General features: G+C 35.7%; 1 protein-coding gene across 1 annotated transcript; it reads left to right on the forward strand.

Annotated features, from left to right (window-relative positions):
* Positions 1–10,862: 10,862 nt before the first annotated feature.
* On the forward strand, positions 10,863–46,200 carry LOC129887404 (E3 ubiquitin-protein ligase UPL6). The gene is made up of 26 exons (XM_055962485.1): positions 10,863–11,449; positions 13,924–14,021; positions 14,215–14,342; positions 15,151–15,262; positions 17,128–17,308; positions 22,100–22,279; positions 22,552–22,731; positions 29,018–29,099; positions 29,258–29,367; positions 29,470–29,774; positions 29,896–29,992; positions 31,162–31,305; positions 31,435–31,518; positions 31,605–31,691; positions 32,496–32,636; positions 32,782–32,907; positions 36,151–36,249; positions 36,979–37,046; positions 38,162–38,228; positions 39,564–39,734; positions 39,871–39,960; positions 40,876–40,956; positions 43,255–43,328; positions 45,171–45,242; positions 45,334–45,423; positions 45,635–46,200. The coding sequence occupies exons 1-26, from the start codon at positions 11,291–11,293 to the stop codon at positions 45,699–45,701; spliced, it is 3,093 nt and encodes a 1,030-aa protein (XP_055818460.1). The 5' UTR covers positions 10,863–11,290; the 3' UTR covers positions 45,702–46,200.
* The last annotated feature ends 25,889 nt before the right edge of the window (positions 46,201–72,089 follow it).

Consider the following 72,089-nt stretch of genomic DNA (forward strand, 5'->3'; position numbering starts at 1 on the left):
AATTTATACCACGCTTCCCCATATATATTCTTTCCGAAAAAAACATATATATATATATATATTCATTTCGCATTTTTATAATATTCATTCCGCATTATTTTAATATTCTGCCCCATTCCGCGTTATTTAAATATTCCGTCCATTTCGTATTAATTATTATTTTTCCGCCGTTGCATATTATTTTAATAATCCGCCCATTCCGCATTATTTAAATATTTCGCCCATTTCGTATTAATTATTATTTTTCCGCCGTTCCGCATTATTTTATATTTTTTGCCCACTCCGCATTATTTTAATCATCCATTTTTATTTTTATTTTTATTTAATTTTCATCTCCCTATAAATAGAGGGATTAGACATAAGGAAGGGGGGCTGGACACGGACTAGAGAGGAGAGAAAACGGAGAGAAGCAGAGCGGAGGAATTGGGATAGATTTTTGGCATAGACAAAAACTCCTACACTCGTATTCAAATATATCTTACAAAAATTCTTGAATTTTCTTTCTGAATTTGCACTTGAATTTGCTTTAAAAAATGAGGGTAGATTCATGACCAAATCATTCCCGTTCACTGCCCTGCAACAGGTAATATTTACTTCATGTTCCTTTGTTTTTTTCGTTGTCATTATGCTTAAATATTATCCTAAAAATGCTAGCCTCCTAATTTCGTCACTCCTTTTTTTTTTGCATGAACACTTCGGGAGCAAAAATGGAGTTTCAATGTAATCTCCATTCCCTCACATAGAGCCGATATCCTTATTATTATTTTTACTATTGTTATTATTATTATTATTATTGTCGTTATTATTATTATTTTAATTATTATTGCTATTATTATTATTAGTATATTTTATTTTCTGTTATTACTATTATTATTATTATTATTATTATTTTCGCTATCAATATTATTAATAGAAGTAGTAGTATGTTTATTTTTCTGTTAGTATTACTATTATTATTATTAATATTATTATTATTATTATTATTATTATTATTATTATTATTTTCGTTATTCATATTAATATTATTATTTTCATTATTAATATTATTAATAGAAGCAGTAGTATGTTTATTTTTCTGTTGTTATTATTATTATTATTATTATTATTGTTGTTGTTGTTGTTGTTGTTATTATTGTTATTGTTATTATTATTTTCGTTATTATTATTTTCGTTTTTATTATTAGTAGTAGTAGTAGTAGTATTTATTTACTGTTAGCATTATTATTATTATTATTATTATTACTATTATTAATATTTTCGTAATTATTATTATCATTATTATTAGTACATTTTGTTTACTACTATTATTATTAATATTACTATTATTATTATTATTGTGTTATTATTAGTATTGTTATTTTCGTTATTAATATTATTAGTAGTTATAATTGTATTTTTATTTTTTACTGTTATTATTATTATTATTATTATTATTATTATTATTTTCGTTATTATTATTAGTATATTTTATTATCATTATTATTAGTAGTAGTAGAAGTAGTAGTACATATATTTTTATTTTACTATTTTTATTATTAATATTATTAGTATATTTTATTTCTGTTAGTATTGTTATTATTATATTTTATTATTATTATTATTATTATTATTATTATTATTATCATTGTTATTTTTATGGCTGTTATTATTATTATTGTTATTATTATTATTGTATTATTGTTATAATCATCATCATTATTATTATTTATCATATTATTATTATTATTATCGTTATTATTATTATCATCATTATCGTATTTATTATTATTGTTGTTGTTATTTACTGTCATTATTATTATTATTTATCATATTATTATTATTATTATCGTTATTATTATTATTATCATTGTTGTATTCATTATTATTGTTGTTGTTATTTACTGTTATTATTATTATTATTATTATTATTATTTATCATATTATATTTATTATTTATCATATTATTATTATTATTTATCGTATTATTATTATTATATATTTTTTTTACTACCGTTATTATTATTATTATACTTTATTATTATCATTATCATTGTTATTATTATTAATATTATTATTATTATTATCATTACATGTTAAATTTGCTTTTATAATGTGAATATGTTCTAACTAGTGCAATAGCTAACATTATGTAGATATTTAGATTTGTGAACCTTTATTAAATATATATCGCATTTAAACACTCACTTATTTCATGTGCAAAACAATATTCGCCTAATAATTTCAAGTTCAAAAAATCTTTTTCGCATGTAATTATTAAGCTTTGTTTTCAAAACTTTTGAGCAACCTTTTTATAATTTTAATCATTTAACCTAAGTTTGGCCGGTAATCATTTTTTAACGAATCTTGAAGGATGCCTAACCCCTTCCCTTTAGGATAACTAGAACCCTTATCTAGAATCTCATAAGCTAAGTAGACCACTAATCGGAGATCATTGTTAGCATTAAACAAGTTAATTATTTAGGTATCCTAATTTACCTTAAAAAATAATTAGGTGGCGACTCCTTAAAATTAAATAATTTAGGAATCATCAATATGTTGTACACCGTTTGACCTCGAGTTAAAATGGGGTATAACACGTGCAATAAAATCTGGGAGGTACCAACCGAACAAATCTCTCAAAGCTCTTCTACTCATCTACCGATATGGAAGCACTAGAAGAAAATAGCAGAGCTGAAAATCTCGGAGGTATGATAGAAGGCACAGAAGAAGATCCCAAAGTCTGAAACCCAACACTAGGCCCCTGAACTGGTGGTGTAGTACCAACTGCGATAGGAGATCCTGAAGTAATTGGAAGAACACCAGGAGTCAAAGCACCATCCAATCTATCCAATAATCTAATTACTAACTCCTAAAGCATCAGAGTACTATTAGGGACCGCTGGAGGCTGGGCTGGCTCCTACTCTTCAGACTGTTGCTCATAATCATCCTCGTGCTTATACATCATCTCAGGCGATGGCTCTCTAGCTCGGCCACAATTAGGTGCCACTCCCCTAGCTCAACCTCATCCCTTTACTCCACCAAGTCCTCTGCCTCGCCCACGAACTGGGGCTCGGGCAGCAGGTGCAGCCTCACTCTCAGCAACTCCGGCTTTAATCCTCACCATCTGTGTAGAAGGAATAAATTAAAGATATACAACACTCTATATTAATAACCCGCACGAAAGGAATCAAAAGAAGAAATTTATCCTAACAAACATCTTATAGCCTCTCAATGATAAGTACAGACGTTTACGTACAGATCCCTAAGACTCTACTAGACACCCTACTTTTTAACTTATAAGACCGGTAAACCTCGCGCTCTGATACAAATTTATCACAATCCAAAAGTTAGGGTCATGATGGCATACATCCCAAACCCCACCCCCATGTATATGCCGAAAAGTAAAATCATACGAGACTCCCAAAAAGAAGTCAAGCCACAATTAAATACAATAAAAGGAAAACAACAAAGAAATTATTCCCAAAACTTGGTGTCATAAGGGTAAAGAGAATCTAGTATAATGATAAAGTCTGATATACATCATAAGTCTTCAAATAATAGTAAAGACTAGAAATAAAAGCTAGAACTAATGGTGATCTGAATCTCAAGACCTCGCCACTAATCTGAATGATAAAATAACTACGAGAGAAGATGATCAACTACCACACGGAAAATCCTGACTAGAATCTGCATAAAAAAGGGACACAGAAGTAAGAGTGATTACAATCCACATGTACTCAATAGGTTTAACCGATTGAGTATAAGGAATTAATCAAAATCAATGAAATAAATTAAGAAACGCTTCCACCTATACACAAAAAAGTCCCGCTCTAGCTACGCTACCGTCAATTTATATAGAAACGGCGTGAATAAAGTAAATACATAAATATAGTTCAATATCATAATTAATAGATAGAACAAATATCACAGGTGTCAATGCATTGCAATGCATTATGATGATGCGATGATATGATGGTACGATGGAATCAAGGCTATCGCATAACTTGTCGTATACATCTGCCGAGCTGTGCTACCAAGTAGGACTCATGAAGGTCCAGCAGACCATATACCTCATCACAATCTCAATATATCAACTAACTCGCTACCTAACTCATGGACAAGGACTCATTATACTAATATCTCATGCTTTCCACCTACTCGTGGTCAAGGATATATGAAAGGTATCACATTTTCTTTTCAAAAAATATTTCCACAATTCTCAACTTTCCAGTGATCAATGATAATATGAATGAGGATGAATGCGCTTACAACATATAAGGAATGGAGGTAATATTCAACTCAACATATAGTACAAGGTTCAAAGTTCTCAAAACTTAACCTAAGCATGATTTTCACCCTCAAGAGACAGTAATGGGAAGGAAATACATCAAATTAAGTGTTTACCCCTTTCTCAACAATATCTCAATACTCAGGCATACTCAAAACCTTTAACTCAACCCCTCATATAGGCATTACAAGTCAAATAACCTCTTCACATCTCTATTCAGTTAAGTCATAAATTACACAGTCTCAATCACAGATAAAATATCATATAAGGCTCCCACACGGGCTACACAGCATATATAAGCCCCCACATGAGCATCACATTATCAGTACCAAACTACACTACAACCCTATCCTAAAGTCTACAACATAGAATTTGACTAATCACTCCAACTCAACCCTAAGAAGGATAGTCAAACCTACCTCAATTATCGAAACCGCACTCAAATGCTCTACCAGATGAACGACCTCCAAATTCAATGCCCAAAATCATAACCCACTATCAAGAATGAAGCATACATGTCATTAAGAGCCCAATGACACCCATAATGACAGGTTTCAAAATCGAGGGTAAAACAGTCCAAAATATTAATTAATTTCAAAAGAGTTAAATTTGGAATTTTATTGCAAAATCATGTTCTACTAGTAATAAGGAACTCATGGTTGAAAACCTCATAAAAATAGAGTACAAAATGAGTTTGAAATTACCAATTTCCTTAAATTCGAATTAAGGAAGAAACAAGAAGTTTTGGAGTTTAAAACTAAAATTTAGAAGTTGAAATCATGATATAGATAATGGAATATGAAAGATTTTAGTGAAATAATACTTATCCCACGAAATTACTTGAAGATTTCTCTCCAAAATTGCCACAAGAAGCTTAAGAAACTCAAAAATGGTAAAAATGGGGGTTTTCCCGATTAAACACAGCTCTGGCATCAAATACCCCTTCCCGATTGCGAGTCACTAAAATTTGCGATTGCGAAGAGTACTGGGCAAAATAACTCATCATGATCGTAGAGCTCATCATCGCGATCGTAAAGCACACTAACCCTACACATCGTGATCGCGTGACCTAGGGTCGCGATCGTGATGGGTTAAATCATCTGCACCAAAAACCAGCAGAAACTCAACACAAATTCTTTGATAGGACCCTCGAGATTCATTCAAAATCCTGTATACACAAACCTTATATGCACTCTTACTAAATTCAATGCTCCAAACTCAATGAAACCATTGGATTTTGAATTTATGGTCTCTTTGATCCGAAATCTGATAAGTCCCAACTAAACTAGTTTTAGCACTTGAAATACCCAAAATACCCTTGGAACCTCTAAAAATTACAACAAAGCCCTTTCTAGTGTTAGAATCAACCCCTGAAACCATTGGAATCATCAGAAATCCAATCTGAGTCTCCGAACTCAATTTATTGACCAAAGTTAAACTTAACTCATTTAAAACTAACTTTCCAACTTGAGACCTCAAATTCACATATCAACCCCAAATCTGATTCCGATAACTCACCTAGACCAATTTCCATATTCTAGAGCTGATGGAACTAGCGGAATTCCGTTCCGAGCCCGTAGCTCTGATTGATACCGAAAACCACTTTTAAATATCTTAACTCTATATAACTCAAGAATTTACTCAATTCACTAACTATTAAGACTTTAACACATCTAACCACACTAATTGAACAAATAAAACTCGGGGGCACTAATGATAGGAGTATGGTAATTTCGCGCAAATGTTGGAAAATAACCCTCAAGGTCATTACACATACTTAGTACCTTCTATATACTAATGCTTCTATATACTAACGCATATTTTGCCTACATTGTCTCATAATGTAGGAGCAGACGATTACCATCCTATTCATGGCTAGAGTTGTTTAAGCTTTCAAAAGTTGGTAAGTCCTCCTTCATTGAGGACATAGATTTTCCTTCACGTTACTACTTTGACTTTCTCTTATGTTTAGGATGAGATAAAAGCTTGTCCTAAGCCCCCATCAAAGTCTAGAATAGAGGCATGATTAGACGTTCAAATGTTGTAAGTCCACTTTAGACATTTGGATTGACTTTACTTTCCTTGCGTTTATGTTGAATTGATGCTTCCGCTTATCTTGACTATGTTTTCTTTACCTTATGCATGTAATGTATTCTAAGATGGCTTGATTGGGATCCCTCGTAATCCCAATCACTGTGTCACATCTAGGCTCCAAGCTTGAGTCGTGATAGTGAGAAGCATGCATGAACAATGATAATAGGATATAATCACTATGAGCATGAGATGCATGACCAATAGCTTGAAAACATGAGTAAAACTTGAAATCACTTGATGATCATAAACATGTGGTCAATATTTCATAAAACATCATCATAAGAGCTTATAGAACATAACATATACATATGTGGAATATAACTTTAACAAATATGTAAGACCATATGAGCTATAATATGGAATCCGATATAACTCCCACACCGAGAAGAGAGAGGCTACTTGCCAGGGTAGACTGTATCATAAACATGACATAACATGAGTTATATGTGGATCCACTAGCTAATCCATAAAGGCAAAACATATTGTGGCACATAGTTTAGGAACTAATGGTTGCTACTAGGGTTCCCTTGTGAATCCCCATCATAAAGTTTGCTCGGTGCTAAGTTAATCCCAACGGAATACATAAAACATTTTTATGGCCGAGATTAGATTGACTTTCCCTCATCCAGTTCTTAGTTTTTAAGCTACTGATGAATCTAACTATGAGGGATGCACCTTGAATTTTGGATTTTCGTTCTTTCTGCTGCAGCTGTTTAGAAAAGGAAGATTATCCAATCTAATATCATGAAAATATAAGAATAGCTCCTTGAAAACCATGACCATAACTTGAACTTGTAGATACTTACCTTTCTAAGCATCCAAATCATCATAACTTGCATTTTGTGAGAAAACCCTTCATAATTCATGGTTTTATACTTGAATTAATACTTGAATCATAATGCATAACTTTCATAATCAATCATAAATCATTCATAATTCTTTGATCATAAACTTATAGATTGAAACATAAAATTCATAGCATAATGTATGGGTCATTGAAAAGTTTATTGAAAATATACCATTTAACTCAAATCATGCATGAATAGACTATTGGAATTGAAATAAATCATAATTGAGCCGACCCATATACAAATTGATCAAAATCCTAGAATTTGGAGAATTGAAATTGATAGAAAAGAGAGGAAAACTTTAGAACTCCATGGATGGAAAGGATCCATGGATGAATTCCCACATATCTTGATGAAGATAAGCTTGAAATTGTGAAGAAAAGCCCTGATACTTAGAACCCTAGCTTGATGAAGAAGAAGAGCCCTTTGAGAGAGAATCCTTAATGCCTTCGAGTGATTTTGAGAAAATAAGAGGGAATAGGATAATTTGAAGATTCTAGGTAGTTATACACTTTGCAAAATACCCCAAAAATGTCCAGTGCATAGATAACATAATAGGAAAACATAAAAATGCCCTTTATTAAAATTGCAAGAATGGCCTATGAATAGGGACTTACGGGTCGTAGGTCTATTAATGGGTTGTTGATGACTCCAACACTTGGCCAAAATTTCAAATCTTAGGACCTCTCTGACTACTCTGGTCGATGGATCGTCAATCGTCCTATGGGTCATAGGACACGTTCGTCTTGGCAACTTCCCCAAACTTGAAAACCTCGAGTTTCTAAACCTTGCCTCGGGACCTTCCTATGGATCATAGGGACTCCTACGGCCCATAGGAACCCCTCGTAGAATTGGTTCACACTTGGTGAAATTTCCATTCCTGAAGACCCTTTCTACTGGTCGTTTCAACGGCTCATCGACATGACTACGGACCGTTTTGCTTGTTCATTGAAAAAGTTCTGAAACTCTAAAATTTTGCAACTTCCAAGACCTTTCTACGACCCTTTCCTACGGGCTGTAGGACTTTATACAATTAATAGGACCACTTCGTAGATCGATATCCCACTAAGAAAAATTTCCAATTCATCCAGGTCACCTATGATTGGCCTCCTATGGCTTGTAGGACTTCCTACATACCTTAGGTAGGCTCGTAGAGCCTGCATTTCCTAAATCATTTTGTTTTGTTTGGCCTTCCAACTTTCGGGGTCTTATAGGCTCCACAAATCATCTAACTTTGGCCAATCATAGGAAAACTTCCCCACAATGGCCAATTGGAATTTCTCCAAGATATCCATTCTCTTCTCTTCTTCCTCTGTCCATGTAACAGAAGAAATTCCATGAATGAAGGATAATGGGAATCGGGTTTACCATAGCTCTTTTGTTATTGTTCTCAACATCAATTTTTATCAAATCTGCATACTTAGCTTTAACAGTACCTTCTACGACATTGATTTCATTTCTAGGCAAAGAATTAGGCTCGTTCATAGGTCATTCATGTTAATCACTTCATTATTGTATTTGGTAGGCAGCTTAGTAGGCACGTTGGGCAAAATTAGTGTGTCATTTTGGATAGTACTTTCGATGGGGTTTGTGTGATTTGATAGGGCTTTTAGTTTGGTAAAGGCTTGAGAATATATATAGGGATGTCAAAGAGATCTGATCAGTAGCTGGAGATGAATGACTAGTGGTAAGAATGGCCATGGAAGACGATGAATTTTAGCAACAGATTAAGTTAAAGACGAGAAAAAAGTGCCATTAGGGTCAGCTCCTTAATGTCTAGTTTATGATACTTGTGCAGTATTTGAGTTTTGTGGAATGAATTTTCAATTATAAATTATAATAATTAGCAACTTAAAATAATTAGAAAACATATAAAAAAATCGGTTAACTTTCGAAATTCTATTATTACAAGATAAATTAGGACATAGAAAGTAACACATATGTTACACCCTGTACTTTTGTACCTTGGAACGCGTTCTTAAGTCTCTTGAAAGGTTCTTAAGTCTCTTGAAAGGCTCTTAAGTTTTTTGGAAGGATCTAAGCCTCTTAAGTTTCTTAAGGCTTCCTAAAGTTTCTTAAAGCTTCTTAAGACTCCTTAAGAACTCCTAAGCTCTTAAGAGTTATCATGTGAGCCGAATAATCTATAACGCTACAAAACAACTCTAAGGAAGGGGCAATGAGATACCCCATAATAGAGAAGATGGGGAATAGAGTAGTAAGAATCTGGAAGACATTGGAGACTAAATAATGAATTGTAGGACTCGGCTTACTTACGTAAGCTCCCAACCTAGAAAGCTTACATGCTTAAGTTACTCAAGTACATACCAAGCTTACGTAGCAAGGATTACATAGGTTCGTAAAGTAAGACGAGATTACGAACCCACGAGGGAGAAAAAAAGGTACCATGTGGCAGCATAAGGGAGTGCCATATGGCAGCAGCTGGGAGTTCCACGTGGCAGCAGCTGGAGTAAGGGGGTGGGCCCCCACATGCCACGTGGCATCCCATGGTTGGAGGTGTGGTGCATTGGCCCTATAAAGGCTTGACAAATCTGAATCAAATATGTTTATGAATCGTATTCTTAAAAAAATACTTGGGACTTCTCAAACTTATCGTTTGACATCCCTAGTAGCATCAAGGTCTCAATCATGAACACATACATCCAAACATCGCCTCATAAAGAAGATACTTTATTTTGAAACCAAATTGCGGATGGGTTTTTTAACTCAAGAAATACTTATAAAATGTACCGAACAGCTAAAGGAACTTCTACTGCAAACTCAAACTACACACACAATTGAGTATGGAAGATAAAAGCCATTAACAAAATTAAATTCTTCATGTACATCTATCTTTACCGATTAACCAATTTCTAAAGGCTGGAGTAGATCCTAAAGAGCTACCACTTCCTCATGAATTTATCTTGAATCGAGATCGTCATCTCTCATAAACTCCTAACATCAACAAAACTATATAGGAGGAACATTACTACTTCTAGAGACTGTTCCTCATGCCCCAACACAAAGGAAAGCATTATCCATATTTTTTTCGACTACCACAACGCAAAACATATCTAGAATGCTTTTAATATTGCTCTTTCCGATCAGGACCTCATCGGCAATATGCAACACCTCTGCACTTCATCAACCAACATGACTATAAACAATCATCATTTGGTACCCATTGCAATCTTAACTCCAATCATTCTTTGGAAAAATAGAAATCACAAGCTCTTAAAAAATATTATTATCAGTAGAGAACCTACCACATTACATAATATCTCCTTTCAAGCTATGGCATACCTACACCTAACTCAACACACTCCTAAAAAACTCCCAAAATACACAACACCAGTACCTTGGCACAAGCCACTAGAGGGAAAATTTAAACTAAACTTTGATGGTTCCTTCGAGCTACAATCTACAAATGGTGGAATAGGAGGACTCATAAGAGACCATCTAGGATTCTGGATTGGCGGTTTCACATGCAAAGTTAAAGCACAAGATACCTATCATGCTGAAAATTTAGCATTTTATGGTCTGATGTTAGCAAAAAGTAAAAATATTAAGCAAATACTTGTGGAAACCAATTCTCACATATTACTAAATACCTTATATAGCAATAGCCTCATATACTCACATATTTATACTGATTGCACGGCTTTACTCCGATAGTTGGAAGGAGCACCACTGAAGTATATCCCGAGGAAGACTAACCTAGTAGCTGACATGCTAGCTAGGAGACGAAAGATCCACATATTATTACTAATCAACTATATATTTTTGAAGCATCTCATTCCTTTATATCAAATATTCTAGATAAAGATTTGAATGAAACTACACCGACTAGTCTAGTTCCACTTTTGTATTGATGAACCTTCTATTAACTAAATAAAATTCCTTACATTTCTTAAGGAGAAAAAAAACTTCTGTTAAGTTCAAAGAAAAGAACCTAACAGTAAAATTTACATCCTTTTTCTTCCCGAGTCCTCTTTTGTTGCTAGTACTATTTTCCGATCAATTCAACAAAATCTGGATTTATCAATCATCGACGACAGGGCAGAATTATTGTGATTTTTCAAGTATGTTTTTCTCCGGTGATCCTTCGACGAGGAAGCGAGTCGATTTGGGTGGCCGCAGCTCCAAGGAACGTGACCGACAGAAGCTTCTAGAGCAGACTCGTTTAGAGCGGAATCGTCGCCTCTGGTTGCGTCAGCAGAACTCTGCTGCCATCAAAATTCAGGTTTCCTTTTTGCTTTCATTTGTTTTTTGCTTTGCTATAACTTATATTTGCTTTCTCAATTTTGTCACAATGGTTTTACCATCATTGGGTTAGAGAAAAGTTTTAATGTGGGCATTGGCAGCCAAAAATTGACTGTTTAAGGTTTATCAACTAGTTCAGAATTGTAGCACAGTTGATTGATTGATATATTGGTTGATATATTGATAACCAATTAATTTAGTGCTACTTAGGCTGGAGTTTGAGTATTTATGAGATGGCTTTGTTGAATTGAATGATGCATTATTCGATAAGAATCAAATTAGGGATCTAAGAACTTGACAAAGAAAATTCAAGAAAATCAAGGAACGGGTGGAAGCTAAAAAGAAATATACAACAACAACAACATATCCGGTGTAATCTCTCAAGTGGGGTGTGGGGAGGGTAAGATATATGTAGACCTTACCCCTGCCTTTGTGGGACAAAGGCTATTTTTGATACCAAAATAAGCTGAAACTAAAGATAGAACCAATTTTAAAGAGTGTTCTTGAATTTCAAGAAAGATTAAAAAACTTGAGGTTAAGTCTATTCTTCAAATTGACTCCTACAACAAAAACAAACCCAGTGCAGTCCCACAAGTCTATTCTTGAAATGACTTGTGTATCAATCCTCACTTCTACATCTGGCTTGTGAATTACATAATTGAAGTAGCATAATAAGTACTCTGTCTTGGTTCTGCTCAACCTGGACTCTTTTGATTCCAAGATCTATCTCCAAACCTCTAGCCTATCGTTAAATTCGTTGTGAGTCTTGTCAATCAGTATCATGTCATTTGCAAATAACATCCACCACGATACCTCTCCTTGGATATGGTGTGTCAGTTTATCCATCACCAAGGAAAAAAGAAACGGGCTAAGAGTTGATCCCTGATGCAATCCCATCAGGACTAGGAAGTATTCCGGGTCTATCCTCACTCGGGTCTTGTCTTAATCATACTTGTCCTTAATCGTCCTAATGTAAGCTACAAGTACCTTTCTGGCCTCTAAACTTATTCATAGAACCACCCTGGAGACTTTGTCATAGGTTTTTTTTTTATATCAATGGACACTATATACAAGTCTCTCCTCCTCTCCCTATACTACTCCATCAATCTCACTAGATGGATGACTTCTATAGTTGAATGCCCCGACAAGAATCCATGGGTGCACAAAGGACACTAAAAATAGAAGGCTATTCTCAAATGTATGCAAATCCTTTGTAGGAAGGTATATATCTACAAAAAAAGTTTTCTTACACCAGACAAATTGTCAAATGCCTTGAGGGCTTGTTTTTTCTTAAGTTTTGAGTTCTTTTTTTGATAAGTAAAAGTATTTTCATTCATAAGCATGGCCAAACTGGCTATATACAAGTGATATACCATAAGGTAAAAAATATACAAATAATGATTCTCTACAACTTCCATCTAATCCTCTATATAACAAGGAGTTTTCTGATTACACCAAAAGAAAGTAACAGAGACTACTTCTCAACTGAGAGAAACTCGACTGTACACCTGCAAAAGCTCTCTTATTTCTCTCTCCACGCCACCCACATTAATGCAAGTGGAATCAAGTTCCAAGCCCTTCATCTCCTTTTCCCACTTTTCTGGTTGAACATCAAATCTGTCACTGGTTTTGGCATTGCCCAAAGAGTGCCAAACCATCTAAGCATATCCCACCATAGTCTAATGGACAGCTCGCAATGATGTATAAGATGATCCACGTCCTCACCCGCCTCCTCACACATGTAACACCAACCGACAAAAACAACTTTTTGTGCACTCCATTATTTTCCAAGCTTCACCACTAAACATCGGGATTATCCATCGGATTGACTTGCCTATGAATAAGGCTAACAATCTTTGAAGTTTACTCACTTCCATCCTCAAACCACACCCAAAAGACAAAATGGTCTCTAGTTTTTCAACCCCCTTTCGTGATTCCATATTTATCAACTATCCCCCTCCCCCCTACATAAAGCTTATATCTCCACCCCAAACCTTCATAATCATTTGCTACTTAATTTCAAGGCCTCCCTATTTTTTAGATGTGACAGTCTCCCACTGCACCAAGTGAAATGTTTTTGCCCCATCCGCCGCATCCCAATGACATTCCTCTGAATCTTTTCCAACTTTTCAGTGACCACAGTTGGAGCTTGAAACAAAGACATTCAGTGACCACATTTGGTTCTTGGAGCTTGAAACAAAGACATTCATGGACCACATTTGGTTCTTAGTTGCTCTTGCCAATAGAAACGAGAAAATCTTTTTCAAGGATCATCTGACATGACATTTTGCAAGTTCATGTTGTGTCTTGCACTTTCTCTGTCTTCCTATGCATGTCTCTTCTATTTTGGCTTTATATGACTCAATTATTTTTGGGTTATGTGTGGATCCTCTCTTGCTAGAATCAGCTAGGACTTGTTACTTCTTTCTTGACTTGAATAAGTACTGAATACAGAAATGCTTCAGAGGTAGAAAGGAGGTGGAAATTGAACGTTCTAAAGTTCGCGAGAATTTCTTGAAAACTCATGGGGAGCTCTGCCACTCTGTTGACAGGTTTGCTTATATGACTTTTATGTTCTCTAATATGTTGCTTTAGATGCAATGCCCTCCCCTGTTGGGTCATGTAATTGGGTGCTCTGATGGTGTTTCCCTTTCTTTGCGCTTATCCCATGAAGTTGTATGAGCTTCTTTCTAGAATCTGAGAGGATTAGCTTTTTATTTTCTTTTTTTTCCCATGTGTGTTCAGGCAGTGCTTCAGTCCAGATTCAGATTTTCTGCGTCACCTACTTTTCTTTTTCAATCCAACATACACTACTGATGTTTCTGTCCTTGTGGAGACATGCCGATCGCTACTAGAGTTTGTCCGGGATAACGGTTTGTTTCCTCGCTTTGTCTAATTTCATGTGGACAATTTATGTAGCATATATGGAGGCCTTCATCTATTTGGAGTTGGTGGAGCTGGGTAGTTCTGTTTGATTTTGGTTTTGTCTACCAATTAGAGATGATTAATGGTAGCTTTATTCTAAGCAGAAAATATTATCACTTCACATTATATGGGTTAAACTATCTGTGGAACTCATGAATTGATGACTATTTTAAGATAGAAGTCAAGCAGCATGCTGCATCACGTCAAACAAATGCTTGCTTGAAAATGTTTTGGGCTTTGATGGAGTGTTGAATCATGTCTCCTTGTGGTGGTGGCATGGTTTTAGCAATCTGTGAAACTTAAGTTACTTTTCAATGGAAGTCCACTGAAATCGCACTGTATTGTATTATTAGGTATTTCTTTGTATTCTTGATATCTTTCGGTGTTTCCTTCCTAAATAATTGATGTATTGTTGTATGATAAAAATCAAGTGTATGTTCAATGGTTTAAGTTAATTTTTCTTTAGCCAGCTTTTATGGAGGGTGATGCCCTGTCTAAACTCATTATTTATGCTGATTATCACTTATCAAATACTTCTAATATCTGAATTGCCCAACTGACCTTGTTTCTTTAAGTGCATGTTTTGTGCATAGCATCTTCATGTTCAAGTTTGTGCATTACCAAAACTAATTCGTTGTTCTCTAATTTGAATGTGTTCATCATTACATGTTATTACCTAGTTTCTCTGTTATTAACCTCTTGAGTTGCTTGCTAGAAGCTTTTCATTAGCATTAACAGTGTGCATGAATTTTACAGGGGATGTTGTTAGCATCTTTGCTGGTACGGAGTATGCTTCCAAACCTGCCTTGGTGAGATACAGAGTGAAGAAATTTGTTCATGCTTGTATTCGGGCTGTATATGGAAACAGGTTTAATTCAATACCCTACTTCATTTCTTCTTGATTTACTTTCCCATATGAAGCACCTGAACTTCATTTGGTTAGTGTTACACTGTTACTTTTGTCTCTGTCGAACACAGAGAAAGAGAGTTAGTTGACCTTATTATCTTAAAAGTTCAAAACCAAGCTATTTGTGTAGAAGACATATAATATTCAAGAAAAAGGGGATAAATCTATTCTTCTGGAAGGAGAGGAACTATAGAGCTTTTGAAGATAAATACAATTTTGTGGAGAAAATCATGATGAACTGTATATTTTTGTTTTATTATTGGTGTAAAAAACGCTATGCTGAGGAGGCTGAATCACTAGTTGGTATATAGAATCCTTGTGAAGCAGTAGCCTAAGCTTGTTGAGATTTTTGTAAAGTCTTTTTGCACTATTATGGTGCAATATATATATATATATATATATATATATATATATAGATAGATAGATATAGATAGTTGTTAACAGTTCCAAAAAGGGGATAAATCTATTCTTTCATGTTATTAGTCTTTTAATAAATTCTTTCCTTTCGATCGTATTGGACCTGAATTCCATATCTGTATATTGCTATCATTCAGTCTTCAGTGTTTGGCATTTCATTCTATTCTTTTTGTGCTATGGGAGTTATGAAAGACCACTTGGAGCTTCCCTTTCACAACAACAACAGCAACAACATAACATTAGTGAAATCTCACAAAGTTGGGTCTTAGAAGGGTAGAGTGTACGCATACCTTACCTAAATATGACAAATATGACATTAAGCAACCCAATCAGCCTCTCCAATTCTGTATTGTCAAAGGCGTGCTTAAAGCACACTTAAGCCCTGAAGTGAGGATCAAAACGTGTTGAGCGTTTCTCCTTGCTTAATGTGCTCTTCATTGTCGTCATCAAGGTTCTAAGGCATACTTTATCTTGCCAATGAGCCTTTCTGAAGAGGCGACACTAAACAATTTTATCATAATTTTTTTTTTCAATTTCTTTGTTCATATATTTGTCCTTCATGTTTATAATTATTACTCTTGGACATATATATGTATGTATGTATGTATTTTTTTTTTTGTGCCTTTTTCATTAAAGCTCATGCTTTATTTTCGCTTTGCGCTTAAATCCCCAACAGACCTTGGAGCTTTTTTGCGCTTTTTACTTTTTGATAACACTAAACAGGCCTCGCCTGTGTTTTTCCAAAAATCCACCGTGATCTCGTTTGGCCCCGGTCTCTCTTCCCCTCCTCATCTTACAAATAGACCCCTAAACCTCCGGAACCTTTATAGTTTATGCACCTACGATACCCAAAAGCTCTAGGACCCTCGAAATGCTCTAACTCCCCTAACACGATATCCAGTCCCCTTTTTCATTTAAGAGCTATGGTCCCACTTTTACATGTATTCTCTTGCAACTTTCTCTTCTTCCCTAACATAGTTAGTAGGTATTATTGGAGGAACGCTCTGATACACCACTTGTTTTCTATCATATAACTACATACTATGCTATTTTATGATGTCTTTCATTGTTCCATTATTTCGACACTTTGATGACATGCTTTATAGCTGCTTGCTTAGAATTCTTTATAGCAAGGAGGGTGGGGAGGGGGGGGGGGAGGGAGTTTTACTCTTCTAAACCTTGAAATTTAATTAGCATTGATGAGGTTTCCAGTTGTAGGCATTTATTTTGATAGTGCTACTATACTAGTTATTGATCTATGTTTACTCATCTGTAGTGTCATTTTCTTAAACAAGCTATTTTATTTGACATCTGTAGTACACCAGTTTTTGTAGGACTCAAATCCAATTGGAACGCTAAAAAAGTGCTTTCATGTCTTTATTTTACTTATATGAGCCATGCTCGTGCAGGAATAAGTTGAGAGATCAACTTTTTATGGAATCTGAGAAGTCCTGTACATCAGCAATACTCTTGTTGGATGCAGTAACATTGTTGATTAATTTAGGGCTTCCTTGGGCTTGCAGTACTGTCACCTATCTTCTTCAAAGAAATATATATTCCTTGTTTAGGGAAATTGTTCTGATTGGCAAGGTATAATATACATCAACATGAACTCAGCTGATACTTTCTTTCCTCTATATTGTATATTTTCTGACTGCTTCTACAAGTACAAGAGCTATTTAGTTAAATTATTTTACAACTTGACACAGCATTTGTTATACTTAATGATGAGTTTTTAAGTATGTTTTTCAGGGAGTCCAAGTAGCTTGTAGTTATGGATTAATTTCACATTTTGTTAACTAGCTTTATTGCTTAAAGTGCTCTACTATTGGGAGCTAGAAAGTAGGTAGCAAAAAGTGATGGAGTGTGTGACAAGCTTGTAATTATTCATGGAGATTTCTAATAATCTGGACTAATGTTGAATTGCAGGGCTTTCATACAACTCTATTCAATCCTATGCTTCCAATACACTTCTTAAGAATTAGTAAATTATTAATATAAGATTCCATTCATTATATATATATATATATATGCATGTGTGTGTGTGTGTATATATTAGAAAGTTTCTTTCTTTTTTTATGACTGTGGTGTCAGAAATAGGAATTACTTTCCTTCCTGTTTTGGGATTACTTTCTCTCTCTTTTTAGGATTTTATTTTGATTGTTAAAAGTATTGATTAATCTCAACAAGAGGTGTTGTAATTTTTACAATAGGGGCTACATTACTGAATATGTAATACAACAACAACAACAACAACAACAACCCAGTGAAATCCCACAACGTGGGGTCTGGGGAGGGTAGATTGTACGCAGACCTTACTCCTACCAAGGTAGGACGGCTGTTTCCGAGAGACCCTCGGCTCAAAAAAAAAAAAAAAAAAAAACGGAAAAGGGGGTCAGATAAAGTTAAAAAAATTCAAAGCGCTATAGAAAAATAAATCACGAAGGCATCACAGATAAAATAGAGTAATCAAAAGTACTGAAAGCAATAAATAGTAACAGAAATAGCAGAAATGAGAGTACAAGGAATTGTAATGTGCTAGTGCGCCTATGAATAGGGAAGAATAACGATACTATGTACTAGCCTTCTACCCTAATGTGGGTCCTCCACAGCCTCCTATCTAAGGTCATGTCCTCGGTAAGCTGTAACTGAGCCATGTCCTGTCTAATCACCTCTCCCCAATACTTCTTCGGCCTACCCCTACCTCTTCTGTAGCCATCCATAGCCAACCTCTCACACCTTCTCACTGGGTCATCTGTGTCTCTCCTCTTCACATGCCCAAACCATCTCAGTCGCATTTCCCGCATCTTGTCTTCCACCGAGGCCACTCCTACCTTGTCCCGAATAGCCTCATTTCTAATCCTGTCGCTCTTGGTGTGACCACACATCCATCTCAACATTCTCATCTCGGCAACTTTCATCTTTTGAATGTGAGAGATCTTAACTGGCCAACACTCTGCCCCATACAACATAGCCGGTCTAACCACCACTTTGTAGAATTTGCCCTTAAGTTGTGGTGGCACCTTCTTATCGCATAGCACTCCGGAAGCGAGCCTCCATTTCATCCACGCTGCCCCAATACGATGTGTGACATCATCGTCAATTTCCCCGCTGCCTTGCATGATAGACCCAAGATACTTGAAACTACTTCTCTTTTGAATAGCTTGGGCACCAAGCTTAACTTCCACGCCAACCTCGTGAGGTGTCTCACTAAACTTGCACTCTAAGTACTCTGTCTTGGTCATACTCAGCTTAAACCCTTTAGACTCCAAGGTATGTCTCCAATCCTCCATCTTAGCATTAACTCCACTACGAGTCTCATCAATCAGGACTATGTCATCCGCGAAAAGCATACACCATGGCACCCCACCTTGAATTTGTCGCGTCAATGCATCCATTACCAAGGCAAATAAAAATGGACTTAGAGCTGATCCTTGATGCAACCCCATCCCAACTGGGAAATGCTCTGAGTCCCCTCCTACTGTCCTTACCCTGGTTTTGGCTCCCTCATACATGTCCTTGATCACCCTAATGTATGCCACAGGTACATCTTTAGCCTCCAAACATTTCCATAGTATCTCTCTTGGAACTTTATCGTAGGCCTTTTCTAAGTCGATGAATACCATATGCAAGTCCCTCTTCCTCTCCCTATATTGCTCCACCAGTCTCCTCATAAGATGGATGGCTTCTGTAGTTGAGCGTCCCGGCATAAATCCGAACTGGTTCTCTGAAATAGACACGCCTCTCCTCACCCTCATCTCCACCACTCTTTCCCACACTTTCATAGTGTGGCTTAGTAACTTGATACCTCTATAGTTGTTGCAACTCTGGATATCCCCTTTGTTTTTGTATAGAGGGATCATTACACTCGACCTCCATTCTTCGGGCATCGTTGCCGTTTTAAAGATGATATATTATATATATAGAGAGCTTTGCTAACCTACTACATTGAAGGTAGTAGGTTAGCATGGTATCAATTTTTTAATTTCCTTAAAAGCTCCTAGCAACATATTATCAATGCATAAATTGAGAGGATGTCTTTGTCTTATCACCAAAAAATAAAGCCAATTCCTGTTTTCCCCTTTTCTCTTACATTTTATTCTCTTCATCTGCGCAGCTTGAGGCATCTGTTTTGTTTTATTCTTTTGCTGTCTATCCTTCTCGTTCTCTTCTTAATTTTGGTAGTCTGTCCATAAATTAAACCATTATCTCCTTTAAATTAATTGTGAGTCGTTTGAATTCTTAAGATTTATTGTCAATATTAATGATTATAAAAGACATGTAACAGACCCAACATTTAATTTCTGTAATCAAAATTCAGGCGGAGGGAAATGGGTCTTGTTCTACCATTATTCTCAAAATGAAATGGTTTCATACAGAAAAGAGAGAAGATAGGTGGGTTAAGAACACCTGTTAATTAGTGTGTGTAAAACGTCACTTTTCCCAATGGGACTAGAAATTGGCTAAAAGAATGGCGGTTTGCTGAACCGAGATGGTCCCTGATAGAATAAGAGGTGAACTTGACGAAGAGGGCTGGAAGATCTAGGTCATGCTGGTGTATCAAAAGACGAAATTGTCCTTAGTCCTTACTGCTAAAGAAATATTTAGAATAGTAATAGGGATATTTTGGGTAAACAAAAAATGGGTACAATGCTAACCTACTACCTTCATATAGTAGGTTAATATATATATATATATATATATATATATAAATTAAGGATTACTTGTAAACGCTATTTAAACCCCAACATATTTGAGAGAATAATAAAGTAATTCATTCTCAATATTTCTCTTTCTTTTGTGATATTTTACATGGTATCGGAGCCTCTAAGATCTTGGTAGAAACCCAAATAGCTTTCGCTAACGGAGGGCAATGCTGGCCAAGATGCCGCCAATGATTTCCTTCTTTTTTTCTTCCTTGTATCTAGCACAACTCCTCTCTCCAGCAATTGGTGCTCCTCTCTCCATTCAAACATCATTCATCTCTTCGACGACCATTATGGTGCCACTATCTCCTTGGTGACCCGCACTGCTACTTTCTATGCGACCAACACCCTCTGCTCTTGAATTCTATTAGAGCCAAGAGTTTGAGTCCCTGTCTAAAAATTCTTTTACTTGAGCCAAGGTTTGAGTTCCTACTCTGAAATCAAAGCCAAGGGTTTTGAGTCTTTACTCTTAAATTTCTTTCTCCATACTTGATAATTCTTTCTCTTGCTCTTCTAGTACTACTTCCTCTAATTCTTTTTCTGGTTAAAGAAAAGCTCTCTTTCATCCAAAAGTTCCTTTAATTCCTATAGTTCAATTAAAACATAATGACTATTTCATTCCAAATCAATCTTCTCTTTCTTCTTAATCTCACACAAAAGCAATTTTTTTTCCTTATTCCTAAATTAAAATGGTAGTTTAGGCTAATGGAACTGGAATCCTACCTAAACTGGATGCAAGAGGGTTCGAATATCTCATTATATTTCCTTGATTGGTGTTGATTATGAAGACTATCTTCATCTTCGGTAGATTGCAAAGCAACAATTATCATCTCATCTACAGCTGCAAGCTCAACCTGGTACACAAAGTCCACCTAGTGACTCATTGCCTACTCTGACAACATCTGCTACTTCGGTCAAGCACTCATCAGATGAGGTTGAGTATATTTGTGGCTCCAGAATTGAGTATATTTGGGGCAAGTTAGGAGAATATAATCTGTACGCTCCAATCTGAGGGGAAATGTTAAGAATTAGCAAATTATAAATATGGCAAGATCCCATTCCTTATATATCTAGGGAAGGTTGGGGTTCTTTTAATTGTGTAATTCGAAATAAAAATTACTTTCCTTTCCTCGTTAGCATTACTTTCCTTATCTTTTTAGAATTACTTGTGAACACTATTTAATCCTTAACACGCTTGACGAAATAATCAAACAATTCATTGCCCACCATCTCTCTTCTTTTCTCATTCTTTACAACTTCTAAACATTCTCTGCAAAAGATATTGGTTACTTTTGGCACCTTCTTAGTTCGTTGTTAGTTTTACTTATAAAAAAAGCTGCCCTGTGGTATGTAGAAAAGACTTGAATGTCTATCTAGATTGTAAACTTTGATGTGATCTGAGAAATGAGTGGAGAGAAGATATTGGGGGAATGCTCTGGACAATTATCTTGTGCTTAGGAGCTTCAACAAATGCTTTGGATAATATACATGAACGTAATATTTCTTCGGATGGGAGATAATATAAATAAGACAAATAGACAACCTTATTTTTGTGCGTGCTTTATTCATTTGTTTTTCTGTTTTGGTGTACTAGTATCTCAAGAATCCAAATTTCTCCTTGCCTTGGTGTTTGCTAAAGTTTGAAGAGTGACAGGATGCTGCTTAATTTTTGCAGGATAGAAGCTTTCCAGCTTCCAACAGGGTTGTATCTTCATTCGAGCGCGTGCTTGGACTAATTACATCTCATATTGGTCAAAACACTTGTACTTGCCCAAGTGTTGACCCACAATGTTGCTTTCCCTCCCAGATTCTTACAATTCCATATGTATGGCGGTTTTTCCCTCACCTAAAAGAGGTAATTGGTTACAATGTTCCACCAGAACATGGCTGTTTCAATGGAGGATACTTTGCCAACCAAGTATCAAGTTGCTCTATGCTAGTTCAAGTAAAATGATCTTTAGGATGATCTGCATGAATTATCAGCTCATATCTCATATCTGTGCCATATAGTTGTTCATCTTCATTTGGAAGTTTAGATTTATGCTTCTGTGAAGTTTATGTTTTATTTGTTCACATTTCTTTTGTATTTCCTAAAGTTTATTCAGCTGGTTTCATTTCATTATGCAGATCTTTGCAAGTCCATCAGTGAGTCGTCATTATTTTCATCAGATGAAATTATGCATGAACGACCATATTAATGTCCTCCCTCCTGATATAGCGATTGATCTTCCTGGCTATGCTTGCCTTCTTGGGAATCTATTGGAAGTTGCTGGGCTTGCTTTTGCTCAGCCAGAATCATTCACTATGGTAAAGACTAAAGAAATACCATTAGTTTTACAAATAAAAGTTTTTTTTTTTTGGTGGTACAAGCTTTATGATTACTGTAATATGTTTGGAACCTATGTTACAAGGACATGAATGAAGGAGTCATTACTAGCGTGAGAATAATAGTAGTAGATACAAAGGAGTTCCCTATAAATGTGGTTTACGAGAGGTATTGACGTTGAGCAGGTCCTTGTTTACCCTAATTATGAATGAGCTAACCAACACAATAGAAAATGAGGTTTCATGATGTATGCTATTTGCTAACGATATTATATTAATTAATGAAACCAACAAGGGTATCAACTATAAGCTTGAACAATGTAGAAACAATCTAGTGACTAGTAGTTTCAGGATAAGTAGTAGTCTTTCGTGAAACTAGAACAGCAGTAGTAGTTGAGATTAAGATTAGATGAGGTTGTGGTGCCTTAATTTAAACAAATCAGATATATAGGCTCGTTCCAAATATTGAATGATAAATGATGATGTTACATATAATATCAAGATCCAATACTTGAAATGAAAAGTACTACTGGAGTGTTATATGACTAGAGAATAGCTACCAAAACAAAAGGTAGGTTTTTAAACAATTATAAGACCAACAATGTTATAGACGGTCGATAAAGTCCAACACATCCACAACATGAGTGTTGCAGATATGCAGATGCTAAGATGGATGTGCATTCATTTGTGATGTTAAAGGCTCACTTAAAGCACTATTAAGCTCTGAAGCTCAGTGAAGCAAAAGTTGTGTGCTTCACCTAGCTTCATCGGCGCTTTAGTGTGGGCGTCAAGGTGCTTAACCGTGTGCGCCTTTGCTGATGGATTCTACTTAAGGGCACAACAACATTTTTGTTTTGGTTTTGTGTGTGTGTATGTATTATGTATATATATATATGTATATATATACACACAACAACAACATACCCAGTGAAATCCCACAATGGTCTGGCGAGGGTGAAATGTACGCAGACCGTACTACTAGCTCGTGGAGGTAGGGAGGTTGTTTTTGAAGACCCTCGGCAGCAAGTCCCGATACAAAGGAGACAATGAAGAAAATATAGCAAGTAATACATAAGTAATGCAAAGTCTATCGAAAAGAAGCAAAACAATAATAAAATAATGTGATAATCGAAATACACTGCACAACATACTAGGATAGATTATTGTAAACAATAATAAACATCGAGAAACTACAATAATACCACTAGTACAATGACAAACACCAACCACCAACTAGAACAATTAAAAACACCAATCACCACAAGCAAAGACAATACTACACTACCTTCTAATCTTCTACCCTATTACGTGTCTTCCACACTCTCCTATCTAAGGTCATGTCCTTGATAACCTGAAGTTGGGTCATATCTAGTCTTATCACCTCTCCCCAATGCTACCTCGGCCTATATCTAGTCTTATCACCTCTCCCTCAATAAACCAACCTCTTGCACTTCCTCTTCACATGTCCAAATTATTTCAGTCTCGCTTTTCTCATCTTGTCCACTACCGAGGCCACTCCCACCTTATTTTGAATATCCTCATTTTTAATCTTATCATTCCTAGTATGACCATCCATCCACCTCAGCATCCTGATCTCCACAACATGCATCTTCTGGACACGAGAGTTTTTGACTGGCCAGCAATCCGCTCCATTCAACAATGTGGTCTAACAACCACTTTATAGAACTTACCTTTTTGTGTCGGTGGTACCTTTTTATCACATAAGACTCCAGAGGCAAGCCTCCACTTCATCCACGCTGCACCAATATGATGTGTGATTTCATCGTCGATATCCCCACTCCCCAAAATTATAGATCCAAGGTACTTGAATCTATCACTCTTGGGATATTTCATGTGTCGACTCACTTTCACGCCTAACTTATGCCTCGCATCGCTGAATTTGCACTCTACATACTCTGTCTTGGTCCTGCTTAACCCTAAGCCTTTAGTCTCCAAAGTTTGTCTCCACATCTCTAACTTAAAAATTAACTCCATCGCACGTCTCATCTATCAGTACTATGTCATTCGCAAACAACATACACCAAAGCACCTCACCTTCAATGTCTTGCGTAATTCGTCCATCACTAAAGAAAATAGAAACAGACTAAGATTGCTGATCTCTGGTGTAACTTTATCTCCACATGAAAATGCTCTGAATCTCCTCCCATCACTTTTTAGCTCCTTCATACATGTCCTTTATCGCCCTTATGTTGGTTCACTGGTATACCTCTTGCCTCTGGGCATCGCCACAAGACTTCCCTTGGTATTTTGTCGTAGGTCTTCTCAAGGTCAATGAACACCATATGTAATTCACTCTATCTTTCTCTATATTTCTCCATCACTCTCCTCACAAGATGAATAGCTTTGTGGTTGATTGCCCTGGCATGAATCCAAATTGATTCTCGAAAATAGATACACCCCTTTACCCTTATCTCCACCACTATCTCCCAAACTTTCATAGTGTGGCTTAACAACTTAATACCCTATGGTTGTTGTAATTTTGAATATCACCCTTGTTTTTGTACAACGGAACCATTGTACTCCATCTCCATTCCTCAGGCATCTTAGCTGTCTTAAAAATGACATTGAATAGGCTAGTCAACCACTCCAAACCTACTCTATCTGTGCTATTCTAGAACTCCATGGGACCTTTTGGTCTAGTCGCTTTTCCTCTGCACATCCTCCTAATAGCACACTTCACCTCCTCAACCTTAAAACCCCTACAGTACCCATAATCCCAATGTCTCCTAGAGTGCTCCAACTCACCCAACACAATGTCTCTAGCCCTTCTTCATTCAGAAGTTTGTGGAAGTACGTTTGCCATCTTTGCTTAATGAGGGTCTCCTCTGCCAACACCTTGCTTTCTTCTTCTTTGATGCACTTCACTTGATCCAAGTCCCGAGCCTTCCTCTCTCTCGTCTTTGCAAGCCTATACAACTTCTTATCTCCACCGTTGTCCCCTAGTTCAATATACAGTTTTTCGAAAGCTGTCGTCTTAGCTATTGACCTATCGCAATCGCTAACTTAGCCTCCATCCTTGCAACCTTATAAATTTCCTTTTTCTCCCGCTACTCGTCCTTGTCCGTACTGTCCACCCACTTCGCATATGCAACTTTCTTTGCTTCCACTTTACCTTGAACTTCCCCATTCCACCGTCAATCCCCTCGGCATCCAACAAAGTTACCCTTCAACACCCCTAGCACCTCTCTAGCTGCTTCCCTAATACAACTAGCCATCTTATCCCACATGCTTCCCACATCCCCAGTACTCCTCCAAGCACCTATCACTTTCAACTTCTCTCCAATGTCACGGGAGAGGGCAGGTGTCAATCCACCCCATTTAGTCCTAGGCCGGACATATAAATTCTTCTTCTTCCTCCTCCCTCGTTTAAACTCCAAGTCCATCCCCAAAAGCTTATGCTGAGTAGTAAGATTCTCGCTCTGGATAACCTTCCCCGGACTCTGCGCATAGCGGGAGCTTAAGTGCACCGGGTTGCCCTTTATTATTTTGTCCAAAATTTATTGTCTGTGTTTATAGTTACACTTTTTTAATTACATTTCTATATTTTTTGTTTTCTCTTCGTTAAAGCCCACACTTTAAATGTGCTTAAAATTTTAACTAAGTTTAGTGCTCTTTTGCTCTTTTAGTTTTTGACTACTTTGGTCATACAAAATTAGACAAGATTGAAAATGAACACATTCACCGAAAAGGTGCAAGTAGCACACATTAAAGATACAATGAGGATGTCTCTGGAGAGGGTTTAGTCATGTCTCGCGTCAATCTTCAGATGCACCTATCTGTACTCTGTAGTTAGTGAATGTGTTGAAAGGGATTGAGTTAAACCTAAATTTACATGGATGAAAGGTATCTCGAAAGAATTGTAAGCTTTTGGATTCAATGCAAACTCAAAGAAAGATGGGGCACAATGGAAGAAAAACATTTATATAGGTCATACCAATTAGTGGAAAATATATTTCAGCCATGTTTGTAGATTACGTTACGTCCTGTGTTTTCAAGGAGCCTTTTGACCTTATCAATGATTCTTATGCCAATAGGAAATATAGAAAACTTCTAGTACTTTTCGTTCTTATTTTTATTTTGTATTATATTGGCCTAGCTGAATTTAAATGGGAACATGGTCAGCGAGGATTACTTTTTATTTATTTTTAGATTCTGTACTTAAACATAAAAGTAATGCCAAAGGTTGGGGGAGAGTAGCTTATTCGTGAAAAGTTGAGTTAGTGAAGTAATAGTTCTAAGAAAGGTGGTAGTTTGTTTGGAAGGGGAACATGGGAAGGTTTTAATTTTTAATTTTTGAGATGTTGGGGTTGGGGATAAATTACATGTCAACACCAAGGTAAGGTGGGCTAGTGAATGGGAAACTTTGGGTCAAGTAAATGTTGTACACACACTCAATCAAAGTGGTTCATTCTTTCATCGAATGGATTTAAAGGGAAAGATGAACAAATAAATTGTAGCAGAGGGTGTATAGTGAAATAGTCGAAAGTTTTGATACGGGTCAGCGTTTCTATATCAGTTTCAAGCCACATGCTATTGCAGACCGAGCATTTGACAAATCATTTTTATTGTTTAAGGATGACTGAATGTTGTGTTCATAAGCATCTCTATTTCCAAGCTAAACTTTTGTAGAAGAACTTAAGATTTCATCAGAAGTTCACCATTTACTCCCATATAGTGTTTCTAGTAGAAAGAAAAGTTCTACAAAATGGTTGGTTGACCAACGATGACATATGGGATGGATGTGTAGTTATACAAAATTTGAAATAATCAAAAAGATGAAAAGGTATCACAAATATTGAGTTGCAATATGGATGATAAGACGAGAGGACCATGGGATGACTTAGAGACATCCTACAAAGATCTCTAAACACACCTTTATCAGCTTAGAAACTTGTGTTGATTGAAGGTGCTAAAAAGGGTAAGTTAGACCTAAAACTCATTGGAAAGGAGTTATCTCAAAAGACTTACCATCTTAGTTTCTCAAGGATTCAATGCAGATGTAACTAAAAATAGAATATAACTTGAGCAAAAGATCCATGTAAGCGATGTCAACTGGTTGAATTAAGAGTTAGTTATTACTCTTACACATACGTTGAATCCAAATACGAACAAATGTGAGATTTATTGAACTTCAGTTTAGAGAAGTGCTATTTTCCCTTAAAATGCAAAAAACATATGTATGTCGACTGAAATAGGCTCGAATTAAGTACGATACATAAAGGAAATGAATTGTCACTCGAACTAGTTCTAGATTGAGGCATAGTATTAATTGTATTCTTGGAAAGAGAAAAATTAGTGTTCGTAGTTTTTTTTGTTGATGATGTGGTGTTCGGATCAACTTGCACGCACCTCGACTAATTACATGGGATACCTACCATCTTCCGCCAGCAACATGTATTAGGTAATTCTGTCCATCAAGGCTAGAATAGATGAGAAGAAATCACTTAATGTTTTTTTGTCTTTGCTGGAATTTGAATTTGAGACCTCATGATACTCAACCACTTCATTGACCACTAGGCCACATCCTTGTTCGTAGTTAGGTGTCCCACATTGATAAAGTTATTGGGTTGTCTTCTTATATGGTCTTGGACAATTCTCACCTCATGAGCTAAGTCTTGGGTTTAAGTTATGCCCAAGGTCTATTTTCTTCACATGGTATAGGTGCCAAATTCATCTCAATTGTTGGTTTATTACCCAGTTTTGGCCCCCCAATGTGATGTTGTCCATACTTCAGATGTCTAGTTCTAGGCGTGTAAGAAGTGGATGTTAAGTGTCCACCATTGGTTGAGAGAATGGAATGTGTCTCCTTTCTTTGGCAATACTAACATCATGAGCTAACTTTTGTTGTTGAGTTAGACTGAAAGTCCATTTTCTCTCACTGCAGTAAAAAGATATGGTGCTGATTTAGTTAACCTTTAGTATTGTTATATCCACCTTGTCTTTTCATGCTGTTATATGCAAATTGATGGTATAGTTTATTCCTGGTTGAAATGAGTCAGATTACAGGGTATACACTTGATTTTGACTGATGTAATGCCACAAATAAGGAGAAGGGAGTTTGGATTTTGACTGATGTAATGCCACAAATAAGGAGAAGGGAATTTGGATTTTGCTCATTAGTTGTTCTATGTGGAATCTGATTTTTTAAAAGAGAATGTTTCTTGCTAAACTATTGTTTATAGATCCATGTTTTCTTTGTTTATTTTCTTCCGCAATTACAGTAACTTCCTCCGATACTTGTTCACAGGCCGTTGATTTTGCTACTGTTACGACTTTTTTGTTGGAAGCACTCCCTTCTCTCCAATCATCAAATATGGGAAGTATAGAAAGTATGTCCTTGTATTGGATTTGTGTTATACCTGCATGCAGTTACTTCAGTTGATGTTCTAATTCACACACATATTTGAGATTTCAGAAGGAAAAAAAATGTAAACAACATTGTCTTAATTATATTGCGAGCTGATTACTTTTTCTTCAAATTCTTCAGTGTCTGAGGATGAAATGGTCATTGATGATGAACAAACAGAAAAAGTTCTGAATTTGGGTTTGGAGCAACAGATAACCAATGCTATAGATCCACGCTTTCTTCTACAGCTGGTATTAGTCGTAATTTTCACAGTACAGACTATGGTTCACCGTTAGTTTTATCAAGGTTTTATCCATTTGAATGATGAATAATGTTTTATATTTAATCAACAGACTACTGTGTTACTTGGTGGGTTTTCGCCTCTCAATGGTTCACTTAGCGTCCATCTTGATGAAAATCATATAGCAGCTATTACTGCAGTTTGTGCTTTCCTTCACGCGACTTTCAACATTTTGCCGCTTGAACGTATTATGACTGTACTAGCCTATCGGACAGAACTAGTTCCTGTCCTATGGAACTTCATGAAACAATGCCATGGAAATCAGAAATGGTCATCCATGTCAGAACAATCACCATATTTGCCAGCAGATGCTCCTGGATGGCTGCTACCTTTATCTGTTTTCTGCCCAGTTTATAAGTAAGAGCCTATGGCTTCAATATATTCAGCCTGTATCATTTGGGGGAATATTCTAGGGCTGTCTTGTATGGCGTGACTGCGCACGAGTAAATAACACATCTTCTTCTCTATGGTGAAACAGGCACATGCTCATGATTGTTGATAATGAGGAGTTCTATGAACAGGAGAAGCCATTATCTCTGAAGGATATCAGATGTTTGATTATTATCCTTAGACAGGTATAGCCTTGTAAGGGATCAATAAACTGGTAACAAAAGACTTCAAAAAATTGTACTGATTGGAAAGAGCTTTTATAGTTGTTATCTCTTCATCATGGCCTTAGAAAATTCTGGTGATGTTTAGAGGAAGCATTACAGTGATAGGATTAGCTTCTGGCCGCAGCAGGTCGGCCAGTGTAAGAGTGACGAGTGGAGATTGATTAGCATTGTGATTGATGAAGACCTAAAGAAGCTCAATTGATACTGTGAAAAAGTGTATTTGCTTGCACTCGTAGGCTGGTAATCTACCATCTGAACCAAGGACAAGAACGGATGTTCTCCTCTCTCCTTTATGTGTAGTAATGATCTGCAAAGCCTTTGACGTAGAGGCATGATCACATGGGTATTGGTTTGAAGACCTCCGCAAGAAGTTACTGATAATTAAAGTTACTTCTTGTATCCTTGGTTATGACTTGAGAAATGTTTGTTCATAAAGTAAAGAATCTGGAAGAAACAGATCAAAACATCTAGAAACTATCTGACAGTACCTTCTTTCTGTTTAGTGCCAGACCTGGGTGTATATGTAACGGGTGCCTAGGACAGCAAGACCGAAAACATTCATTACTATGATGATTCTTTACTATTTTTATGCTGCTTTATAAACCTAGCACACTCCTCCTTTATTTCTATTTTTGACCGGCTATAATCTGGAGTAAGCTCATAGAAACTATTGTATAAACAAAATCTGGTGTTACAATCCACAGAACTGAAATAAGACATGAGTGTACCTGGAAGTGCCCATATTAGTTCTTGTGATTTTCTAAATATGCTCTCTATTTTTGGATTAGTTGAGCTATGTTCTGTGATTAACACAAGGGTATATAATGAAACAATTCTCTTTCTATGATCTGACAGGGAAGGTTCCTTAGCAACCATATACAGATACATAGTTTCAAAAAATATATATAGAGATGCATGAAATCTCATTCCTTAAAACTACCAGACGGTATTGCTCTTTGGAGCAGGTATTTAGCTTTTGAAGTCTTGATAAAACCAAATATCCGACTTTTCTTTTACTTGGAGAGTGCTAAGTGTGAAATTGCAAACACCCAAAAATTCCTCTATAATGGCTTGTGTTATATTGTTTCAGACTCTTTTGTGCCTAATGCATCTATGCTTTGAATACTTAGGCCTTGTGGCAGCTCCTCTGGTTGAACCCTACAGTGCCTGCTAACTTTGGTAAAGCAACAATTGGTATCTTTGCTATGAAGAAGCATCCGTTAGAGTTCCTTCAGCACAGGGTTTGTGTTGTAGCATCTGAACTCCTATCACAGGTAGATACAGAGTCCCTCTCCTTCAAACACGATTCTTGCAATATTGTCTTGTAGTTGAATTATTTTAAAATTGAAGTCGGAGAAATAAAGATTATATTGAATTACTGTTCTAACATAGGGTTATTGTAGTTACAAGATTGGAACAACAGACGGCAATTTACACCTCCTAGTGAATTTCATGCTGATGGTGTAAATGAGTATTTCATATCTCAGGTAATAGCTATCAATTGCAACTTATGTTTCTTTTGGTTTGATTTTTGTTTCATAAATTTGTCTCGGTAATTGGAAGTCTCTTCCAGGCAATGATGGAGAATACTAGAGCCAACGATATACTAAAGCAAGCTCCATTCCTGGTGCCATTTACTAGCCGAGCCAAAATATTTACTGTGAGTAATTAAATCTGCACAACTTTTCTTAGAATTTCTATTTTTAAGTCTTGTCATCTTAAAAACTTGGGGTGGGTGCTATGGTTGACAGACGAGAGTTTTTGATGGAGTAGACTCGAGTTTCTCTCAGTTGGGGAGTAGTCTCCGTACTTCTTTTGGTGTAAATAGAAAGTTCGTTGTTGTATAAATGATTGGGTGGAGTTTGTAGAGAATCATATCTTTTTTCTCAAAAAAATTCCTTATCTTTTGGTATATCCCTTGTATATGGCCATTTTGCCAATGTTTATGAATGAGAATACATTTACTTGATCAAAAGAAAAAAAGTCTTGGCACCCTTCGGGTGGCCTAGTGGTTTGGGCTTGGGACTTCCATGTTGGAGGTCTCAAGTTCGAAACCCCTTGGCAGCAAAAGCGAGGGGTTTGCCTTTTGGGTCGAGCTCGTCGCACCGGGCTTGCCTAGTGCCGGTTACCTCTCCTGTGTGGTTTGCGAGCTATTGCATTGTAGCGGGGTTTTACCCTGTGCGCACCCAAAAGGTAGCGGCTGCGGATTTCCCTTGTCATTAAAAAAAAGTCCTGGCATCTCACTTTTTCACTTGCCCTTTTACTCCCTTCACTCTTTTCTTTCGGGCCTTTATACACATTCCACGAAAATGAGTGGCTCCGTTCCCCTTTTACTAATTTTGTTTTTTTTGTTTAGTTTTACCTAAGATAAGAGTTTACACATTAAGCCATTATAGATAGTCAGTTTCTTGTATAGCATGTCATTCAGCTACCACTAACCAATAGGTTTTTAATCATCTGGCAGTCACAACTCACTGAAGCAAGACAAAGGAATGGGAGCCAGGGTCTCTTTGCTCGGCATAGATTCAGAATTAGAAGAGACCATATTCTGGAAGATGCTTTTAACCAATTGAATGCATTGTCGGAGGAGGATCTCCGTGGACTGGTGATACATTTGCTCTCTGTGTGATTATGTTTGCTTACTATTTGATTACATACGTGCATGTATATGTAAGAGTATGTGTGTTGTGCGGACACTTCCCTCGAGAAAAAAATAATTTCTACTCCTGTGGTTAACTTTGTGTAACCAGATACGTGTGACTTTTGTCAACGAACTTGGAGTTGAGGAAGCTGGTATAGATGGTGGTGGGATATTCAAGGATTTCATGGAGAATATTACTCGAGCAGCTTTTGATGTACAATATGGATTATTTAAGGTACTATTTCGCCAATGTTATTATGTATTAGTGCTTGGACCAACTTCCCCATAACTAGTTGTAGTTCCAATTATTTTTATATCCTGGAACTGTATATTTTGGGATATTCACTCTTGCAGCACACGGAACTGTTCATGAATCTAGCAGTTGATGACGTACATCTGGAGATGTCTGGAACTGTAGAAGGAAGTAGAGTTCTTTTCACCAGATGAGAAATGGGACACAAAATGTACTTGGAAGAGTTATAATATTTAGTGTTAAAGATTCCTCGATGCATAACAAAGGGCTTATGATTTGTTACATGGAGTTGGGTATAATGATTAACTTAATAGGAGTGTACATCAGTAAATGATATAGTATGCCAACTCTTTGGAATAGCGGGAGCTTTAGTGCACCGGGCTGCCCTTTTATTAAGTATCCATACCCACATATACATTCAACCCAGATAGGTCAAGGAAATTGAAGGGTGTATGTAACATAGCCTCAAATTGGTAGCCAAACTTAGAACTGACTGAAACTTCTTAGCTGATCAATTTGGTGAGGCCATTAGTTGGATGTAACATGGCATGTTAAAATTTCAGAAGTGAAGATGAAAAGTTGACAAAAGGGCTCTAAACAATTTTCACAATAACCTCAAGTATTTCTAAATTGGAACTAAGGCCCAAGGTAATGAATGATGGCAAGTGCAATGGGGTTAAAAACTGTATTCTACTGGTGAGTTTCACAATAATACTTGGATCTGATTATCTGATAAAAAACAAAGAATACGTGCTATTTATTGAGTCGTGTAGGAGACTACCAGTTGCTTATTTGAACATATTGGAAAATATAAACAGTAACAGAGATATAATGATTACAATACAGAATGTTCTAGTAACTTTCTAGCAGCTTGTAAATTGCAAAAGTCTCAGAAACTTTGTACCTAAAAGCTGTAGAGCATGCTCTATATCTTTATCACAACTGACTTCCCCTTCGTTGTAGATGCTTACTGTTTCACCTTCATTTTGGATTGTCGAAAGCCTATGGACATGGAAATTACGTAATGCTACCAGCTACCTGCTTTCTATAGGAGTTCTACTAAAGGAAGATGACATCTTGTTGTGCTAAGTAAACTACATTTATGTCAAAAAGCACAAACTAGTGTTTTTCTTCCCATCCATGACAGAGTAATTCGAGACCTATTTACCCCCCAGTCTCCAAAAAAAACTCAGAGTAATATGACCAAAATAAGGTCTATCTTCATTGCTTGCTTGTGGTTGATTTATTTTTAGAACATGAATGTTTGTTTGAAGTTTGCTGTAAACGAGTACCTTTTTGATTGGCTATTAGGGATTATACATTCAAACACAATTTTTTCTTTTATTTCTCAAAAAGAATTAGTGATTGAACGTATACTTCTAGCTCTTATTAGGCTTTCGCTCTAGTCCATGTTATATGAAGGATCACTTTCTGTACTTTTGCTTCTGTACAAGTGAAGAATCTCTCTTTCTGTTTCCCCCCTTCGAATTTCCTTATGCTATTCGTCTTTTTCTTTTGTCTATTCTCTTCTCTAAATAAAAAGAAATTGAAAAACCATTAAAATATTTCCAACAAAAAAATAAAGAAGGGCAGGGGAACAATGTGGTCAAAGGCGCGCAAGGTGCAAAAACATGTTGAGTGCTTCGCCTGGCTTAGCGGGTGCTTCAATGTCGCCATCAAGGCTCTAAGGCATTTCCTTGCCAGGATGTAATCCTGAAGAGGCGACGCTAAAGAATTGATATTTCACTTTATCGTAATTACTTTTACAAATTCTGTATCCATACATTTTTTGCTCATGCTTATAATTTTGAGTCTTGCTAGCACTACACATACATGTTTGTATTTTTTTCTCCATTTGTGCCTTTCTTCAATAAAGCCCACAGTTTATTTGTGGTAAAAGCCTCAAAAGACCTTAGATCTTTTTGGCTCTTTTTGCCTTTGACAACACTGAGGAGGGAAGAGAGAGAGACTTCACTTGATTGTGGAGTTTGTCATCTAGCCTGATTGGATGCTAGACAAATTTGGCTCTGGCCTGACCTTGTTAATTGTAACGCTTACTTTCAGAAAAAGAAAATACAGTGTAAGCCTATTTACTTTGGTAATTTGGTTCCTATCCTTTTCTATTCTCTTGTCTTAGTCGTAAAAGTGTTCGCTGCCAAGACTTTGTGTTTTGCTAAGGTCACCACCAATTATTGTTATCATTTCAACCGACCCATCTTTTCCTTGATTTCTCAGTTTGTATGAAAAGAGAACATGCGATTTTTTCCTATATTAATTGACATTGAATGATTAACTTCTAGAGGGTTATTGAGAATTTGAGATACAGTTCATTGATGGGACCCCAATTTCTGCCCGCTGTAATAAATTTCTACTGTAGATACTTTTCTGAAATCAAAATTTCTACTGCAGATATATTTCACTAATGATATGTAATACCTCCTAGAATAATCATTTGGAAGCATTTTACATGTTTTTGATTTTTTTTCCGAGTTTTTCTTGTTTCATGGAAAAGTTTGTTGAGCCTCATCATTGTCAGATTCCTTTGGATTTTCCCATCCAACCACTTACAATCGCTGGCCTGTTTGTGGCATTAGAATGGAAGGGGCAGCTTTGCCCATTCTCCATCTTCTTGCGAGTAGGACATCAGTTGTTTTTGAACTTAAAGGGAATATTCATTGTCTTATGATCTATCCGAGACTATCTGTTGTAGTAACCTACCTATTTTACCTATTATCGGTGGTCAATTGTTGCTCCTCTCGATATTGCAATTTCTGTTGAGTCAGGAAGGAATGAGTAATGAGTCAGAAAATCGGGCGTCAGCCTCCTCGAATCTTCCTTGAGTTGACTTCACTGAAACATTTACCACTTGGTTCCTCTCGTGTTAGTCATCTTAGAGCTAAAAGGAAGTCTTTAAGACATTCCCGTTCTTTGGGAGGAATCAGATCAATCTTAGGGCTTTCAGCGCGTCGAAGACCAGCAAATCCATCTCGTCTTTCCTGATCAATAGCTCCAATTCCCATCTTTATGTTACATGTCTTTTACCTAGGCTAGCCACTAGCGTGGATTGCTGGGTGGTAAAATCTCTTGGGCTCACTATTTGAAATTAAAAAAGAAGGGGAGAATAGATCGCTGTAAATTTGAGCTGACAATAAATCTTTGATTTACACTCATGGTATTGATTTATTCATTAACTTCCACTTATCTTGCCTCTCGTTGTGTATTTAGGAAACTGCGGATCATCTACTCTATCCGAATCCTGGATCTGGGCTGATTCATGATCAACACCTCCAGTATTTTCATTTTCTGGGGACGGTTCTTGCTAAGGTATTGGCAGTTATGTAATGCTTGTTTAATATGACCTCTGAGCTGGGTGATTGACTAATTTTCTCACATGCCATTGTATATTCTTTCTAAACTAAACAAAACACACGCATTGGTGGAAATTACACCTAGCAGGTATTATCATCTTGATTATAGCTCATTTATCAAGTCATTATCATCTTGATATAAATATGCATTTCATTAGTTAAAGCTTCTCATTTTTAACTGGAAACCGGTTATGTGATTTAACGGATCAGAAGAAGAAACAACAGCAGTTATGTGATTTATCTGGGAAACTGTTTCTGTGTGAACACCTTTTCTTTGATGATGGAAGGGAGAGTTTTCTTCTTGTTTAGCACTTATTTTGAATTCAAAGTATTTTGATGATGAGATATGATAGTACATTTCTTCATTTAACATCATTAAACAAAGTTCAGCTCAACTTCCAGAACCAAAAATGAAAGGTAAATTGCAACATGTGCCTAGTGGATCCACTGCAGCTCTGCTTTATCTTTTACAATAAAGTTAACTAGATAATCTTATGAGAAAAATTAAAGCATCTTATCAAGAGAGATGGAATTAGCAGCACTTATATCCTATTATTTTTGAGCTGATGGGTCTTAAGCTGGGACATTGTTCATTAGATATACTCCTCTCAAGGTATTTCCATTTTGTGCCTTGAATATTTTATCTTGACAGTAAATGCTTTTTTTTCCTTTTGTGTTGTTGTAGGCAATGTTTGAAGGCATCCTTGTTGATATTCCATTTGCAACATTCTTTTTGAGCAAGTTGAAGCAAAAGTAAGCTAATAGAAAAAGTCTTGGGATTTAATTTATTTTGTAGTTGTCTGGATCCTTATGATGTAGAGAACGCATGACGAAGGCTTTGTGCAAATTTTCTGGAAGAATTGACACATAAAACCTTCCTAGAAAGATAACTGGAAACTCAAAAAGGAAGTAGATAATGACGCCTTATTTTTAAAAGAGACCAGCTGCTTTCTCCAGAAGTAAGTAAATTCATGCAATTGACACAAAGTAATGTCTATATTCTCTATGGATCCAGAAAATTCTTTCTTGCAATGTACCATTTAATCATGGTTGTTCATTTAAACGTCATCCCCTCTGGTTAACACGAGATAGTTCCGTAGGTGGAACTAAGAAGTTGGTATTTTTATGAATATTTATTATGGTGTAACGATTCCCTACTGCAGTTGTAATTCAACAATTGGTGATGAACTGACCTAGAAGAAGATTATGACATATCTTTCACTGTTTCACTTTGCTTGGCCTAATATCCATTTAGAAATAAATATATTATAGTTAAATACAATAACTCATGCAAACTTAGTTTCTGTAAATTGGCATGCTATTCAAGTGAGGTTGCCTATTTTAACTGAGATAACATGTAGAAACCTTGTTTTATCAATATTTTATTTCTGCCTTCTGTTTTATTGAACACTTAACAATCTTTGGGTGTTGCAGAGCAGTAATTAGCTAAAAGAAAGCAATCACAAAATAGTATTACTAGCTAAAAGAAAGCAATCATTATATTGAGGATCTAAAAGCAACTGAATCTTATATTAGGTAAGCCGATAATGCTTTTCTGGTTAAGAGTGACATGGACCTGCATATTACAACACAATAGACATTTTGAACAATATTTTAACTGAAAACACTGTAGGGTGTAGACAGTGTGGGCTTGGAAGGGTATGGAAGACCTAATCGAATAGAAATCTTTACGTCAACTTGGAGTGCCTTCTTTTCAAGGGCCTTCTCATGTCTACCAGTTCTAAACTTCTATCTTGTTGGTCATAAAATGCAAAGAGAAAAACCAATTGTCATTTCTTCAATAGCTCATTGTGACATGCATATTTGGCCCCACTCACTTGGTTCGTTCTCGTAACTTTGCTCCTTAGGTATAACTATTTGAATGATCTTCCTTCCTTGGATCCAGAATTGTATCGCCATCTCATCTTCCTGAAGGTGATGTTTCTTAATATCCTTTATACCACTTTATCATATTTGGGTTATTTATACTAGTGTTGGTTCTTATATTTATGTTGATGCATTCTGTATGGTAAAGATGGTTAAATATATTTCTGTTGTACTCCGTGGATAAGTAACAATGCAACTTCTAATTTTGTGAAACAACATTTTGTTCTATGAAAGTTCTTTTTTAAATTTTATTTCCCTTTCCCCTGTTTTTCTTTATTTCCTCTGTTTTAGGTTTCTTACACTATGCAACTTGGACAACCATGAGTTCTTTGTTTCAAGGCAAAAGTTTGCGAAGGATGTTGTAATTGGGAGAGCCAATATTCATGTAAACTCGCAGTGAGAATCGGTTTTTCTATTGTTAAAAAACAGAGTGTTTCAGGCTATTGCCACTTCTTATCCCATATTTCCATCTTCTGTTTATACTTTTATAGGAGATGCACCTTTTCCTAGAATTGGTAAATTAGAGTTATCAAAGAATCTCGTTATAAGATCTTATGATGTCTAAGAACTATTGAAAAAATCTTACCATGTCTACGAGTGGTATTGACTGATAAAGATTTTGAGGTATTCGTGTTCCTTTATTTTTTTCGGCCTTGGTCATTCCCTGCTTTCTGTTTTATTGTTTGGTCAACTTTTTGAAGTGTCTTTTAGCCCCCTGGCTAAGCCTAAATAGTTAGAATAGATGGTAGAGATAATTCATTCTAGTCCAAATCACATGAGTATTGCAGGTGAGAAAATAAGTTTGGATCCATAACTACAAGAAAGACCATAAACAAATCGTTTGTGTTAGAAATTTGGAAGTTTACAGCCACAAATATTATGCATCCATGCCAAACTAGGTGGGGTCTAAAAGAACCCTCAATATCCATTTTGTGCCAGTTGAAACCATAACAGTCCAATATCCGTAATTTGTCTTTCAAGACAAACTAGGGGTTCACTAACACTAATGACTATTCTTTTTTCCTTCGAAAAGGAAAATTATGTTATTATTATCTGTGTTACTTGCTAAGGCATAATATCAAACTGACATATCTTTCCTTTTGTTATGTTCTGAGCCTGTGAGGGATGAGGGTTTGAATATGCTCCTCCTTTCTTTTACTTCTATTAGTCTTTGGTCTTATAAAGGGGGAAAATTCCAGGCCCTGCAAAATAGTAGGCGAGCCTTATGGAGAAAATTTAGAAAAGAATATGGTGGGGGCATGTGTGTTGATTTTGACTCTGTACTAGTGACATGGTGTCTTCCTCATCTCTTGAAAATCACTTTTCTCTTCTACCTATTACTCATTTTATTACCTCATTCTTTGACGACTTCTCAAATTTCAGCATTACGAAGGTGATGTTTCAGATCTTGAGTTGTACTTTGTCATTCTCAATAATGAATATGGAGAGCAAACTGAAGAAGAGCTGCTTCCTGGTGGGAAAAGCATACGTGTGACTAATGAGAATGTCATCACCTTTATTCATCTTGTTGCCAACCATCGTTTAAACTTTCAGGTTATTAACCCTTCACTCTGTTCTTTTCCAACCAACTCGCGTTGCAATATCACAATAATTCTGTCAAGATTTTTTACCCTTGTGAGATGCATATCCATTTCATAGTTGTTACTTAGTCTATCTTTTGATGATGTAGATCCGTCAACAAAGTTCTCATTTTCTGAGGGGCTTCCAACAGCTAATACAAAAAGAGTGGATTGACATGTTTAATGAACATGAACTTCAGGTGCTAGCATTTATACCTCTGTTACACATTTTTACATATTTTTACATCAGAAACATTGTTGGTTTTCCTATTATACTACCTCAGTCCCATTTTATGTGATATTCGACTGGGAATATAGTTTAAGGAAGAAAGAAAGACTTTTGAAACTTGCTGTGAAAACATGCCATAGAGATTTCTGTGGCTATAAAATCATGTCATTAAAGGTAAATGGGAAGTTCCAAGTTAAATTGTTTCCAAATATATTGAAGTGCCATTCTTGTTTAGACAGAGAGAGTATCATTTTATTAGAAGAAAGGAAGATAAATGACAGGCTAGCCTGTCTAAAATATATCTCGAGATAGGCTATATCCTGGCAGCACTTAAAATTCAGGAAAGTTGCCTGTCGCTCGCAAGTTGCATCTCAACTGCCTATATACATCTTAACAAAGTAAACCAAGCCACTCCCCTTACTTCACTGAGGCATGATAGACTACTCTGGATGAAGCGACCTGTAGGGCTTGTTATCTGTAGTAGGTTATTGAGATCAGCTTAGCCATTTACAAAGAACTAGTTTCATCTGTCATGATTTTTGCTGCGAATAAATGATTTGAATGAAAAAGCCTGAGAAATTATGAAAGAACAAGATTAGCAAAAGAAGGATTTGCATGATGCCTGAATGACTGAAATTTCAAGCACCAACATATTGAGAACAAGCTGTCATATGCTGCCTAAAGAAGATGAAAAATAGAAAACGAGAATTGCGAAGAAGAAAGTCAATAGAAGCCTGGACAAGATAAAATTACTTGTACTCTGGAAAATTATCCAATGTGCGGGAATCATTTTGTGTTATTCTAGTCTAGATGTCTTATAATTGTTATGTTCTTAATTAGTAAGAGGTCTAGTTTTCTGTGTCTCACTTTTTTGCCCTGTTTTCAGCTTCTTATTTCTGGATCACTCGATGGCATTGACATTGATGACCTTAGAGCTCATACCAATTATACAGGAGGTTACCATAAGGTAACTGCTTCTGCAATTTTCTTCAGTTTCTTCTGGAAAGGTTTCTATGGACATTAGTTTCCTGTTTGTTTGAATTGGACATATCTGCAGTGGGTTGTATCCCTCATTTTTGTGAGAGAAATGCCTCATGTTCCCACAAGCTAAATTATATTGTGTGTGTTTCTCTAAAACTAATGGCAGAAGTATATACCTTTAAGTTCATTTATTTTTTGAAAATAAGTTGTATTATAATGGATCGAAGGTTCACGGTGTGCATCAGGTTAGAAATAAACTGAGAGGGTGTTTGTATTGGCTTTTTAAAAATAGCTTATAAGCTAAAAGCTAAACGTTATAAGTTGGAATACCCAACTTTTAGCTTATTTTTGTAATTTTTTGGTCTAAAAGTAAGTGCTTAAAAGCACATTTTATCTTCCCCAAACACCACAAAAAAATAGAAAAAGAGCTTAAAAGCCAAAAGCACTTAAAAATAAGCCAATCCAAACACCCTCTAAGGGTAATGCTTGCTTTAAATCAAACATGATCTGGTGACATCTGCTAAGGAGAATGTTCAAAACTTATTTTGGGTGATTCCTTTACTGGCATAGTTGTTGTTTTCTTTATCATATTATGCACGGGGATAAAAAGTTGATGTTTAAAAAAATTATTCCCAATAATCTTTCATGGGTGCTACTGGGAAAAATTACTTGTCTGATTGATTGATTCCTCTGTTTTTCAAAGACAACTGGTGACCACACCAAAAATAAATATCACCTCCAAGATTTTGCTGAACCAAAAAAGTGTGGGTTTTGCATGGGGCCACACCCTTGAAATCTGCAGTTAGGAACTATTTGGTTCACACAAATTATGTGGGGATTGTTATGTAGTGCATCTGGGTTTGGTACACAACAAGTAAATAATACATAGATTGTTATGACTATGATACCAAAGTCGAGACTTGTCTTAATCCTAATGTTGCTAATACATGTATCTTTATTTAATTTTCTGTCCCATATAAAATCATAGAATGATTTCCTACAAGTTAAGCAGATATTAGTTATTCTGAGTTTTATAGCCGAAGCTATACACTGTATTAGGAAGGCTAATAATGCAGAGTTTTATAATTGAAATAAAATGTAATATTAATAATGTAAAGTTTATGCTGGTATTATTTGTCCTTGTACATCAAACAGCATGAATCCACAATGTTTTCAGTTTAACAATCTGCACTTTTCCCTTGCTCTTTTTCTTTTGATTGGTAGCCTCGCTCTTTCTTTTCTCTTCTTCACACGTTTTCTCTCTTCCCATATGCCTAAGCCTTGGTGAGCAAAGTTATCCGGTAAATTTGCTGGTGGGACTCAGTGGAATAGTAGAGATACATGCAAGATGGTCTGGATCCCACCATTTTAGAAAGAAGTTTTTCTTTGACAAACAAACTCTATTCAAAAACAAGGTTTGGTAACCAGTAAAAATGTTTTAAGTCAGTTTTAATCTGTGAATTTCATCCATATGAAAGCTTCTCAAAGGTGGTTAAATAGCTACACTGCTTCCTTCCAGAAAAACCAAACCAAGAGCTATTTGCTTCAAAGTAAACTTGAATCAACTTGAAACACGCACCATTCTGTTTGCAATAAAAATTCATAAGAAACATAAAAACCTGTTCTCCCCAAACCAAACCAGAAATGGAACATTTTCCAATCCGAAGGCAACCAAAGCCATAGATTTTTCCAACTTACTGGATAAGTCTTATCATGAAGTCTATAACCTAACACAACATAGAGGACAAGAAAATTGTGTCCCATGTATGGTATTCTGAAAGAGAACAATCTTGAGCATTCTATTGTAGCACAACCAATAAAGCCCCCTGTAGATTGTTGCTATTATTGCCATGAGTCGGGAACAAAATCAATAAATGATGGTCAGAACTTAGAAACCCACCAATTTAAGATGGCGCAATAAAAATCTTCTCAAACAGTCCATATATTCATTTGTGATAGATCATTTGCGGAAAAGTAATGCAAAAATCTGATTGTATCCTTCTCTTCTTATACATGATGAAATGTAAGCTTATGGATTAGTTGGTATTCTCGACTATAGTAGGTAATGGATATTTTATTTGATATGTATAGTAGTCATGGGTACTAAGCCGCTAATGTACCTTGGATTAAAGCTAGACTTCAATTATCAAGAAGCTGAGCATATGTAACAGTCATTTAAATTAATGAGCTACATTGTCGTTTCATCAAATAAATGCTTTCTGATTTTCTATTAGTTTGAATACGTCTTTTAAATGTGCATAACTAACTGAAGTATTTCTCACAGGAACACTATGTTATCGATATGTTTTGGGAGGTTGTGAAAAACTTTTCTTTGGAAAATCAGAGAAAATTTCTGAAGTAAGTTTTACTCTTCTCATATGTTTCTTGAATCATTCTTTTTTCAGAAATAGGAAACTGCTAAAGCTAATAGGATGCCATATGATGTAAAATCAAACTGCTAAAGCTAAAAGAAACTGCTAAAACTCGATCTTAGGATGCAATAGGATGCCTGAGACTTTATGCTTCTTTTCTGTCATCTTTAAACATGATGTTCTAATAAATTATGCGTACTCTATGTGGTGAACATGAATTTGGAAGTGATTTGGTATTTCTTTTTCACTGAGTAAAGTGCTTTCATTTTGCTTCATCCGATGGATTTCTGACTCTGAGGTCTGAAAAGGTTTGATTTAATTTCTGTATTTTGGTGGTTCTTTGGGACATTTGAGTATTGCGTTTAACTTTTTCAATCAATGGATCTTTTACTCAGAAGTTTGAAAAGGTTTGTCTATTTTTTCTGAGATCAGCCACTGTATAGCCATTGTTGTTAACTTTGGATCGTCCTTAATTAATATAGCTAAACATTCTAGCGGGAAAGGTGTGGAAGGGAAACTGAGGTTTTTGGTCTTTTGTTTTTCCCCTCCCATAATGTTTTCCCTGATTTTCTTGTTTTGTTTTTGTCTTAAGTAAACTGTCCGCAGTGTAATTTTTTTTTGGTCTCCATATGCCCTATCGAATAGTTAGGCGCAGGTACAGAAGTTTGATTCATTTAGGTTTTGAGGAGAAGTGTTTCGTAGGAAAAGCTGATTTTATTGTGTCAACAGTGAAAAGCCTAATCCAGTTGGTTTTGAAAAATAATTAAGAAATATTTCTGCCAGTGTCTACCAAATGCTGGAAAATTGACAAGAAAGCAACTTACTCTCATTGAGTACCTTCTTGAGTGAAAAACATTTAATCATTCAAAACTAAGTCCAAATCTTTAAGTAATTAGTGCTAGGGGTTTCTACTCCGAGCTCTGTATAGAGATCCATGTGGATTTCTAGGAATCCTTTTCTTTTTGCTCACTCGTTAGGTGAAGTCTGTGGAAACTATTAATGCTTCGGCACTGAAGATGCAGACTGTTTCCTGGACACTAGAGTATGCCTGCAAACAAGTAGGGTTCCGTTCAAACAGGAAAAAAAGGAAGAGATAAGATCTGGCATTTGGCAGGGTTAAGCTACAGCACTGTGAAAGAAATAAGTGAGGGACACCACCATGTGGTCCTCTATGAGATTCTCTTCATTTCTCATCATATCTTATGAATGATCTTTTTCTCTGAAGAGCATTCCAAGGATTAAACAACTGTTGTTACTGATAATATGGTGGTGGGTCTGGCATAAAATAACCTTCTTTAGTATTTGTTTTTTTTCCCCATCTTTCTAGATATCCGTAGATTTACTCTACGTGTTTTTTGGGCATAAAAGGATCATCTGCTTAATTATCTTTAGTGCATTTAACCAGCTTGTGTCTCTTTTAGGTTAAAACTACAGTTTTCCACTTAAATGTGTTGATCCTACATCCTAGTCTTGAACATCTCCTAGAGAGCAAATGCGGATATGTATGAAAATGACTTATAAATATCTATGTTGTAGCTGGTCTTTGGACCCCTTATGGTAAAATGAGGTATTCCAGTTGTATTGAAAATTTACAACATTTAATATGGAATGTTGATGGACAGCTTTGTACATGAAATGAATATTACTTATTGTAGATAGTTGTGGAGACATTTTTTCATTGGTCTGCTCTTATGTAGCTATGTTAATTTTCAGTAGGCAATGACTTCTAAATCAGCCAGAATAAGTACTGTTCCTTAGTTATTCGTATTTATTCTAATGTTCAGTAGGTGTTAAATCAATCTCGTCACTTTTTCCTTTCTGGTGCCAGGTTTGTGACTGGGTGTTCACGAGGACCCTTGCTCGGATTTAAATATTTGGAGCCATTGTTCTGTATACAGAGGTTAGTCTAACTCTTTATATGATGTCTTTTGTTGAAGCATTTGATTTGTATCCAACTTTTTTTTTTTTTTTGGTTTTTGCCTTCTTATTAGAGCGGGTGGGCATGCTTCCGAAGAAGCTCTTGACCGTCTGCCGACATCAGCTACTTGCATGAATCTTTTAAAATTTCCACCATACAGAAGGTTTGCTCTGTTCCAGTGATATGTATTATTGTTACAACAAAGTGATACAAACCTAAAACTTCAAAAGCAAAAGAAATAACTATGCAGTTGGAGTGGTCAATTTCAAAAAAGTAGATTCTTTTATATGGTGCTTCTAAATTAGTGTACATCCTTTGCTTTCCTTTATCATTATAAAAGGGTGCTAGTAACTGGCATTTCTTTTATGATACAGCAAAGAGCAGATGGAGCAGAAATTGTTATACGCCATAAATGCTGATGCTGGTTTTGATTTAAGCTGATGGAATTATCTGTGCATGCAATTTTGGAGTATCCGCTTTCTATCTGAAGCAGCTTGTGTTCTTCATTGGCATAAAGGAAAACAAATGAATGGTATGATTTGTGCACCACCATGGGAGCATACTGGAAAGGAACTGCTAATTGCTACACAGTCAATAGATGGTCGAGACGCACGTGTAAATAAGAACCCATTACCTGCCCCTGGACTAGATGTGCATACATACCCCAGGTGCAATGTATATCATCCTTTGGGAAGTGAATGGCACGTGTGCTAGACATTTCAAACTCGTTGAAAATGAGGTTGTAGTTAAAAATTAATTTGAAACCTGTGGAAGCTTATATGTTAGGATGATCATAGTCTCCAGAAGTTGTCAAACATTTGTATTCATTGTACAAGTTTATGCATCTTTTTTTTCACGAGGTGTCCAACTGCAGCTAGTTGTAATATCCTTGAACGGATAGCTTGCACAGTATATATATTTTTACTTATTATGTGTTGTACCTTGTTGGTACACTTCGTTTGCGTCCACTTGACGAATAGATCTGGAATTATTCAGATTTTAGTCCGTTAATGGTTCATTTGTTGAGTTAGAGCTAATACACATAAAAATCAGTACTAACTTTTACAATGTTTGGTTGGAATTTGAGGACATAAAAATCAGCATTAAGCAGGCGACTCAATTTCGCTATTAGTGATCTGGGTCACTTTTCTGTCAGACACTTAGTAAAATACTCAACTCTTCGTAGTAATGTTCGAAAGATGAACGCATTGAAACATTGGAAATTAGACTCGAAGATCTGCGATTTGATATATTAGTGCACAACATAACTCTTTATAGATTGTGAGTTGATATATTAATGCATAACATAACTCTTTATAGTTTGTGAGTTATGATAGTTTAAAGTAGGCCATGTGTGCACTCATTTGGAACTTTAGTCCCCCTTGTAGTTTCCTAGTTGGCTTGCCTAGAGGGCTCTCAGATTACTACACCTTACACTAACATGCTTGAGAAATATTGTACTAGTTTGTATCTTTTATCGGCACGTAAAATGATAATTTCAACTTTATTAGCGCGCTTTATGTCATTAACTAAGATTCAAAAATTTTGTGAGGCACTATACAAGTCCTCCACCAAGGTTAAAATTGATAAATTTAAGAAGCTAGATGATCCTAAGACACCAATCACAAAATTAATTTCAGCCATACAGTCCACACCTCCAAAATAAAGAAAAATCAGAAGAAAAAAAAATTCCACAAAAGGGTGTTAAATTTGAACAAGGGAGAACGCACAAGAACTTAGGGGAAACCTCTATTTGTAAACCTTGCTCTGCAAGTATTGCCAAAGATTCAACCTACCTCCTATTGTTGAAAGTATTTCTCATGAAACAACTCTTTTTTTTTTTTTTGAAAAAGAAATCAAGAACATAACAATAAACTAAGGAAAGGAGAAAGATGTGGGTGCAAGAGAATGCGAGAATAGAAGCGTGGAGGATGATTGTGAGGAAAACCTACAAAAAATGATGATGAAACCTCTAAGGGTGGAAAAGAGGAGGATGAACAAAGTATATGCATACAAAGATGCTTATGTTTTTGTAGAAGGTGAGAAAACTGAGGTGATAGAAGTCCTTGTGGCAGTACGAATTGAGGCCATAATCGTTGTAGTGACACTAAGATAAAAGTGAACACAGACTCAGGGAAAGCACGAAAGACCCTAGTTATTTCCTCATTCCTTTCCTTGGAAATGTAGATCTGGAAAGCTACCATGATGTTCCTCTCTCCCTTATTCACTGGAAGAAGAAAGATTAGTCTCCAATTCCTAGTGGGACTAAGGAGAGGAAGAATAGGAGAAAATTGGTAAGACTATCGGGCGAGAAGGTGTCCAAGGAAGAAGGTGATGAAAAAACTTTTCCTCAGAGAAAACTGGATGATAAAACTCCTACCGAGGAAAAGAGCACTGAATAAACCTTTGTTGCCAAGTTTGCCAAGGGTAGAACTCTTCTATCAAGAGTAAGAGAAAAGTTTAAGAAACCTTGGCTCACGCGGTGCAGGCAAGCAAGAGAATCAAGAAAGCAAAAGATAATCGATGAACCACACATGAGTATAGAAGATGAGGAGTTTGTTGAGCCTGAGAATGATAGCAAAGAGAGAGCAAGATAAACGTTGCAGAGGATTATAACAAAAAAGATAAAAGAAAAGATGTGGAAGTTGACAGAGTGAACCGGTTCAAACATAAAAAGGTATTGTAATGGAAAGGTATTGACCAACACAAATGATAAAGGCGTGGTCTAGTTGGTTAAAACTTGGATGCACAACAATGGACACAACTGTTCTTTAAGCTTTTTCCTTCCATTTGTGAAGACTTTTGTGACAAATTTCTATGTGAATCACTTGTATGATAGTGGTCAAGAGTAGGCTGATAAAAGTTGAAATGAAGTTCGATAATGAAGAATTCAGATTCATTTTGGATGTGTCCTCTAAGACGTCTGATCATTATGTCAATAAAGTATTGCGCTAAGAGGTATATGATCTAGGGAATGTGGGCTAGAGAGCTATGTACTAAGCTAACAATATGATTGATGATTAAAAAATGATTTAAATCAAGAATTAGATCTCATACATGTCTCAAATAAGGACTAATGGTGATTATGATAATGAACTACTGAAGAAGACCTACATATCAAGAGTACACTACAAAGAAGTGAAGGAACCAAGTCCTTCACAGTAGACTAGAAGAAGACAGTTGATCAAGGCAAAAACACATTCTAAGAAACTGAGAAGGATTCCTTGATGAATTAGACTTACAGATAATCCAATGATGCAAGGAAAAATAAGAATATGGATTGTTACCATATTTGGTTACATGGAAGAAGCTTGAAATAGGATAGGAAAACAGTGGCCAAACGCGTGAAGGAAAGAACCAAGTCAAACTAGAATTAGAATCTTGGATTGTTGATCTAATCAATGATGAATTGAGAAAACAAGAAGCGACCATCTACTCCTGTATGAATTGATGTTAATTACATGATTTCAAGATGTTTCACATGAACCCATGCATTATGCCTTTTTGATGACTTTGAACTATGATTTGAGAATTGACATACATCATGAATTTACAAATTATGATTTCAAAGATGATTTTAGACAAAGTATCAATATGATTTTATGAAACTAAGGTTTACTTCAGAACAAAAGTAATCTCATCATAAAGGTTTTCCAAGATTTAGCCACTTTAAGTTAAGTATGATTTTATTTGAAAAGCTTATCATGATCTAGATATTTTAACTAAGTGTCTTTTATGTCTTGATTGGGTCGAGGTTCACGATATAATTTAAAGAGCTATTCTTATAATTTTCAAAGTACCTATGAAGAATTTTGTCTTGAAAGTCTATTATCATTTTTCCATGACTATGCTATGATTATGATTGATATTCTTTTTGAGAGTTTACTTAGCACAAAGTGGACTAGGAGCAATCACCTAGATCCCATAACTACGTGCCACCGTAGGATGTCCTAAATTGATAGTCTAAGCCTAAGCTAGTGGATCCACAAATAGCTCATGTTAATGGTATTTACCCTGGCAAGGGGGACTACCTCTTTTCAGTGTCGGAAAGATAATGTACTCTACGATATTGCTCTCGTGATTTATGTCAGTTAACGGTATCTCTCACAAAGTTTTATGACTCCTTCATGCTATGTTTACTTGATGAATTTCTTACAAGTTTTACATTGACCGTTTCTTATGATTCAAATGATACTTTTGAAGGTATTTAAATATATTTACCTTGGTCATTACATTATTTTGATTTACGTCATACATTGCATATTCTCCATACTTAGTACATTTTATGTACTAACACATACTCTATTATTTATATTATTTCATAATATAGGTCACGATGCTTCTTTCCATCCTCGTGGTGTGTAGAGGTTCGAGTTGGTGTTTCTTGCTTGGTGAGTCCTCATGAATTTGGGCGCAACCACCCATGTTGTCTTTAATTTTCAAAGTAATCTCCTTTTCATATGTTTTGGATGAGCTAGGGCTTGTCATTTGCCTTCTTCTATGTTATCAGAGACATTGTCAGACTAGACAAGCATGATTTCCTTTTATTGGGATGCTATGTTCAGATTGTCCTTCGTCGAGATACCTATATTTTGAGACCTATCTTTTGAATTTAATTTTTCTCTTGATTTCATGTTATCTTACGTCATGGTATGTAGGATAATAGCTTTATTTAGGGTCTCTCGGGATCCTTAGCATCGTGTTACATCTAGGGTCTAGATTGAGTCGTGAGTTGTGACATAATGAGAGTAACATAAATATATGAATCGATATTTGTAAGACCCCAAAAGTTAGAAAGTCATGAATCGATATTTGTAAGACCCCGGAAGTTAGAAAGTCATGAATCGATATTTGTGAGACCCCAGAAGTTAGAAAGTCAAAAAAATAAAGAATCTTAGAAGAGTTTCGAGAAAAGTGCAACTTTTGGCACCAGGTGGCCTTCAAGGAGCCCTCCATGGGCTGTGAAATGGACCATGGGCCGTGAAGAGCCACCGTTGTCCAGCCTCTACAAGTGTATTAGGGGTGAAGTCCATGAGGGGCACCAGGGACATGGTGGCCTCTGTGGTGGACAACTCCTTGAGACCCCAATGAGCATTTTGAGGGATATTACAATACCTCTCCCTTGGAAACATTCATCCTCAAATAAGATCTAAATAATATATAAAGGACATAGAAAAAGGACTTAGAAACCCAACATGGACATGAGGAAACTTTGAAAAATGCATAGAACATGTAAACTTCATACTTAACATAAGACATAGTCCTTGAGAAAAATTATTTTCATAAATCATGCATGCATATGAATGACATATAGAACTTAAACGTAGGAGTTTAATCGATTTAATCATGAATAACTCAGTACCTTTAGGCTCGAGTGAAAGGAAAGAAATATGGATAGCGCTTCATCATGTCCGATTCTGCTTTCCACGTAGCACTCTCTACTTGTTGATTCCTCCATAACACTTTGACGGATACAACGTCTTTATTTCTTAACCTCTTCACTTGACAGTCTAAAATCTCATTTGGGACATCCTTATAAGTAAAATTCTCTCCAATACTTACATTCTCCATTGGCACAATAGAATTTGGATCACCCACAAACTTCCTCAATATTGACACGTGAAATACCGGATGAACCAAAGCAAACTCAAGTGGCAAGTCTAACTCATATGCTACTTTGCCAATGCACTTCAATATCCTATAGGATCCTATATATCTAGGGCTCAACTTCCCTTTCTTACCAAACCGCATTACCCCTTTCATAGGCGAAATCTTCAAATACACCATATTATCCACATCAAACTCAAGCTCTCTCCTCTTAGTGTCCAAATAGGACTTTTGATGACTTTGAGCTGTTTTCAATCTTTCTCTTATGAGCCTTACTTTCTCCATTGCATCAACTACCAAATTTGGACCAATCAATGCCATCTCACCTACTTCAAACCACCCCACCAAAGACCTACATCTTCTCCCGTACAAGGCTTCAAAAGGAGCTATTTAGACGCTAGAGTGATAACAATTATTGTAGGCGAACTCAATCAATGGAAAATGGTCATCCCAACTTCCTGTAAGATCAATCACACATGCCCTTAACATATCCTCCAAGGTTTGAATTGTTCTTTCGGCTTGTCCATCGGTTTGAGGATGAAAAGCGGTACTTAGCTTGACTTTAGTGCCAAGACCTCTCTGAAATGACTTCCAAAAATGTGAACTAAATTTAGTACCTCTATCCGATATAATCGACAAAGGAACACCATGAAGTTTCACAAGTTCACGAATGTACAACTTAACATAGTCTTCGGCACCATAAGAAGTCTTGATCGATAAAAACTATGCTAATTTGGTCATTTGGTCCACAATGACCCAAATAGAATCATGTTGTCTTCTAGCATGAGGCAAACCCGTGACAAAGTCCATATTCACATCTTTCCACTTTCATGTAGGAATTTTGATTTCTTGAGCTATACCTCCCGACCTTTGATGTTCAACTTTCATTTGTTGACAATTAGGACACTTAGACACGAACTCCTCTATGTCCTTATTCATGCCATTCCACCAATACGCCTTCCTCAAGTTACGATACATCTTGGTGGATCCCGAAGGAATTGAATACTGAGAACTATGGGCCTCATTCAATATCATCTCTCTTAATCCATCAATATTTGGAACACACAAACGACCTTGGTAATGTAGTACCCCATCTTCTCCTAGGGAGAAAGCCTCAATGGATTTTTTGGCAACCGACTTCTTCAATTCGACCAAAATTTAATCATTGTCTTATTTGGCCTTAGCGTCTATCGCAAGAGACGATTCTGAACCATTATGTATAAGAACGCCTGCATCATTGGAATCAACCAAAAACACACCTAAATGCGCCAATATATGGACCTCTTTAACCAATTCATTTTTACCTTCCTCAACATGTGCAACACTACCCATAGACAACCGACTAAGAGCATCGACTACAATATTCGCCTTACCCGGATGGTACAATAAGCTCATGTCATAGTCTTTTAGGAGTTCAAGCCACCTTCTTTGCCTAAGGTTCAATTCTCTTTGACTAAACACATATTGCAAGCTTTTGTGGTCGGTAAACACATCAACATGCACCCATAAAGATAATGGCACCAAATTTTCAACACAAACACAACTGCCGCAAGTTCAAGATCATGGGTTGGATAGTTCCTTTCATGCACTTTAAGTTGTCTAGAGGCATACACTATAACCTTACCATGTTGCATCAAGAAACAACCCAAACCAACACACGAAGTATCACAATAAACAACAAACCCATCCGAACCTTCGAGCAATGTCAAAATAGGAGCTGATGTAAGACAATCCTTCAATATTTGAAAAGTTTTCTCACATTCTTCCGGCCATTGGAATTTTGCCTTCTTTTGTGTCAACTTAGTTAAAGGAGAAACAATAGATGAGAACCCTTCAACAAACCTTCTATAGTATCCAGTTAAGCCCAAAAAGCTTCTAATGTCCGAAGGAGATAATGGTCTAGGCCAATTCTTAATTACCTCCATTTTCTTTGGATCTACTTTAATCCTATCACTGGAAACCACATGTCCAAGAAATGCAACCTTCCTCATCCAAAATTCGCACTTACTAAATTTAGAGAATAATTGATTTTTTCTCAATGTTCGCAACACAATCCTCAAGTGATCCATATGATCTTCCTCATTTCGAGAATAAATCAAGATATCATCAATGAACACCACTACAAACATGTACAAATATGACTTAAAAATATGATTCATCAAATTCATGAATATAGCGGGAGCATTAGTCAAACCGAACGACATTACTACAAATTCAAAATGACCATACCTTGTTCGAAAATCCATTTTGGGAATATCACACTCACTTAACCTCAATTGATGATAACCGAAATGGAGGTCAATCTTAGAAAAGTAACTTACTCCTTGTAATTGATCAAACAAGTCATCTATCCTTGAAATTGGATATTTGTTCTTTATGGTGACTGTAATACCCCATATTTTTCATTTGATAACGTTTTAGTATATTGTATTCAATGTAGAATATTCATACATATATGATAAACCATGACTTGTAGGTGAATGTATTGGTTGGAAATTGATTGAAAGTGTGGGAATGGTTTAAAATTTTAAAAGGTGGCATGTGATTTTTTTTAATTCTAAGAGGAGTTAGTAAGTTGAAGTAAGAGGTATTAAGATTTGGACATGGTATAAATTTAATGAGTTGGTTATATGGTACTATTAAGCTAAGTAATGACTTATTATTGGGCCAATATAAGTGAATTATGGGAAAACTCAATTTTGAAATTTTTCTGGCAGCCCATTGTTGGTGGAATGGATGAGGACTTTGGGCTGCCAAACTCCAATAATTTTTTTGGGACAAAAGCCTAATATGTTGTCCACATAATAAACCATTTTTGGTCCAAAATTTAGCCCAAAAACTGATCCAAAGAGCCCAATTAAAAGGGACAAAGATCAGGCAATTTTCAGCATTTACACTTCACAAAAATTTCCAGAATTCTCTCCCACTTCTCCCTTATCTCAAAACCTATCCAATAACGTCCCAACACTCTTTGAACTTCAAAAATCTCTCCAAGGTTAAGGTAAGTTGATTATTTATTTTTTAACTCTATTCTTCCATGGAATTCATTGGAATCATACTATAAATGTTGGAAACATAAATCTAATTTTTTTGGAAAGCTGTCCAAATATTTTGGTTTCTAACTTTCGAGAATTACTTTGATCTTTGATTTGTTTTGAGAAGAATGATTTAGAATATTGTTGTATAAGTCTAAATAAGGGAATTAAATATGTTAAAGGAATGTTTATTGCTCATTTTTGGTATTTTTAAAGACGAAATTGAAAAGAGGTTTTACATATTTTTGGTGTAAGGACTTTTGAGTTCAAATATTCTATTGCGTTGTGAAGTTATGTTGGGGCTGTTAGATGTTGTTTTTATGCATGATATGGTTAAGGTATGTTTAAGGTGTAAACTACAAAGGATGTGTAAAATTTGGTTGAAGTAGAATAACATATTTGTATGGGTTAAATTGAAGTAATTACAAGAACTAATTGGAGATAGAAATCTGTCCGCTAATATTGTTATCGACATGTGTTGGTTGTGGGCTGTTTTAAGGTCATTTTTGAAGTAGTTTTGCAGGGATTTATTAGTATATAACTTGTGAATAAGGTGGTTGTTGTTGTTAAGTAAATTGTGCTGAATTTATGCATTGTTTGGGCTATTTTGGAGTTAATCCGGAAGTACGAATTATAGGGAAAATGCTGCCCAATTTTCGTTAGAATTCCTAATTATAGTGCTACTATCTTATTTGTAGACTTATAAACATAAAGAGTAGCATAGCCGCTGGACATTAGATAGACATCCAGGTATGTAAAGCTAACCTTTCTTTCTTTTGGCATGATCTTATGTAACAAACGGACGACAAATGTATAGAATTCCAACAAAGCTTTTTTTCTTAGAGATACTAGAAAGACGAATGTTCTTAATTTTCAGAATTTATATTATTATGCCTTGACTCATATGTATGATTCTATCCACCTTAGTAGGTATAAGTCATATTTTAGTACAAGTCATATTTTGGTATAATTCATATTTGGCATAATTTATAATGGCAACTGAAGGTTAGTTGAAATGACTACCGTCTTAATTTTCAAACAATGGTTCGCTTTGATTATTCCATTAAGTCTTAATGATGATTTAAATGTATATGGTTATTCACTACTATGCTCATGCATTCTTAATGTATCTTTCACTGAGTCCCGGACCGGGTATGTATTCGTGCACAGTTTTACTGTATTGTTCACCGAGTCCCTCACTAGAGGGTCGGGTACGGTATATATATATGATGATATGACCTGAGGACATGATGATGGCGCCGAACCCATGATGGTCTGAATATGATATATATGTATATAACGGATTCACCGAATCCCTAAAGGACCGGATATGATATATGATATAAGCATGCATGACTTTATTTCATAAGGCACAGGTACAGTGACTTCTTGAGTATCATACTTGTCTTTTGAAACCTCTACTTTAGCTATGATTTTTCTTATTGTATTTTATGCTTATATACTCAGTACATATGTCGTATTAACCCCTCCTTTCTTATCGAGGGGGGGGGGGCTGTATTTCATCCCCACAGGTACAAATACTCATTTTGGAGAGCCGCCAGCTTAGGATTCTACTCAGCGGGTTTAAAGTGCTCCATTTTCTCAAAGCCTAAACTTTTGGTACCAATCCTTATAATATATATATTTGTGTATTTAGGGGTACGGCGGGGCCCTGTCCCGTCATATGTGTTTGTTAATTCTCTTAGAGGTATGTAGATACATGCGTGAGTTGTATATAAATGTCGTTCGGCTGCACTAGTACGGCTTATGTTTTGGGACATTTTTATTCGGAGTGGTAGTCTCATCGGCTTGCATATGTAAATTTTATTTTGGGATGTGTTATGTTGTGCAGCCTTGTCGGCTTGCATATTATGCTATCCTATCTTTGAAAATTTTAACTCCCTTGGAGACAGGTAATATCGGTATATATACAAGTGACAGTTTTGAGATGAAGTGCTGCCCATATAAAGCCCATATCATGTTGAGTTGCCGATTGATTATAGATAATAAGGCTATTATACGAGTGTCAAATTCAGACACTAGTCATGGACTACGGGGTTGGGTCGCGACAGTGACCTTATTCAATTGCCGGTAGTCTATACATATTCAGAGTGACCCATCTTTCTTCCTAACAATTAACACGGGAGCACCCTATGGTGAAATACTCGGTCTTATAACACCCTTATCCAACAAATTCTTCAATTATTCTTTCAACTCCTTATTTCTGTCGGAGCCATATAGTAAGGAGGAATAGAAATTGGTTGGGTATCGAGAAGGAGAACTATGTCAAAGTAAATTTCCCTTTTGGGAGGAATACTGGGCAAATCATCTAGAAACACATCGAAGAACTCCTTAACTATAGGGACCGACTTAAGAGTAAGAGTTTTGGAATCGATGTCCCTAACTCGCACAATATGATAAATGCACCCTTTGGAAATCATTTTTTGGGCCTTAATACATGAAATAAACCGACCCTTAACCATTGAATCACTACCCTTCCACTCAAGAATAGGCTCATTAGGAAAGTGAAACTTAACCACACGAGTCCTACAACATATAGAAGCATAAGCGACATGTAACCAATCCATACCAAGAATGATATCAAAATCAGTCATATCAAGTTCCACAAGGTCACATGGGATAACTCTGTGCAAGATCCATACGAAACAATTTCTATAAGCTCTCTTGGATAATACCGGATCACCAACGGGATTACAAACCAAAAAAGGTTCTATTAACACTTCGGGGCACACATCAAATCTCATAGCAATGTAAGGAGTAACAAAAGAAAACTTGGCACCCGGATTAAGAAATGCATAAACATCAAAGTTAAAGACTCGTAACATACCCATGACTACATCGGGAGCTTCATCAACCTCTTGCCTAGCATAAAGAGCATAGAATCGGTTGTTACCTTAGCTACCCTTAGGTTGAGCTTGGGCGCCTTGTTGCACTTGGCCTCCTAGAAGATGACCTTCTCCACCCTTGTTGGAAATAAGAGGGCACTCGGATCGCTTATGGCCAATCTTGCCACATCCATAACAAGCACCCGTTCTCATCAAGCACTTTTCTCTATGATTCTTTCCATATTTTGCACACTTAGGAAAATAAGGGTTACTAGTATTTACACCTCCTTCTCCTTGAGCTTTAGGGTATGGTACCCTATCCTTAGCAAACTTCTTCCCCGATCTTTGGCCTTGTTGAAAGCGTCAACTACTACCAACGGTCCTAGCATTGGAGAACCCACCTTCATATCGGGCCCTCTTAGAATACCTCATCCTCATTTTCTTGAGCTTTTCTCCTTTAATTTATTCGGAAAAAGTTATGAGCCGAGATATGTCCATATCCTTAACAAGCATAGCGGTGCGACATTCCTTAGCAACCAAGTCGAACACCCCCGATATGAATTTACTCATTCGGGCACGTGGATTGACAACCAATGAAGGAGCATACTTGGATAGCTTAGTAAACTCGAGGGCATAGTCCCTCATCCCCAATTGCCTCGTCGAAGATTTATGAACTCCAACACTTTAGCCTCCCTTAGCTCAAGAGGGAAAAAGTGATCAAGGAAAGCAAGTTTGAAAGCTTCCTATTCAATAGGACCTTCACCCACCCTCTCTAACTTCCATTGAGTGTACCATATTTGAGAAACATCCTTAAGTTAGTAAGCCGTCAACTCCACTTTTTCTTTCGAAGTAACACCCATAATGCTTACTATCTTGTAGACCTCATCAAAGAACTCTTGAGGATCCTCATCAAATTTTGAGCCATGAAACTATGGAGGATTCATTCGTGTAAAGTCTCTTACTCTTGAGGCCAGAGTAGGAGCATTAGGAGGAGTCACAATACCTTGGTTGTTCACCACTCGGACTAACATAGTAATGGAGGTTCGGAACTCCATATTAGTCACTTAGTCTGGTAGGGGACCATTGTCTTGAGGAGACGGGGGAGCTTGGGCTTCATTTACATTAGTTTACCTTGGAAATGGTGGTCTTCTTGGAGCTATCTTTCTAAAAATTGCAAAGAAAGACCGTTAGGGAAAAAAAGTCTTATGATAAACTCTATAGCACAAAGAAAAAGGGAAATCTACTTGCCAAGGTAGACTCTACCCCGCTAGGCGGGTCATACATACACTATATGTGAATCCAATAGCTAGGCCATAAAGGCAACCTACGATGGCATGTAGTTTATGGGACATGAGGCTACTACTAAGGCTTTTGGTAGGGCCCCCACCTCAAGTCCACTCGATGCTAAGTCAAATCCAACGGAATACATGCATAGCATAGAAATCATAATTACATATATCATAGTCATGATCATAGGTTTGAAATCATAGAGTAGCTCATTTTCATAACATACTTATAATGTGAGAATTGTCCTTCCATCATTACAATCATATTTGCATAATTCATATCGTTAGGCCTTAGGTCACCACATAGGAACCTAAACCACCTTACTTCATAACTTACATGAAATTTATACCTTGAACTTAGAGTAGAACTCAATTGCATAATCAATTGACTTTGAAAATCATATAATTGACTTGAAAACATGCATGATCATAAACTTTATATCATCTCATACATAATTTATATGGATAATATCTCTTGGAAGTACAATTCAAAATACTCATAAGTTACATCATGAACCCTAGAGATCAAAATAGGAGAATTCATGGGAAAAACTCTTCAATTTAATGCAATAACCATCAATTTATATCAAAATAGATATGATCATACTTGAATCATAATTCATGCAATAGGAATAGAGATCATAAAACTTATAAAATACCATACTTTAATTTAATAGAAAACCTTGAGAAATTAATTAAGCTTCATGGATGAAAGTATCCATGAATCAATACCCACATACCATAAGTGAGAACACCAAATAATTTGGAAGAAATTGAGAGTTTTGATGGAGAGTTTGAGTGTATTTACTTGAAGTCATCAAGGAGTCCTTGAGAGTCTTTTGTAGAGAGAAATATTTGAGTAGGTGAATTATAGAAGAATGAATAGAATTAGAGGTTTAGGTTAATTTATAGAGTTGAATTAAATCCTAAAAACATCTAGGTTCATTAGCTAATAATTTTAAAAGTCTAAAGTGTCCTTGCTAAAACTTAAGTTCGGCCAAAAAATCATCGCCAGGTCCGCGATGCAGAGGCAAGCAAGTCCGCAATGCAGAGGCAAGAAAGTCTGTGATGCGGAGGCAAGCAAGTCCACAATGCGGACTTATCGCGCACCTTACTGGTTTGCGCAGTTTCTTGAGAAATATATCTTTTGATCTACTCCTAAAAATCCACCAAAACTATTTTTCTGCAGGTTTTGACCCCCTGATCGATATTCCGAACTTAAATTTTTCCAAAAAGATAAGGATAATGCATTATATGAGCGGCCTAATCCCAAGGCATTCTTAAGGCACTTATGAGCATTTTAAGGGATATTACAAAGGATTACACTAGATTGTATATCCGGTAGTTGGTTAAGATTCATGGTGTTCCATTGTCTATTATTTCAGATCAAGGTACTCAATTTACATCTCAGTTTTGGAGATATTTTCAAAAGGGTCTTGGTATTCAAGTGAAGCTTAGTATAACTTTTCACCCTCAGAAGGATGGTCAGGCCGAGCATACCATTCAGACTTTAGAGGAAATGTTGAGAGCCTGTATGACTTATTTTAAAAGTAATTAGGATGATCATTTGCCATTGATTTAGTTTACATATACTAACAGTTATCATTTCAGCATTCAGATGGCTCCATTTGAAGCTTTATATTGTAGGAGGTGTAGGTATCCTATTGGTTTGTTTGAGGTTGGTGAAGTTTCCTTGATAGGAACTGATTTGGTACATGAAGCAATGGAGAAGGTGAGATTGATTAGAGAAAGATTGAAGATATCCCAGAGTTGACAAAATCCCTATTCGGATATAAGAAGAAGAGAACTTGAATTTGAGGTTAATGATTGAGTTTATTTGAAAATCTCACCCATGAAGGGTGTGATATGTTTTTGGAAAGAAAGGGAAGCTTAGTCCCCATTATGTTGATCCATATCAAATTTTGAGGCTGATTGGGAAGGTGGAATATGAGTTGGATTTTCCTTCTAATTTGGCATCGGTGTATCCGATGTTTCATGTGTCCTTGTCGAGGAAGTTTGTTGGTGATCCTAGCTTCATTGTGCCATTTGAAAGAATTTAGTTAAAGCAGAGTCTTTCATATAAGGAGGTTCCAGTTGAGATCCTATACAGGCAAGTTACAAAGTTGAGAAACAAGGAAGTAGCTTCAGTTAAAGTGATATGGAAGAACCAAGAGGTTGAGGGTGCTACATGAAAAGCTGAAGCCGATATGATGTCGCGATATCCACATCTCTTTTCTTCTATTCCTAGTTGAGGTATTAAGTTCATCCATGATCCACTCAATCAAAACCATGTGTTTCAGTCATTCACATATTTTCATATGCATTTATGTTCATAAAATGAGTTTTAAAGCCTTATTTTAACTTGAAATTGACTATTCCATATTTTATGCATATTCGAGATATTTTGCATTCATGTTGGGCTGCTATGTATCCTTCCTATTCTATTCATGCTAGTTTAAGTCCTATTCGAGGATGAATGTTTCCAAGGTGGAGATATTGTAATACCCCGAAAGTTAGAAAGTCAGAAAAATAAAGAATCAAAGAAGAGTTCCCAGATAAGTGCAACTTTTGGCACTAGGTATCCTTCACAAAGCCCTCCATGGGCCGTGAAAAGACATTACGGTCCAGCCTCAGCACAAATGGATCAGGGATGAAGTCCACGAAGGGCACCACTAGCTATGGTGGCCTCCGTGGTGGACACCCCCTTCAGACCCCAGGAAGCTTCCTCACCACGCCCACCACCACGGGCCATGGTGACCTTCACAGACTGTGGTGGTTTTCGTGGAGGAACTCTCCTACAAACACAAATCCCCAAGCTCAAGTACAATACCACGACCGTCACCATGGACCGTGGTGATCTTCACATGTTGTGGTGGGTCCTCCATCTAGGTGCAATTCCAGTTTTAAGTTGAGGATATTTTGGTCTTTCCCTATGTTATGATTAATGAATGTGGGTGGTTTTGGGGTTTTTTTCTAACCTATTAACTATCCTAATCCCTCCTAACCCTCCCATTATCACCCAAACAGTCTAAATTAAAATTTCCTCTCTAAAAGTGTTCTCTCAAGAGTCTTCTTCTACTTCAAGCAATTCAAGGGCTTTTTTCAAGGTTAAGACTTCAATTCCTTCAAGTTTGGGCTTCTAAAGGTCAAGGTATGTGGAAATTCTTCCTTGGGACCTTTACCCGTGGAATTTCAAATTTTCTCTCAAATTATTCTATGATTTCTTCTTCTAAAAGCCTTAATTTTAAGATTTTGCATTGGGTCTTCTTACTCACGACATATCTTATGATTATGGATTAAATTATCTATAATTCATAATATGTGACATGATTACAAGATGAATTTCAAAACCTATGCTACATGCAAGTTTTAAGTATGATTTCAATGAATTATGATCATGAATTTCAAGTTATTTCAATGAAAGCTTTATGAATGATTTCCAAAGGTTATAGATGACTCGTTAAAAATTATGAATGATATTTCAATGATGCTTTAAGAAAAGTTGTGGTGCAATAAGGAAAATTCTTGCACAATCATGTTAAATAGGTTAAAGGACAACTCTCACCAACTCTTGGATTCTTATGAATCAGTCATGTTAAAGAGTTATTCCTATGATTTTCTTATGATGAGGATTGATATCTATTATTGTCTTTCCTAATTATGCTAATGACTATGTTTTCATGAAAGTTTTCATTAACATAATGACTTAGAACCAAGATGAATTTAAGGTAGGGTTCGGTCTGGTAGCCATTGTAGCTACCCAAGGGAATCCTAGTAGCAACCTTTAGTCTCAAATTACGTTGCCCGAGTAGGTTTATGATGCAAATACGGCGAAGCTAGTGGATCCACATATAGCACAGTTAAAGATAGTACCATGATGGAGTCTACCATGTCAAGGTAGCCTCTCCCTTCTCGATGTGGAGACCATCGTATTCCAAGTAATAGCTCGCATGATCTTAAGTGTCGGTTAAGGTCCTATCCCACAACAGGTAAAAGAAAAAGTGTAAAGTTCTCATGATGATGATGTTTTGATGCATTGACCAATGATGATGATGTTCTAATATTTTTATGGTTTTACTCATATTTTAAGAAATTGGTCTTACATCTGATGATAAATATTGATTATGTCCTATGCTTATTGTTCATGCATAGATCTCACATACTTAGTACATTCCATGTACTAAAGCATAGTTTTTGCCTATATTGTATCATAATGTAGGGTCCGACGATCATGCTCATCCTCATGTTCGTGGCTAAGCTTATTACATTTATATTGGTGGTGAGTCCTCAGGTTCCTAGGACATGACAATTTACTTTCTTATGAGCTTATGAATTTCATTCCATCTTTTATATTGGGTGAGCTAGTAGCTTGTCTTACGCCCCCATCTAGTGAGTAGAGGCATGTTGGATGTTTAGAGTCTTTGTTGTCTTTCATTCCGAAATTTTGAGACTTATGCTGTTTATTGAGACTATGCTTCTGTGTCTATGCTTTAGCTTATTTTCTTTACTTACCTTATATATGCTCATGAATGATATTCTAAGAGGCTTGGTTGGGGTCTTTCGGGATTCTAATCATTGTGTCATACCTAGGTCTAGCTTGGGACGTTACAATATTATTCTGAATCAATTTTCCTTCTTAGTATGCCAATCAATAGTCATAAAGATGATAGTAAGATGCACGGGAAAACATTCATATCTGATAACTTTAAAACAAAAATGGAAACTAAAGAATATTACCCACTTCGTTGATTTATGGTAGAGACTAGTTCTGTTGATAAAGTGTTCTAAAATTAAGCTTAGAAAAATATAATTATAAAGAGAAGATGACAAGATAAGTAGATGAAGGAGATAATTTTTCTTCTATTTAAGTATACTATCTTATAATGGTGAATGATATCTTTATTTATTGATTGAGAAATCACTCTAAAGATCAACCTATTGAATGCCAAATTAGTAGATACATTTGTTATCCAAAAAATGTTCATACCATTTATGGAATACACATTCAATGGACAATGCACGTAGTTCTATAGATTTATAACATGCTTATCTTTTTCCTTCTTGTTTCTCATATTTATAAATCTCTCTCATGTAATCAACCCTTATTTATGATCATCCCAACATTATTTTGCGATTCCCATCTTTTCTCTTTTTCTTTTTCATTTTTTTACCTTTGCTTATCTTTTTCTTTTTTCTTAGTTTATTTTCTTTCTCGTGGTCACAACTATATTTAGTCCTTCAAAAAATTAAAAAACATATTACTATACTTTCCTCAAATTACCAACAAGTCAGCTCCCCATGCTCCCTTTACTTACTTTCATGGAAAAAATTTAAAAATTAGTCTCTCTATTTATTGACTTTTTGTTATGTTTTTAATGATTTATATGTTATATTTAAAATTCACTTCATAAGTAATTTCAATCATAATTTCTTATTTTCATCTTCTTGCTCATAAATTTCTTTTGAGCTTATAAAAGTCACATGTCAATAAATGACTTTGACGGAGAAACTTCTATATTTTTCAAGAGTTATTCTTCGTTATATTTCTTTTCTAACAATTTTACACTTATAATTTCAAACACCTTTTTTCAATTTTTCTTTCGTTTTTATATTTCTTTTCTTTTGTACCTTCCTTGAAAATAGAAAATAATTATACAAAATAACATATAAATTTTAAAAAATACAAACATCAAAATTTCATACTTTTCTTGTTCAATAAATATAATTTTGATTTGTTTGTTGTGGCTTAAGTGACCCTAGTTACTACTCTAAATTTTACTTCATCCAAATATCTTCTCCTTTTTTTTTAGAAAACTTTTAAAGGATTTATAATCTAATTTATCTTAATTAAATTATGCATATATAACTCCTATTTTAAAACAAATTTAGATATTTTAAAAAATACAATACATAATTATTGTAATGACCCAGTAGGTCATTTTTAAAAAATTGCGTAAAATTATTTTTTTACCCGATAGTTTTTTCAAGTCTTATTTGATCAGTTTATGAAGTTGGTTTCGAAAATTCTTTGAAAAGTTGAAATTTTTGGAAGTTATGAGTTTTAAAAGGCTTAAGTTGTAAAAAGTAGTTTTTGATGTCTTTTAGAGTTTGGAGCCTCGAAATGGAATTCCGTTAGCTCCATCAGCTTCAGAATGCATAATTTGGTATAGGAGAATTGTCGGTTTCAGATTTGGGGTTGTATCGTGGAATTGAGGTCCTAAGTTGGAAATTGTTGAGATTTTAGACCAAGAATTGACATTGGTCAATATTCAAAATTTAGACGTTTCAAATAGATTTTTGACAATTCTATTGGATCCGGGAGATGATTTTTGGCCTAGGTCACGTCTTGGTTGATTTTCCAGAGGTTCCGGGTCTGTTTTGGTATTTTTGAGCCTTAAGTAATTTAGTTGCGACTAAATGGATTTCGGTTAAAGTAGACCTCAAATTCGAATTTCGATGGTTTCATTGAATCTGAAACATCGAATTTAGTGAGGTAACATTATGATTTGTTTACACGAGGTTGCGAACGAATCCTGAGATTTCATTCTGAAAATTCTAGTGCTTGGTGTGAATTGCTGGTTTCTGTATCTGGTGCAAGGTATATTGTTCATCGTGATCATATGAATATCTATCACGATCGAGTGGAGCCTCTTTTTTGTGTGCATCACGATCACGTGGGCCAATTATGTTTGTATCTCATTGATATCTTAGAATAAAACTTAAGTATAATAATGTATGAAATTTGTGTCCAAATAGGAAACTTAAGCATAGCAATGTATAAAATCAAATCATATTTGTATCCCATTGGTATCCAAATAGAAAATTTAGGTATAACATTATATGAAAATTGTGTCCAATTAAAAATTTAAATGTATACTTAATTATTACTATAATTAATATGTAATGCGGATATGAACTTATAAATTTCTCACTATTTTTATTCAAAATATATATATAATTTTCGTATAAAATCAGTTTGTAACTTGAATTTAAATTTATTAAAATGATTGTACAATTGTATGCAATCAATTTCCAGTTAGAATTCATGATGTATTTCATGTGTATAAATTTGCTATTTAGATTAGATTTCTATGTTAAATGATTTGAATGTTTGTAGAATTGTATGCAATTAGTAGCCAGGTATTATAATAAAATAAGATATATTTATGATTTCCATAAATCATGATCAAAAAATAATAAATATGTTTAGTGATAACACTAAATAAAACAAAAAATACAGTATATGTTGTTTAATGTAAAAAAATACTAATATTAAATACTAAATATAAAAAAAAGAAGTAAGCTATGAGCCATTCTTTATCTGACAAATGATTTTCTTGATCTTGGAGTAGGATAGTTAGTGGTGTTCGGGGCCTTTTTTTTTCTATTCGTGGTCCACCAAATTTACTAGCAATAGTTTCGGTTACTTCGCTCTCACAAATTGCGCCATTACTGATCTTGAATGTTCTATACTGCCATATTATTGTACCGTACCTTTGATAATGGTATTTTGCATCAGTGTTGATGTCATTCATATAAAAAATTTCATTGCTAATCAATTCAACAAAAGACATGTAGACATGCCACAATCACTGAACGGCATCGAATAAGAGTATTTGAGTTAGAGAAAGAAACTAAAATTATGGAAACAATTGCAATAAGTTAAGAATACTTTCTTTGAATTTGAATATTGTTGAGGTATATCCTTTCGCAATTCAAAACTTGTCACGCTCCGAGAGGGTACTCTAGGCGTGGCCGGCACTCGGAGACCATTGCTGGCCCCAGGGGAACCACTTGGTCCGATCACTCATTCAATCACCATCAATGGAAGACTTAAAATAACTCAAAGAAGACACTCAAGTGAGCTAACAAATCAATACTCAATGAAAGAATAGTTGTAAATAAGCAATCTTAAAAATCAACTCAGTCTCATAAATAATAGTTTTCTCAAAAACAAACTCAAAAGAGACATCAACTCCAATCTACTTAGTCAATGTCTATGAAACCTCTATCAACTATCAAGAAGGTACCTAGACAAGCCACAACTACCTCAAAAGGAACTACTTAAAGCAATGAATGAAATAAATATGGTTTCTCCACAAGAAAGGAGGTCTCACCACTATCAGAAAGGAAATAAATCTTCAATAAAGCATCTGTTGATTATCTTTTGCACCTGTGTCTGCAATATAAAATGATGTAGGCCAAATGACATCAGTATATGGAATATACGAGTATGTAAAATAGATGGAAGGAAATATGATCAACCATACTCAACATCATACAACTCAACTCAAAGGAATAAGCCATGAAATCGACTCAAGTCAATAAGCATGCAGTTTAAGAATAAACAGTGCTATGAAAATAGACTCAATAGTGTACAATCCCAACCAAATCAAACCATTCAATTTTTAGTGAGTTTCTCTAACTGACAGCCATTACTTATGATATAGTAATGATACAACGCTTTGTACTGTTGTTGCCGCAGTCATCCAATATCTTACCAGAGTAAGGGATGATCAATCTCATTGGATCCACAATCAATCAAAGTCCTCTTTTTGGGACTAGAGAGGCATAGCCTCTATCTTACGCTGGCTACGTAGTTTATGGGGTTTGAGTTGTTATTTACTCTTACCTAAATCAGTGCTCAATACTACTCCCAAAAGACTTAATATTCTTATATCATTAATCAAATCATTATAATCAAATCATCTTAATTAATCTCATTGGATTCTCATCAAACTTAACCTCATCACAATCATCAACTCTTTCATTTAAAACATGTTTTCAAACTCGTTCATAACTCCTCAAAACTCTATCTCAAATCATTCATTTATACTCAAAATGTTCATCTCATGTTCAAATACTAATAATTTTTAAAGACTTCTCTGACACAACTCGTACTCAACTCATTTTCATTCAAGACTTATACTTATTGAAAACAAAATCAAATATAAATAGATCCAATTGAAAATCATACTTGGTTAAATGCACGAAAACCATTCTCATCAACTCAAATTAGATGCATGTTAATATAATGATCATCAATTCAATTAGGATTTATGTGAATGAAGTCATGAACAACGGATTTAAGAATTCAAATCATGGAAATCATTACAATGTACTCATATATTTAAAGAACTTAATAAGGAATTAAATAGAAAATGCAAGAACTCAATTTAATGGGATTGAAACTCAAACTCAAACTCAATCTTGACTGAATGAAGATGTAGGGCATGTGGACAAACTCAGTACAACATTGTGATCAGCCTTACATACCTGAAACGAAGGTTATCTCACCGAAAATCAAAGACCTCGCTTGAAAACTTAGAACCCTAGCTTTTTTTCTTCTCTCTAATCTCTTCTCTCAAAAGTTCTAAGTGTTAAATGAGAGGAAATACCCCTAGGATACTGATAAAAGATGAATTTTGTTCCCAAAACGGTGTGGGGTAAGTTGGAAAAAGCTAGGAAAAAGACCATAACGCCCTTCATTAAAACAGAAAATTGGCAAAATTTACTATCAGTCCCCAATTTTGATTTTCGAATTTTCTTCTCCACGACGCAGGAATATTGCAGTCTCTACTATCTAAAAATTTTACTCGAAAAAAAAATATCTCTCCAAGTCCTTGATGCGGACTTGCTCCCCAACTCCATTTTTCATAAATCTTCTTTTGTTTCCTTGGAAAATCTAAGTTAGAACAATATGAGGTGTTACAATATCTCCCCATTGAGATCATTCATCCTCAAATGATGGCTAAGTATAGAATTTACATCCAGCACGGATATAATATGAGAATTTCAAACATCAAACTCAAGGATAACTCACTCAATTCATCAAATCCAAGAAGACACTAACTTAAAGATAGGAATAGGCATAGGAATAGTACCTTCAATATCAACACTAGAAGGAACAAATAGATGTGGTACTTGTCCTTCATATCCTCCTCGACTTCTCATGTAACCTCTTTGATAAACTGATTCCTCCACAAGACCTTAACGGATACAACCTCTTTGTTCCTCAATTTGCGAATTTGACGGTCAAGAATTTGAACCAAAATCTCCTCATAAGTTAAACTCTCTTTCACCCCCAATGCTATTAGTAGGAACAACAAGTGAAGGATCTCCTAAGCACTTCTTAATCATAGAAATATGAAACACTGGATGAATAACCGCTAACTCTGATGGTAGCTCCAACTCTTAGGCTACATTACCCACTTTCTTCACAATCTGATAAGGACCAATGTAATGGGGACTCAACTTTCCTTTCTTCCCAAACCCCATAACACCTTTCATGGAGAAACTTTCAAATACACCCAATTATTCATCTCAAACTCCCAGTCTCTCCTCCTCACATCAGTATAAGACTTCTGTCTACTTTGCAAAATATTTAGCCTATCTTGAATAACCTTCACCTTCTCTATATCCTGGTGAACCAAATCTGGCCCTATCAATTTAACTTCACCATCTTCGAACAAACCAATCGGTGATCTATATCTCCTCCCATAAAGAGCCTTATATAAAACCATCTGGCTACTAGAATGAAAGTTGTTATTATAAGAAAACTCAATGAGTGGAAAGTGGTCCTCCCATTGAACATTACTAGTCCCCATTCCGTGTTCTTTCTATGCTAGTTGAATCTCATTCAAGGACGAATATTCTCAAGAGGGAGATATTGTAATACCCCGTAAGTTGAAAAGTTAAAACGAAGGACAATTTTTCAAAGAAGTGGACTGAATCAGCTTCTACGACCTAACCTATGAGTCGTAGGTACTTCTACGAGTCCTAGGACTAACTGATAGAAGTAATATTGAGGTTTGAAAGTTGAGTAAATAAGGGAGTGAGTCTACGAGTCAAGTTGAGACTTGTAGAAGGGTTGACAAGTCATATAAATGACTCGTAGAGAAACTTCAGAGGTTTAGATTTCCAGGTTTTTCAAACCCTGCAGGACGAATCGGCCTTCTGAGCCATAGACAAGATGACGACTAATAGAAATGAGTCGTAGAGGAAGATCAGAGGCTCAGGGATTTTCACTCTGCAGGACGAGTTATTTCTACGACTCATCGAAATGTTTACGACTAGTAAAGACCAATCGTAGGGTCGGTCTGATAGTCTTAAAAAGGGATATTTTGGTTTTTTTCTATGTTTTATCGGTGAAGCGTGGTCATTTTTATGACTAATTCCACCTTATCCAATGACCCAAAGTTTCCCCAAAGCCCTCCCTTTCATATAAACTCTCTTTTTGCCTCTCAAGACTCCTCTCAAGGCCTTCTTCATCACCAAGCAAATTCTAGGGTTCCTCAAGAACAAGTCCCTCTCCCAATCTCAAAGTCAAAATTCTATCAGGGTATGTGGGTCTTTTTCTATAGGTTCTTCCACCTATGCAGCCCAAAACCCTTTTTCAAACTAAGTCTTTGATTTCAAGTAAGAATTTCTTATGTGGATTGATTGATTACAAGTAATTTCTCTACTTAGTTCCTTAAAGGTTCTTGAAGTTTATGGTGGGTTATGCTAAGTGTGATTTTAACTGTGACTTTCATAGTGGTTATGCATAATTCCATTTTACATACATGTTTGAAAGTTGAAGCTATTTGAACCCACTAGTTTTACTTTATTTTATTAAAGTGTGATTTTAAGATTATGGACTTCAATCCAATATTTATGAAAGCTAATGACTATGATTATGGAAGTCTTTTCAATGAAAGAATAAACATTGGTGAGAGTCTTTCTGGCCTAAGTTAATGGATTCTTTGTGTGATAAGGACAATTCTCGCATAATTGAATTACTAAAGGTTTTAAGGAGCTACTCTACTGAATGATGATTTGATGTCTCAAAATGTACATATGGTCATATTACTATATTATATTATTCCGTAGGATTTGACTTAGCACCAAATGAGGCATGGGGTGGGGTTCGGTAAGGGGATCCTAGTAGCAACCACTTGTTTCATTAACTATGTAACAACATAGGAGCCCTTGTAGTCTAGGCTAGTGGATCTACCAATGGCCATCAAAAGTTAAAGAAATGAATATTGATGGAGTTCTACCTTGGCAAGTAGTCTCCCCTTTTTCAATGCAGGGGTCACGTTGGATTGCATGTTATATCTCACATGATCTTAATGTCGGTTATAGTCATCTTTCCATAAATGAATGTTTCAAATGCTATTTACTTGATTTCCTTTGCATGCAATTGCACATGTACTTTACTTTATGGTGTCTTAATGTTTTAGATGTATTGCATGCCTACAACTTAGTATATTCAAAGTAATAACGCATACTCTTTTGTCAATATGATATCACCATGTAGGGACCGATGTTCCTCCTCATTCTCCTCCATGTGGCTAATTGGGATTGTTGAAGGCTACTATTTGGTGAGTTCCCATGTTCCAAGAACAATAGCCCTTCTCTTTCTAGCTTATGTTATGTAGATACTTTTGGCTATCTTTAGCGGTAATTTATTTCTATTTGTATTAAGGGTGAGCTAGGGACATGTCTTAGCCCCCGCCAAGTCTAAGACTAAAGGTATTGTTGGAAAAATGTAAGACAAATCTTGACCATTGGTGTTTGCTATGGTGTTCTTCGTTTAGTCCCACTTTCCCCATTTACTTCCGCTTGTTATTGGTTGTCATTACTGAAAGGCTAATTGAATTCTAAGAGGCTTGGATGAGGTATCTTTGGATTCTTCATTTTCAGTGTCACGTCTAGGTCCTAGGCTCGGGTTGCTACACCTAACTAGATGAGTATATCATTCAACTAACTAGTTTTTCTTTCAAAATCATCAATCTAAACATTCAAGTATCTAGAAACTCTCTCAAAACTCACCTAGAGTTCTTCTTCTCTATCAAGAACCCTAAAGCTTCCATACCAAAATTTAAGATAAAAAGAGAATTTTTTCATACAAAGTTTTTCCAGGCTCTTCCACTCTAAGAACTTCATAAAAGAATTTCTTCCCTCAAGATCAAGCCCAAGATTTCAAGATCAAATATTTCCTCCAAGAAAGTTTGTGTTCTTCAAAGTTTTTCAAAGTTTTGCTTATATAGTTGTCATTTCAGCTTTGTAAGGCTACCAATAATGTGGATTGAGTTGGTCCACATGCCCTACATCTTCATTGATTCAAGTTGAGATGAGTGTCGAGGTTTTGTGAATTGAGTTCTTGAAGTTTTTTATATTTTTTATTGGGTTTTGTGTATAAATTCCATGGTGTTCTTGTATATATTTTTATATTCCTTATTGAGTTTCTTGAGTTAAGTCTTGTTGAGAGTATGTATTCATGTTTGCATTCACATGAACCCTTATTGAGATTTTATTTTTATTTTATGCATTGATGGAGTTTTTAAAGAATGATTTGTGAATGTTTTTACATTAATTATTTTATGCACTATTTTGAGTTTAAAGAATGAATATTTTCATTTTTGATTAAGAACGAGTTTGAGAAGTTTTTAAATTATTATTTTGAGCATAAATTTGAGAAGTCTCTTAATTATTATTTTGAGCATGAATATTTTAGGTATAAATGATTGTTTGAGATGGAATTTTGAGAAGGTATGAATGAGTTTTAAAACATGTTTTAAATGAAAGAATTGATAATTGAGATAAAATTGAGTTGATCAGAGTCTAATGTGACTAGAGGAGATAATTTGCATAAATTAATTGATTTGACTTATGAGCATATTGAGTTTTGGAAGGGGTATTGAGCATCGAATTGAGTAAGAATAAGTAACAACTCGAATCCCATAATATACGTAGCTAGCGTAGGATAGAGGTTAAACCTCTTATATCCCAAAAGAGGATTTGATAGATTATGGATCCAATGATAGTGATTCGTCCCTAACCCTGGCAAAATATTGGACGGATGTGGCAATGACATTACTTCGTTGTACATCACCGGCTCATAGGTGATGGTTGTCAGTTAAAGAAACTCCCAAATAGTATATGATCGTACATGATATGATTGGTTTAATTGAGATTGTAGATGATTGAGTCGATTAGAAAAACATTGCTAAATTCTAATTTGCATATCTATTGAGTTGAGTCCTTTGAGTTTATTGTTGAGTTGGCTCC

The sequence above is a fragment of the Solanum dulcamara genome, chromosome 4 (genome assembly GCF_947179165.1).
Source record: "Solanum dulcamara chromosome 4, daSolDulc1.2, whole genome shotgun sequence".
NCBI lineage: Eukaryota > Viridiplantae > Streptophyta > Magnoliopsida > Solanales > Solanaceae > Solanum > Solanum dulcamara.

Excerpts from the sequence above, each read along its gene's own strand:
- LOC129887404 (XM_055962485.1), top strand. The coding sequence starts at position 11,291 with ATGTTTTTCTCCGGTGATCCTTCGACGAGGAAGCGAGTCGATTTGGGT. Across the intron at positions 14,343-15,150 it reads AGAGTTTGTCCGGGATAACG|GGGATGTTGTTAGCATCTTT; the intron begins GTTTGTTTCCTC and ends TGAATTTTACAG. Across the intron at positions 29,775-29,895 it reads GTTTTCTGCCCAGTTTATAA|GCACATGCTCATGATTGTTG; the intron begins GTAAGAGCCTAT and ends ATGGTGAAACAG.